Genomic DNA, 72,089 nt, shown 5'->3' on the forward strand with positions numbered 1-72,089 from the left:
GGCACCACCCCAGATGGGCTTATAATCATGAAGCAGACACCTAGTGGTAGGTGAGCAGGCCACTCCGGTGACTAGTAATTAACTAGCAGCCCAGTGGAATGTTGGCCACGATAGATGTGGCTAATGAGAGCCACCACCATCAGGCAGTAATTCCCACAAAAGTAAATCATGAAGCCTAATCACCTCTAATCACTCATTACCGGGCACACTAGTACTCTACGGAGCATGCAAGCCCGATGGCTGGTAATTTTTATTGCACTCATAGTCATCATGCATGCTACATCTTAGGATATTCTGTCTCATGCCAGGGTCTCTACCATTGATGTGCTCCCACGTGCTTTGCTCAGAGAAGGGCATGGGCATTGTGCCCGCTCCTGCCTTCTCTTCTTCCCTCTTCAATACATCTCGAGCCATCATGCGTCAGGAGCAATTCACATTTGCGGGGTCATCTGTTGAGATAGTTTCATCACACTTATCTTGGGGTTATCTTCTCCAGACTGAGCTTCACTATGAGACCCGCGATGCAGGCACGCTTGAGTAGAGGGTATGCCTCATTGGCCAGGCTAGAGAGGCAGTGCTTCCGCTCACACTTTCAAGATCCACGCACCAAGGGGTTGCTTTTTGACTCCTTGGCTCGCCCAGCGGGGATGTACGGCAGCCCTTGTTGGGGGCCAGACTTGTCGGATACAGAGTGGGCTCATGTTTGGGTCACCCCCTTTACAGCTAGATGTTGCGTTTCAGGTCATCACATATCTGTATCGAGTTAGGGAATACGGGGATTATACCTCGGGGCGTAACAGGCTACCATGGATAGCTCTATCCTCTTCTATGGCACTTGCAGTAGGAGGAGATCAGAGGTGCTGGTATGCACGTATAGAGAGATGGTTTGAGTGACTGGGGCTCCACATGAATAGACTACCTCCCTTCCAGTATAGCATGGATGCTCCGTTCTCTCCCCTCTTATCCAACGAGGTCAACCAGGTTATCCGTGAGGATCTACTACAGCTACACACTTTTCGGACCTGGTTGGAACCGAGTGAACTCCCAGTGAAGCTTAGCTTCTATAGAGATCACTTCTTACATATCACAGCGGAGGGTTTCATTGACCCACCAGGATATACACAGATTCACCTACCTCACTCGATGAGGATCTCTCTTGGGCAGTTCCGGGTCTCTTCACACAGACTTCGCATCGAGAGCGGCAGAGCAGAGAAACTACCCAGGGAGTGGCGCATATGCACACTATGTGACATACAGGAGGTTGAGACAGAGGAGCATTTCATCTTCAGGTGTCATGTGTACTATGAGATCCGAGGACGTTTCCACTGCCTCTTCAGAGATAGTTATGGGATTTTAGCCCATTTCCTCTCCTACCCAGACCAGCGGTGTTTGGCAAGTTTCATTCATGAGGCACTTAGACACCGTGAGAGGATACTCCGAGCATGGAGACAGGAGCGGTTGATCCCTCTCAGAACTCTATCACGGAGTTCTTTCAGCTAGATCACATGGACCCCAACGAGACGAGGCCTCGACATGACCGTGACCTGAAGCCCGTGAGACCCCTTGGGATGTCTCCAAGTGTGATCTGTGTGTCGACCCTCTGTTTGAGCTGTCAGAGTCGGAGCCCGACCGATGGGGGTCACAGTAGCCTTGGTTAGACGCAGAGCTACGATCAGGAGACGTGCCAAGACCGCACCTCTGAGTGGCCGACAGCACTCTATTGCCGACTTCATGCCTCCACTGCCTCATCCATCCTGATATCTTGCTGTTGCTGGGGATGATGATGATATTGATGATGATGCTGAGATTGATATATAGTCGACCATTGACATGACTATGTTGTACTTAGGACTTAGTACTGCCATTCTGCATTTTTGCATTTTTTGCATTTTGCATTTTGCATTGGTATGGACGCTCGTTTAGTAGCTCCACTACCATAGCTCGTTGTATCAGGATTTTCACAGTCTCATAGACCCATCGGTCTTCCGAAGACTTTAATAAACTTTTTCTTTCTTTCTTTTAAGCTTGTCATCCAGAAACTCTATATTGTTCCAAGCCTCCTTTAATAATGCAAGAACACATCGGGTAAACACTGTTTGTTGGTGGCATGTAGGTGCGCATAAGCATTCAAGATCCAAATCATGGCATCCCCATGAAACATAAGACTCTAGCTTCATCCGAGTGTCGGAGACCACATCTTTGGGCCCCTTTTGAGGAGTCAGCTATGTTGGTATGTCCAAGGCAGAGAACATATACTTGTGAAGCTTTACAATATCCATTGTTTGTCCAACAAGGGTTGGCCATAACTTTCGTCTCAAATTGAAGTCCTATGGTTGCTCATGTGCTCAATCATATAATATGCTCATGTGAAAGATGGGGGTGACAAACAAAGCCTTTTGATGCTTAGGAGGGTTTGAAGAGTCTAGATCTGTGTGGCAATGCACTGTAGGCATTGTAAGAAATATCTATCTCTAAGGCAGTGGCCATTGTTATAAGGGTCTCTGGGCACTTTTTCCTTTTCTAAGGTTTTTTCCTTTTAAACTCAATTAGAGATTGATTTTGTGGGTGAGTTAGTCACTATACATGTTTTTATCCTAGTTAAGGTTCATCATAGGTTTTTGTCTCTATGACTATCCTAGTGTACTCTTTCATTGTTGTTATCTGATTGTTATGCCTTAGGGAGCTCAACCTAATCTTGGGGCCTTAGGTGCAGAAACTCCCAAGGGAGTGGCTATCTTAAGAAGTACTTCCATCCTAGAAATAAAGACAGGGGAATCCAATAAAGAAGATTCTTGATGGTTACGATTTGAAGGTCAACCTAAGAGGGCCAAGGTAAGGTTCAATATCAGAGGTGAGGCAAAGAAGGGGTTTACATTGGATGAACCTAACATACTATAGGTCAAAAGTGTCAAATGAAAGTTGGAAAAAAATTCAGCTTGCAATGAACCTTGATGCACGTATCATACAGGAAAGGATTGTAAAATTGGTTGAACATGAAGTTTTTATGATAGAAAGCAAGGGCAGCAATTGAACTAGTGGGTCGCAATATAAAAGAGACACCATGTTGCACATGTCTAGACTTCCATGAAAGAGCAAGGGGTGGGAAATCATACTTGGCATGCAAGCATATATATTTTTTATTTCTTCAAGTCTTGGGTCTTGAGGTAGAAATGCATAGGTTCAACCATCAACTTAGGTTGAAGAGCCAAGAGGTGTGGCTTGCTCTCACCAGGAAAAGAAAACATTTCTATTATCCCATGACATGTACGTAATTTATGACATCACTTGAAAGTTTATTTTTAGGTACAGTTCATAATTATCGTGTAGACACACATATTTTGAAGAACTTAGTGTTGAGGCATGTCCAGACCTAATTGTTTTGAGCAAGAGCAAGGACCACAAAATTGCTTATCCTTAATGAAAGTAGTTAGTTTTGATGTAACAAAAGCTCTAGTGCATGGTGTTGCATGCAAGTCAATGATTAAAATGGTACCTTGTGCACATGGCATGCTCCTTTGTGCATACATTATTGAAGCATCTCTCTCTCTCTCTCTCTCTCTCTCTCCCTCCCTCCCTCCCTCCCAATATTATCTTCTCTTTGTATATATATACAACCTTGTATATAACTCTAACCCCTAAGGTTGTATATATATAAGCTTATGTATACACAACCTTATTTATAACCCTAATCCCTCTACAATGGAAGCAATTTTTATAGTCATGGGGTTTTCAAGTCACATCATATGCATACTATGATCAAGGTAAACAACTATTGCACAATTGAGTAAATCATCACTTACCTAAACTACAAAAAGTACTCTAAAAATTGCAACCGCTTGCTTGGGTTTGCTCAGTCAAAATTGCAACCGACGCCTACGTCCACTCTTAAAATTTTCACTCATCGACAAGCAAGATGCATGGAATATCTCAAAGTAGGTGTAGGTTTCAAACCTCCTACTTATAATGCCTTGCGAACAACTATACTAGACAAAGCATATGTTGAGTAGAGACATCACATCAACCAAAGTATTTTTCGGCTCTTAGTATAACACAATTGTTCTAGGTGGATGGACAAATATAAAAAGATGCCCCTTATTGAATGTGGTGATTGTATTATTGAGAGGAGAGGCATTTTAGTGAGTCTATTAATTCAAAAAATGAAAGAAAATTTGAGGTTTACATAGCATGTATTTTGGCAAAAATCATAAGGGAGATAGGCCTAGACAAAGTTGTGCAAATTATCAAGTAGACATTTTGAAAACAAAATCCTCAAATCCCTGACCAAGGAATCGACTACAAGGGAAGAACTCAGACATGCACTTTTGTTTGAGCTCCAAGGTAGTATCTAGTCCACCACTGCTAGGTAAAGTAGTTCTCTTTGCTTTGCCAACAATGTCTTGCATTAAAATAGTAATAACAAAATTGTTAATCCTCAACACCTTGCAAGAAGCACTATATTTAACACTAAGCGATGGCCACTTCGTATGTGTTTTTGCTAGTGGCTCCAATTGTTGTAGAGGATGTTTCACAACTTAGCATCGCCATAATGAGCCTCACATAAGTTTACATTCAATACTGTTTCTTCCGTGTCACATCTATTTGAACTTTCCTAATTCCAACATTGTTATTTGATTGCACGGATTTTGTCACCAACAATGTTACCTTCATCAAGATCTTCCTTGATGTTCCAAGTTGTACTTTGTGTGAATCATCAACCGAGTCAATGTTGCATCATCGGGCATCACATAGTGAGCTGCCCTGTCACATATACTAAACACACATGGATGCTACCTTGCAAACATGACACCTTAAGGACCCTTCATTCTTGCCATTCGCCACCTTGCCAATGTTACATTTACTTCCCAGCAGAACTTTGAAGAGTGCATCATTCTTCATTCTAGTTTTCAGTAGTCTAGGGCATGATGGATTGCAAGATTTGAATGCACCTACACATAAACTCTTGCAAACCGTGTCCTAAAATGCAATATTGCATAGGTTTTGTCCACGAATGGCCATCATATTTGAGCTCCATTCCCTCCTTGAGGGGGGTAGCTCAAAGATACAATCCCCATCGTACTCTCGTGGGAGCTCCTCCACTCTCACAACGTGTCCAATCCTTCTCACCAATGTACTAAATTTGTTGATGCACCTCAAGAACGTATGTAAGCTACAACACTACACCCAAGAGATATTACATTTCTGCTTGCTTTGGGAATTTCTAATTAGGGTTCATGCTCGTCTCTTTTCACTATCTCTACTCTAAATTGCATTGGACAGTTTTCATCAACAGTTAGAAAAGGAATCCTCTTGGATGATCCAACCTTCTCTACACTTTCTTGAGGAAGATCCACTTCCAATTGATGTGGGATCTATTCCCAGCCGATTCCAAAATATTTATATGCATGTGGAGAAAGGACCTCGATAATGAGGATTTCCAATCCATTGTGGAGTACATGCTCTAATTGTGTTTGTGTGTGTGTCTATTTATATATTTATATGTATGTATGTGTATGTATATATATAAATATGGATATGATATGTATATATGTATGTATGTATGTATATGTATATATATGTATGTATGTATGTATATATGTATACATGTATGTATTTATGTATGTATGTGTATATGTATATGTATATGTATATGTATATGTATATATAGATATGTGTGTGTGTGCATGTGTGTGTGTGTGTGTGTATGTATATCCACACGCACACACACACACACACACACACACACACATGACTTTAATGAGGATTTGACAAACTATTATTACAATATGATCATGATCACATCATAAACATATAGGGTAATGAAGGCTATGTATGAGCTCTCTTTAGTGAACTTGTTGCCTTTGATGAAGCCCTCAATGTTTTAATGAAAAATTAATACACAGAAATAAATATTTAGTGATCATTAGACAAACCCTTTAGAAGCTCTCATTTCTTTGAAAAAAAAAGAAAACTTTTTGTAGGTGCATAATTTGGCAATTTTGACACTGTAATGAGCTCAAAAAGCCCAAAACTCTAAAAACAACTTTAAAAACGATTGTAAGCATGGGTACCTTTTGATGATTTTTCAAATTCAATATGGAGAAAAGATGCAGCTATAGGGGCTAGTCATTGGTTTTCACCCGATGGTGAAAGCTAGAGGTTGGTTCATGGTTCAATGAAATTTTTAAATTCATGATCCAATCCGTGGCTTTTACCTCGGAAGCTTTTTAAATTCATGAGCCCAATCCATGGCTTTAGGCAAAATCCATGCATTGGCTCATGACAAAAAAAATTTCCTAGAAACTTAGAGTAAAAGTCATGGAAAAGTGATAAGTCATGAGCCAATGTACATGACTTAAAAAGCCATGTAGAAGACTTAAAAAGCCATGTAGAAGTGAAAATTTTTAAGACCTAAGTGCATCATATTTTTTAAGTCATGAGCGAATCTATGGCCTTTGCCCCCGACGAAAGCCATAGATTGGCTCATGAATTAAAAAATTTCAACATCTACATGGCTTTTGCTCTAAGTTTAGGGAATTTGTTTTAAAGTCATGAGCCAATACGTGGCTTTCACAAAATGAAATCCACGGATTGGATCATGGCTCATTAAAATTATAATGAGCCATGAGCCAATGTCTGGCTTTCGTAGGGCGAAAGCAGCGACTGGTCCCTACAGGTGCACTTTTTTACATATTAGAATTTGAAAATTATTAAAAAGGTACATGTGTTTACAATCGTTTCAAGTTTTTTGGGTTGTTGGAGCTCATTTTTCCGTGTCAAAAATGCCAAATTATGCATTTATAAAAAGTTTGGGTCAAAGGAATTAGACCTTCTAAAGGTATTGTCTAATGATTTCTACCTATTGATAGCTTTGTGTATCAATTTTTCATTAAAACATTGAGGGATTCATTAGAGGCATCAAGGTCACTAAAGACATTGTTGCATTAAGAGAGCTCATACATCATCGTGTGTGTCAAACTCAACATTATTGAAAATTCTTAATTTTGGTGAAATTTTTTGCAAACTTTGGTTACGGCATTTTTCAACTTAGATGTCTTAAATATTTTTTTCTTATATGTTTCCCTTTTTTTAAAAAAAACTTTTTATCCAATTGATGGAATTAATTGTATGGCTCAATTATTGATGGGACTTTTTAATCTAAACACACACACACACACACACATTAGCTCCTTACTCCACTTGTGACTTAAACTTCACTTGTGACTTCAACTTTTTTTAATTATCTAAAAATCCATATGGTTGTCTATATTCCTAGGTAAAGCAAGAACAAGTCGCGAAAAAGAGGCTTTACCTATCTACCCAAATGTAACTATGTGTTCTTACACCTAGTTTGTTTGGATGGTGGCAGGTAAGTGGACCCTGACCTCGAGACCTCTGAACCTCAACTTAGATGTCTCAAACATTTTTTCCTTATATGTTTCCCTTTTTTTACTTTCTATCCAATTGATGGAATTAATTGTATGGCTCAATTATTGATGGGACTTTTTAATCTAAACACACACATATATGTACACACACACTTCAATCGTTGGTCTCTAGATATTTGGGGATCAAACTTCTGAGTTTGAGCTGTACTACTTGGCTATTTATGTTGACGTAGACTTGAAATGTGCACATTGTCTGTAGTCTTTGGCCTTGGGGTGTTAGCTGGAAGCTACAACCTATGCACGTTGCCTGGAATCTTTGGCCTTGGGATATTTGGGGATCAAACTCCCTGAGCTTGTCCTATAGTCCTTCCATGTGCACATTGCCTATAATCATTGTCTTTGGCGTATTTGGGGATCAAACTCCCTGAGCTTGTCCGTTGAAGTAGATCATGAAGCCTAATCACCTCTAATATTGATTATCTTGCATTCGACGACTATACTCTATGGATGTTAACACCTTTTTATGTTGTGGTCTGGGAGAAGTACTAGGGGTAGAGCAAGAAAACTTTATCAATCCTAGAGGCAGTCCTCATATCTACATCAAGATGGACATAGCTAAGGAGATGCCTAAGACTCTCACTATCCTCAACAGAAATGGTAGTGTTTTCAGAGAACATCCCCTCACCTATAAAAAGCTTCCTCATTCCTATTTTTTATGTGGGCTGTCCACTCATGTGGTTAAAAGCTACCCTTTAAAGAGATCCAAAGCCAAAGAACCAGAATCCAATGCTGCTAAGCAGTCTTCTCCTTCTGAAAAGTGGGTACCCAAAGTTCAGAATCCCCCTACTAAAAGCCAGCCCACTGCTAAGAATATCACTAGGGTTAGTGATAAAGAAAGGATCTCAGATAGACATAAATATTAAATAAAAACTTTTTTGATCCTTTCAAGGACCAAGAAGAGAGTCTGGAGAAAAGACACAATGTCAACTAGGATGATAACATGGTTATAGAGTCTGGATGGTCCAAAGAGTTTGAGGAACATGTCAATAGAGAAGATGCCATGGAAGAGGTAGAAGGTAGTGAGGAAGAGTCAGAGGATGATCAAGGGAAGGACACTCAAATCATTGCACCATCTTAGGAGGACACTAGTCAAGGCAAGGCATTCATAGTAGTACAACACAAGAGAAGACAATCCAAGGCAACGACAGCGCAAGTGAACAGCCCCAACCCCAGGGCTAAAAAGGGGCAAAAAAATAATGTTAGATAAAATGTTGACCTTCTTGACTCTCAATGTTAGAGGGCTTATTAACCCTGGCAGAAGTGAAGAGTTAGCTTTCTAGCTGAGAGCTAACTCCTTATTACCTTTGTTTTTAGCATTGCAAGAAGTTAAGGCTTGTAGGAATACTCTTGAGGATAGACTTAAAGTGATAGATAGAAGAAGATTTTGGTACTACACTTCACATGAGGAGGGAAAAGGGGGCACAACTATTGGAATTTTGTCCCACTACAAAGATAGCATCACACAAGTCACTATAGATGACCACAATAGATGATTAATGCTGCAATGTTGTGTGAAGGGAATTAATCTCTCAGTTGTCTCTCTTTATGCTCCTAATTCAGCTACAGAAAGGAGGGATCTATGGGAATCTCTACAGTGTGCAGATGGCAACTACATTCTAATGGGAGATTTCAACATGGTAGAGAACAAAACGAACAGATGGATGGAAAAGGGCACATGCATCAGAGGTTCTGAATTGCTTTCATGGGAAGAGTGCAAGGAACATTGGCAGCTGATTGATGTGAGCACAAGCAGGGATTTTACTTGGTGCAACAATCAAGTTGGAGTTAACAGAAGGGAGGCTAGATTAGACAGGTTCTATGTCTCCCAAAGTTTATTAAACAATCATCTATCTTTGAGAGTGGAAACATAGTCCTCCTTAAGCTTGTCAGATCACAAACCTATTTTTTTGAGGTGTGATTTTGGCTCTGGTGAGAGAAGTCCCTCCTAGTTTAAAGTTGAGCCTAAACTCTTCCACTTAAAGAGTGTGCAAACCCTAATAAATAAGGCTTGGCATAGTGCTTTCTCTAAGCACACCACAGCCTTAGACACTTGGGCACTTGCTATCAAGGATACTCAAAATATTCTAAGAATAGCTAGAAGGAAAAGGGCATAGATTAGAGCTCAAAGAATGGATTACATTTAAGATAATATTAGAGCTTTAGAACAAAAAGCCAGAGTTGGTGATGAGGAGGCCCATGCAGAACTAAATAAGGCAAAAAAAGAGCTCAAAAAACAAGAACAGATCAGGTTAAATGACTCCAAAGTTTATTATAGAGATTGGTGGGCTTGCAAGATTAATAGACCCACTAAGGAAACTTTCAGAATAATCAAAAGAAAAAGGTGTCGAGAGGAGATTCCCCTCCTTGTGAAAGACCAAATGGCTCCCACTTAAATAACACTAAGGAAATATTGAATACATCCAGCATCATTTTCGGGAACTACTCTCCAACACATGTCCCCTTAATGATGACACTCAAAGAGCAAGACAGCTTTGTCAAATTATAAGGGAGCAGGCTGTTAAAACTTTTAACCTACCCTAGTTAGAGAGACCCTTCAGTTTGGAGGAGTTGAAAAAAGCTGTGGCAGTCATGGAAGATGGTAAGATAGTAGGGGAAGATGGGTTACCCATTGAGTTCTACAAGGCTTTTTGGAAACTGGTTGGTGCATATTTATTACTCTTATAGCGATAAAGTTAGTTGAAAGCTTTTCTTCCCCTTCACATTAATGGTGGCATTATCAAACTACTGATCCTAAAGAGGGCCCCAAAGATGAGATAAAAAATTATAGGCCTCTAACAATGTTAAGCTGCAGCTACAAAATAATTGCCAAAGTTTTAGCTCTAAGGATTCAAGGCAAAATGAAATATTAGATTCTAGCAGAGAAAAAGGGGTTTATCAAGGGATGTCACCTTCTTGAAACCCTTATTAATATATGGGAAGGATGTGACTCCTCTTTTGTGTGAAGTGTTAAACTTCTACTCACTAATGCTACAGCTAAGGTCAATGTCAACGGTATGATGAGTGACCACTTTTTTCTTAAGAGATCAATCAGACAAGGCTACCCTTTACCTCCTCTTCTTTTTATTATAGCTGCAGACTCTCTACGTTGGCTCTTAGAAGTCAAATTCAAGAGGGAAGTCTGAAAGGCATAGATCTGATTAATGGTAAACAATTGGTATGCCAACAGTTTGCTGATGACCCCATTTTGACTCCTAGAAACACTGATCAAGATGTTAGATGTGTAATGGATTGTCTTGAAGTTTTTTGTCAAGCCTCAGGATCTTCTATCAACCACTCCAAAATAGGGTATGACACTCTCAGTGGGGGCAAGGAACAAGGTGTTCTCCAATAGTTAGATGCCTTAAAATTCAAAAAGGGATAGTTTTTAGACTTTTGGGAATTCCAATGGGCTTTGAGGTCACAATGTGAAGCAGAGGTGGGCCTAGGTAACGGATAGGTTTCAGAAGAAGCTAGATAAATGGAGAAGCTTTCAAGGCAACTTGGCTAGAAGAAAAATGGTTCTTAATAATTTCCTCTACCCCATTGTTATTTCCTTCTAAAACAGGTCTAGATTCATCAGATTATGCAGATCATTTTTATAGGGAGGGATTAACAAAATTTCCAAAGTGAGATGGGACTACTGTATCAAACCCAAGGAAGAAGGGGACTAGGGGTGATAGATATTTCTTCTGCTACTAAAAAGCTTTTTGCTACTTAGATTATCAAAGTAGCACTTAATCTAGAGGAGGATTGGGCACAGCTGCTTTTGAGAAATATGAGGTATATTAGACCTTGTAGGGCCCCAAACTGGAAAATTTATCTTTTCATCTCTGCTCTTTTTAACCCTGAACCCTGTAAATACAAGGGGAGTCCCCTATGGAAGTCTATTTGGGGTGCTTTTGAAGAAATAAAAGCTTACCTCCTTTTCTCCAGCAAAGGAAGATTTATGGCCATTGATTCTATTTGGGTGTCCTCAATATATAGATCTGACATTCTAACAGATGAGCAGTTTATAGTAGCAGCTATCTTATTCGAGAAAGGTCTTCAATCTTGGGGTTAGCTTTGGAATAAAGAGCTTTTTAGGTGGAAATCTTGGCTTGAAATTAGAAGGGAATTCTCCTTAAATAACCAACATCAGAGATTGATCATGGGAAGACTTGAATTATGGAAAGGAGAAGTGAGTTGGAAGGGAGGCTCAGTACTATGCATATGCAAAGAGTTCAACTGGGTAGGGTGCTCCTCTTTATTACCTATTTTAACTCCCACTACAGATATCGAGGATTTTTTTTGGAACCCTTAATAACATATGGAAATTGAATGATGACAGATCCAAATGGTATCTCAGATTTCACAGAATTTGGAATAGGAATGTGCCTAAGAAAATGTCTTGTCTTGCTTGGTTAATTCTTCACAAAGCAGTTTGGTCTAATTCTAGAGGACTCAGCATTGGTGAAGGTGATGGCAAATGTATGCGATGCCTAAACTCTGTGGAGGATGTCTTTCATCTTTTTGTTGCTTGCTCTCATGCTAGAAAAGTATGGAAGTTCATTTAGATGGAGTGTGGTGAACCTATAAAATGGAAAGCCATATTGCTAGGACATGCTTGCAAAATAAGGCATGAGCCTTGGTTTTTAATAAGGGACCATGCTCTTTGGTTCATTTGGGTCTCTAGAAAAATTTTTCAATTTTAAAATCATAAAGATATTTGTATTGATGCTATGTTTGCTTCATGGTGGGATAGGAAAAGAGAAGACTTGACTTCTTTATTAGTGCATACAACCTTGAACACCAGAGACTAAGTTTAGACATCTCTAGACACAAACATTCTTGTTTCATATCAAATGATCGTGCCAAACTACCCCCCTTCCTACAAAGGAGACCTGCAACAACTAGTGCTCCCTTACCCATTTCTCTAGGATCAGCCTCTCTACATCTTGATGGCTCTTCAAGCAAAGCTCCTACCACTTTTGCTATTGTTGCTGATGCTGTTGTCCCTCCCTTCCATTCTACTATGGTTAGCCTCTCCAGCAAATCCCCTTCCTTAGCTGTGGACTCAATAGATTAGCCACATGCTGCCTCTCATGGATCCAACATTTAGTACCCTTGTGCTAGCTTCTCTACCCCTTCTATCCTTCCCAATCATACCCAGGGTCTTGCTGTGGTTCTTTCTATTTCATAGCAAGACTTGGCTTCTATGTCTATTGACCCTTCTCAGGGACTTGCTACCACTCATGGTCACTCTATAGATACTACTGTTGCTACTACTTTAGACTCCAAAAAGGAAACCTCTAGCTTCTTCTTCCATCTTTGAGAAGCCCCTCTTAGGTTGTTTTGAAGTTGATAGTTTTGTGTTATTTCATGATGTAAGTGCTGATATAGTCAGTACTGATATTTTAGAGATATCTTTTTGATGTATTACATGTTATAAAGCAATAAAGACACTCTAATTTTCTACCCAAAAAAAAAAAAAAGTGCAGACTTTGCACCATGTTTAAAAGATAGTTGGTTCAACCAATAGCCTCAAAAGCATCTAGTTACACCTTTTTTGCTTCTAGTATTTGTTGTTGGACTCATGCATGTGAATAGGACACATTGCTACATTGTCCATGTTGCATAGATGGGTTCATGCAATTGAATGTTTGTGTGGCTAAAATTGCCACAATGCGATTGAGGACAACCACATAAACTTAGGAACACTTATGAACAACCACCTAAACTTACAATGCCTTACCCTAGGATTCTTGACATGATGTTATGTCATCCACCATGCTATCTAAACCTCATTGTATGTCCCCCAGACCTTGCATAAGTGCCTCGAATCCTACCCTAGTACACTTCCCTTTTGCGAGGATCTCATAAGAAGGGCAAGTGAATTCATGTGCCTAATCCCATGAATGGATTATGGAATATGTTACAATTCCATAGATTATGTTCGATCATAGTAACATACTTATATGCCTCGTCTAGCTTTCAACCTCACCTCTCTTGTCTCTTTGGAGGCATGATTGCTATCGAGGAGAAAGAGAAACATAAGCACTTTTAAAAATTTACAAGCATAGTATGAGATGCTATTTTAACAAATCTATGATACGAATATTCAAACTTATGGCACTTTAATAAATCCAACTTCAATTTTTCTTATTAAGTTCTACATCATATACATATATAATATTTCTCTTGTAACATTCCATGTAAGCTAGCCATACCTCAAGATAGAGAAACTGTCCATTGTCTTGTCCCCTCTCGAGTCTCAACATAATTGAATGTGATTAAAGACACAATAATCTAATTAAAATAGGTGTGGAATGGTGGGCCACCTTTTTCCACATCCCACACTTTTCAAATTAAGCGTCTATCTGCACTATGATCATTCAAAGCATTATTCTTTGTCAAGGAATGTCGATATATCATGCATACTAGTGTAGTAGCTAGCAATGTTTGCATGGCAATCTATAATATTTTATGACTATACTTACAATGTTTCACACCTATTTACAACTTATAACATTCCATATAATTTCCAATTGTCTTATCCTATATATGGATTATTACATACTAGTAATCTACCCATTAAATCGGCATGGGTTGGTGGGTCGCCTTTGACCATGTTTCACCCTTTCTAGAGTAAGCTTCTATCTGCACTACTCTGATCAGTTGCAACCTCATGCTTGGTTGAGGAATGTTAGTATTTCACACACACTAGTGTAGTAGCTAGCAATACTTATATTTAAACTTGTTTTATTTTTCATTTCCCTATGTTATTATTTTAATGTCTGTAGTACATGAAATCTATATTGCCTATTCTATCCCATCCCATCGTCTTCCCTCTATCATTTATTTTCCCCTATTCCTCTCACCTAATTCTTTCATTAATTTGCTCAACTATATTTTCCATCTACCTATTCTAAAGGCCCTTAGTCTCAACAAATTATTCCATACATATAATTTAACCTAAGGAGAAAGGCAATTGAAAAGGCCTTTATTTTTCAATAAAGAAATTCAATCAATTTCTTATACATTCTAAAGGTCCAAGAGAGCAAAGAGAAGAGAGAGAGTACACTTGCCATTTTTGGGCAAGCTCGCCAAAATATGCTCGCCAAAAAACATCCACTGTGAATAATGTGGGATTCACCCCATCCATCTACCATGGCTTTAATGAACTCTTTCCTGATGACTTTATATAGTTGCACATTATCATCGTCTATGGAAGGCTTCCTCAAGATCTTTACCATATTGTCTAATGCTTTCCAAACACGTATTTTCAAGGTTCTCATGTGAGGATCAGCTTCCACATTAGTGGTGCAACCACATAACTCTTTCCAATAGTTCCAATTCATATTTAATCAATTTTTTCCATGATTGGACAAAAATCTTTGTGCCTTTGAGCTCCCATGGACACTTTCTTTGAAAGATTTCCTGATTTTCCTAACAATTGTGTGTCTTTATTTAGCTTTACATTCCCTCCATGTAGACCCATTCTTGAGAGTAAAGCTTCAACCCTTGCTATATATGATGCCGCTCTCTCCTCCGGTTTCATGTTCCATACATATACAATGTGCAAGTAAAGCAATTTATCAATGAGCCACATCTCCACATGCAACACACAAAAATGTACTCTTTGTAATGGAATGTCTAATATTGGATCCTGATTTTTATCAATTTGATCTCTATTGGGTGCAACATCCAGATTGCATCTCATTACTCCATTGCTCCAATACATCTGTTTGTTAGAATCATCATCTATGATGTCATTCATTACATCTTTAGCATTCCCAAAGTCTTTTCCTCTTTTTATTTGCTCTTCCCCTCTATGTATTCCTATGTTACTGCCTCGAAGTCGTCGTGAGTGCACACAATAAAGATACGAATATGTCGCATTTGCACTCAATTCCCTTCCAAACATACACTTCAATATTTTAAGATCTTCTACCATGTGCCATTCAACTTTAAACGATCCAAACCCTTCACAAGCAACTCTCCTTTCGTCTCGGCATCTATGACACTTGGAATTGGAGATCTATCAAAGATCCCTTTCAAGAATGAGTGTGTCTCTTTAGGAAGTTCAAATGTGCAAGCCACCAAATGTGCTTTTTCGATTGCACACTAAAATCTTCCCTAACTTCCTTATCTTTGGCATGTCCAAGGGCTTTGTTCATTAAAGTAATACTAATCCTCTCTAACTTGTGGCCTTTAACAACCTCACACTCATCCAATTTGATAATAAAGACTAACTTTCTTTCACAATCTGAAAGATTAAAAGATATACATGATTAGAAAAGATTTCACTAAAAATTGCATCTCTCTAAACAATAAAATTATAACCTACCCCATGCTTTCATGGGCCATTTTAGAGATTTTATTTTTTTTTTGGGTACCTCTGAGATACTTTTTGGGACTAAAGGATGTAAAGAGAGTTTACTTTTTGAGAGTGGAGGGCCCCTCCAAGTGGAAGAGGAAGGTGCACTTTTGGGGACCACTAAGGGCCCAGAGAGATGTACCTTTTTGTCCTCATATGAGGGTGATGGGACCCTCTATAGGCCTTATTAGTTCTTAATCCATTTTGCTAATCCACTCCTTATGAGGCACTTTTTGAGTCCAAAATTCCCCTAATGTATTGATTTTTCCTTGTTCATATTCATTTCACTATTTCATTTTGAAGAATATGGGGTTGTTTTTCGAGTTTCCTCTCCCAACCCTCCCTCTCATATACCCTTCGATCCTATTCTCCCATACCCATATACCCTCTTCTCCTTGTCCATCCAACTCTCCTCTTTATCCCTTGCATCTCTTGAGAGTAAAGCTTCAACCCTTGTTATACATGATGCCGCTCTCTCCTCCAGTTTCATGTTCCATACATATACAATGTGCAAGTAAAGCAATTTATCAATGAGCCACATATCCGCATGCAACACACAAAAATGTACTCTTTGTAATGGAATGTCTAATATTGGATCCCTATTTTTATCGATTTGATCTCTATTGGCTGCAACATCTAGATTTCAGCTTATTACTCCATTCCTCCAATACATCCATTTGTTAGAATCATCATCTATGATGTCATTCATTACATCTTTAGCATTCCCAAAGTCTTTTTCTTGTTTTATTTTCTCTTTCCCTCTATGTATTCCTATGTTACTGCCTCAAAGTTGTTGTGAGTGCATACAATAAAGACATGGATATATTGCATTTGCACTCAATTCCCTTTCAAACATACACTTCAATGTTTTAAGATCTTCTGCCATGTGCCATTCAACTTTAAACAATCCAAACCCTTCAACTTGAAGCAACTTTCCTTTCATCTGGGCATCTATGACACTTGGAATTGGAGATCTATCAAAGATCCATTTCAAGAATGAGTGTGTCTCTTTAGGAAGTTCAAATGCGGCAAGCCACCAAATGTGCTTTTTCGATTGTACACTAAAATCTTTCCTAACTTCCTTATCTTTGGCATGTCCAAGGGCTTTGTTCATCAAAGTAATACTAACCCTCTCCAACTTGTGGCCTTTAACAACCTTGCACTCATCCAATTTGATAACGAAGACTAACTTTCCTTCACAATGTGAAAGATTATAAGATTTACATGATTAGAAATGATTTCAATAAAAATTGTAGCTCTCTAAACAATAAAATTGTAACCTACCCCATGCTTTCATGGGCCATTTTGGACGCTTTTGAAGATTTTTTTTTTTTTTTGGGTACCCGTGAGATACTTTTTGGGACTAAAGGTTGTAAAGATATTTTACTTTTTGAGAGTGGGGGGCTCCTCCAAGTGGAAGAGGGAGGTGCACTTTCGGGGACCACCAAGGGCCTAGGGAGATGTACCTTTTTGTCCCCATATAGGGGTGATGGGACCCTCTATAAGCCTTATTAGTTCTTGCTAATCCACTCCTTATGAGGCCCTTTTTGAGTCCAAAATTCCCCTAGCTATTTCTTTTTCCTTGTTCATTTTCATTTCACTATTTCATTTTTAAGAATATGGGGTTGTTTTTCGAGTTTTCTCTCCCACCCCTCCCTCTCATATACCCTTCAATCCTCTTCTCCCATACCCATATACCCTCTTCTCCCTGTCCATCCAACTCTCCTCTCCTATCTCCTCTTTATCCCTTGCATCTCATCAATCTTATTTTCCTTTCTATCTCCTATCCTATCTTGAACCCCTTCTCATCCCTTCCCTATCCCCTCCATATCACCAATCTAGCCCTTTTCCACCCATATTCCCTTCCCGGACCCATCCTATTTTCGATCCCATCCCATTTCCCATCTTCTCCATCCCCTATATCCGGTGCCCTCTATCCATCCTGGAGCCCACCTCCTTCCCCATACTCTCCATTCCCTCTATTCAAGCCCTTCTATCAATTCCCTTCCCACTAATACCCTCTTCTCTTCTTCCACGTGTATTCATCTGACCTCCTTTCCCCTCCTCTCCATCTCCTCTATTCATTCTCTTCTCCCATCCCCTCTATTCATCCCCTTTACCATCCCTTTCCACCCCTACCCATCCCCTATTCCATCTCTATTCAACCCTGGGCCACCTACTTTGACCATCCTCTCCAAAAACATGCGGACTTCACTATTAGTGGTGCAGTGTTTGATATCCTTGAGGAGAAAGCACTGGCTTGAATGGATCTAATTGGCCCACCCATGGTCCTTATTGCTTTCGACCTTGACCATGTCAACCTGAGAACGAAGGATGGGAAGTTCGGTGACCCGCCAAGGATTTTGTTAACATTTTCATGTTTGTGTTAACTCGTCATTCAGAACATCATGTTCGGCCCCAAAATGTGTGAAAATAATGTGATCATGTCGGTAACATGTAAAATTCACCAGTGAATTAGTATAATACCGATGGACAATAAACCACAAACCATTGGCAAAAGGCCAAATATCAACGAGTTATTTTACAATACGATCGGATACTAATAAATACCACTTGTATAATGAGTAATATTGAAGATATCACTCCATGTACTGGTAGTACTTTATGGACGTGCTTTCCTGCTCATTTTAGTTTATAAAATAACTTGCGAGAGCCACGAGCGCTCTTCATTCAGTAAGGTTATAGTCCATAGCTCCTGCACTCAACGAGTTGGGGTAAGGTTGACCACAATTAAGTTGTGAGAGAAAAAGAGAGAGTTATGAGTCTACAATCACTTATCTTTCATCTACCATGTCGCTCAACAAGATGAGAATCCAATGCCAAGCGTCTTCATCTTCTCTAACTTCCCGCACCCTCTATATTGTTACTCGTCTGCTTGTGTTGGCCAGATGGACAATCCTTTCTCCTTGAACACAAATTGTTTTATGTCCTTCCATTGGGAGCCCCTGAAATCGACCCATTACAAGGTATGTTGAACGATGTCAGGCAGGTGCTAAAGAGGCACAGTGGCAATCCTTTGCATGTGTTCAAAACGCGCCCACATTTCATAGGCCTGCTTTTCTTCTTCAGCCTCCTCTAATGTTAACAATCTCTTCCTTTCTCTTCTGCTTCTCTCACCATTAATTTGCATACATATGTTCAAGTACAAGGTTAAATTTCATATAAACTCCTCAAGCATGTAACATTTCATAATTTCAAGCATGCAATGTAATATAGATTGCATGCATGTTTTGTTTTGACACTCGAATTTTGATATACATGCATGCAAAACAAAAAAAGCATGCATTCAAATTAAAATTTGACTAAAACCAACTCTCTTCGAGAGAGCTAGATACCTGAACCTTAAGAGTGGTCCCATCTAGCTCTCATGCCTTGTGAGCACAAGGGCCAAATGGACTACTCTGCAGGCTAAGCCCTGGCACGTGGCTTAAGATAAGAGAGGAGAATTTACCTCTCGAATCAAAAGTATTGCAAAATGAGCTGACAACATCCCTATATAATTGAGGCACTACTTATACCACTAGTACATAGGCTTGTACTATCGATAATAGGTGTGCAATCGGAAATACCCTTCATGCTACAGACGGTACTACACAATCTACCATCAATAATGTGAGTACCACCATTTGAATTCATGCCTAATTTTGCTGATGTTAGTATTGCTTTTATCACTAGTACTGTACTATTTACCGTTGGTAAGGGCAACGATATACTGCACTAGGACTATCGATACGTGTCATTGCATGCTAGAATTCGTGAAAGGGTGTTCACAAATGTAAATCATGCAAAACATTGCATAACTACGTGAATATGCAATCCTTAGACCTGACTCATTGTCAGCTTATCTTTTGTCATGGATAAAACTCTCGACAGAGTTGGCAGTTGTGGGGTGGATCTCAGCATTCTATTTGAATCTTGTCCTTGCAAGCATTCAACGAGTGCCTAGACATAGTGATGGCTTCGGCAAAGGCATTGGCAGTAGCGGCCAGACTTTGGGTGGTATCAAGAATGATAGGAGAATAAAAGGAGGTGGACCTAGTGTCAACTAGAGCGAAAGTGAGGGTGACATTCAAATTCTAAGTGGTAGGGAGGAGGGGAAGGGAAGTAAACAGATGTTGGGGAGCAATGAGCCATGCAAATAAAAGAGAGGACCATCCATTCACGCATATGGGGGTATTGTGTCTGAATTTTAGATGAGAACTTTACACACTTTCTTCCCAAGAGGTTTTAATTTGGAAGGAAAATCAACTTTTCGTAAAAATAAAAGAACCCTTTGATGTGGAGAACTCATATCAAGTCCTTTAACATTCCTCATTACCAACATAGTCATACACCTAACATCGTATGGAAACCTAAAGTTATGTTACAAGGTTGTCCTAACTCTCCTGCAATCTCATGTGTAGTTCGTGAGTTGCCTCCCTCACTTCCTCTTCCTCAACTTCCTCCTCCTCTAGTTCCTTTAACTTATATAGGGAGAACGTGAAATAAGTGATTTTGTTTAAGTTATATCATTTAAGAAATGAAGCACTCATGTTTCACATTTTCATATGTAGCAATTTGAACTTTTAAAGTACTTAGAGTAATAAGCAATTGTTACCATAATTACATTAACTCACATTATCTACACTAAGATTCAACAAAACCATCAAAAAGATTGAGTTCTCTTTAATATTTCTACAAATAATAAGAAGGTAAAAAGTCCATTCGTTATTACAATATTTAAAAGAAAAAGCAAAAAACTTCTACTATAAGAAATATAAGACAACCAAAGAGAGCTAAAAGAGCTCTACATAACATCTTTGAAGACTTATTTGAATCAAGCTAAATGTCATATCAAAATCTCTATATCTTCCAAACTAAGCACATCAGATTTTTCCATGAATCTAACTTTTTGACTTTCAATAAGCCAATGCACAATGTCCCTTATCATAATGTTACTGGCTGGTTTCTTGATGTCTGTAGAGTACTGTTTGAAGCTACTCTCCATCTTTTTAAGCTTCACATATGTACTTTTTAAGGAAAAGTACATATCATGAATTGTGTGGACTCCCATGTATTTCAAAAGTATCGTCTCCATATTTTCCTCTGAAATGTCATCCACCTGAGGGCATAGTAACAAAACAAGTGACAATATATTAACAAATTCGAAGCAAATGATTTAAATAATCAAGCCTAATGTAAAAGGCTATCACATACTCTTTTATACTCGCTTGAAATCGTAGTCACCTCCATGTCTGTACCTTGAATATCTTTTAAGTTCTAATTCAAATAAAAAATTGAGATTAAAATCAAGGTATAAAGACTTCAAATTATAGAAAATAAATTCTAAATATAAGAATACCTTGCATCTCTTTCCTTGGGATTTATCACTTCTTTGCACGGTCTTCTGTTCTAAGTGATCTCTCATTTTTTCACTCACCTATGAATGATAAACAGCTAGTAGTGTTAATGCCATTGGAAAGAATTATGTAAAGAATACAAGCACACAAAGTACTTGCTTTACTTTTAAAGGGTATTGCATAAATAAAAACTTTTACCTTTCTTTTTCATTCACTTTTTCTAGACATTTCATGCGTAGAATCAATCACATTTGATATTAGATCCTAAAAATATGACAAAATTAAATTAAAACTTGTCTAAGAAGAAGATGTTGATCACAATTGAATGCCAGAAAATAGCTTCAATCATAAGCATATCTAAAAGATAAAGGCAATTCATACCTTATCTTCATTTGTAGTGATGTCACCATGAAGCATCTTAGAAAATGTCATCTCATTCATATCAGCATTCGCTTCACCATAAGAATCCAGACATAAAATATTCAAGATAGATGAATTGTGAATAACTGAATGGTTAATAATACTTTTTCAAAATAGAAGACAACTCATGATTGAAACTTATACACCTGATCAGAGTGATATTACTCAAACCCTTCAAATCTCGTCGCCATGAACTTATCTATCTACACAAAAGAACATATGATTTTATTAAAGAAAACATTTTATATTCTTTATAAAATTAAAAACATATCTTTTATTGGAAATGCTTCAACAACCTCAGATGTTGGACATCCTTGTCCATGAAATTCTCCTCCAATAGAAATTGAATTTCCAATAGACTGCCAATGAATTAAATAATCCAAGTAAGATGTCACATAAATTACACGAAAAAGTATAATTTTTTACTAAAAGTAGAGAACCATTCAAGATATTAATATAAACATACCTTCTCTGAAATTGGATTACGTGGAGACTCGTCAATACAAGGAGTAGTTGCTTAAGGCTCCATATATCTCTAAAAAGTTTCAAATAGACATACAAAATTTTATTAAACTCTTATAGATAATTTTGAAATCCAAAGGAATGAGAACTTAGTTCAATTGGTATACGATATTCTTAATTTTTCTTGAAAAAACATATCTTTCAAATGCGTCAACAACCTGAGATGTTGAATATCCTTATTCACAAAATTCTCCTCCAATAGAAATAGAATCTCCAATAGACTGCCAATGAATTAAATAATCCAAGTAAGATGTCACGTAAATTACACGAAAAAGTATAATTTTTTACTAAAAGTAGAGAACCATTCAAGGTAATAATATAAACATACCTTCTCTAAAATTGGATTACGTGGAGACTCGTCAATACAAGTAGTTGCTTGAGGCTCCATATATCTCTAAAAAGTTTCAAATAGACATACAAAATTCTCCTTAAACTCTTATAGATCATTTTGAAATCCAAAGGAATGAGAACTTACTTCAATTGGTATACGATATTCTTAATTTTTCTTGAAAAAACATATCTTTCAAATGCGTCAACAACCTGAGATGTTGAATATCCTTGTTCATGAAATTCCTCTCTAATAGAAAGAGAATTTCCAATAGACTGCTAAAGAGTTAAATAATCCAAGTAAGAAGTGGCACAAATTATGCAAATAGATACAAATTTTTACTTCACGCTAAATGTATTGAACATACCTTCTTTGAAATTGAATTATGTGGAGACTTGTCAATACAAGGACTAGTTGCTTCAAGCTCCAGATTTCTTTGAACTTTGCTTATTTCGTCCTTTGAAACACAATAGAATACATTGACTAGATCATATCTATATTGCAAATATACAGTTTTATAAAATATCACATAATTGAAAGGCCAACTCACATTATTTACAAGGGTCCTCTTCTTCGAGTATTTCCTGCTAGACTATTTTAAGGAGATCCACCACCTGTATATATCTTCCTCTCCAGCTATATTCAACTCCACTAAACTTTAGAGGCACTATCTCATGATGACACTCATGGATGATGCCTTTAATATGCTGTTGTTCTTCCTTTTTATGCTGTAGATCTATAACAGTCTCTATTCCCTCGAACCACCTTTGTACATGATGATAGTTTTCTAACAATAGAGAATGCTGGTCTCTAAAGCACTTTTCTAGGAGCTCTTTCCCATATAGCTTGTTCTTATCCCTACAGATCATTTTGGGTGGTTTAAACACCTCATCATATGTAGGTGTAAAACTTACCCCTGAGATTGGAGGAACAGAAACTTGAGATTTATCTTGCAAAGAGAGACGCTCCTTGTTCTCTTTGAAGGACATATCCTTTGATTCATCTCCCATAGGCATTTTCCCTATATAAAAAACATACATGCCAGAAATTCAGCCACCTTCTTTCTCTAAGTGGATAACATACGTGCCATAAAGTCAGCCACATGCATTCTCCAAATGGATCTACACACATGCTATGAATTAAACCCCCTTCTCCCATAAATTTAGCACCCTTCCTTACATCCAAATGCATAAAGATACATGCCATAAATTCAGCCTCTTGCTCCCATAATTTCAGCCCCCTCCCTTACATCCAAAGGCAAAAACATACATGATATAAATTCATCCACCTAGATCCTCCAAGTGCATAACATACATGCTTACAAATCAGCCCTTTCTTTCTGTAAATGCAATGAATACAGCCCATAAATTCATAAAATAGTTCTCTTCACCCAAAAATTCAGCCTTCTCCCTTGAAGCCAAATGCGTAAATTCAGCCTTCTCCCTTAAATCCAAATGCATAAATTCAGCTCCCTCCCTTACATCCAAAAGCATAAACATACATGCTGTAAATTCAGCCTCCTTCTCCCATATATTCAGCCCCCTTCTCCCATATATTCAGCCCCTTCCCTTACATCCAAAGGCAAAGACATACATGCTATAAATTCAGCCACCTTTTTTCTCCAAATGCATAACATACATGCTTACAAAATCAGCCCGTTCTTTCTCTAAATGTAGTGAATACATGCCATGCATTCATTAACCATGCAGCACCTTCTTATATGTTCAACCCCTTCTTTCTCCAAATGCATAAGATAAATCCAACAAAAAAATGACATACCTTTAATTGAACTAACCATGGAATCCAAGAGTCCAAGGAAACTTGCATCTTCACTCATCATTTTCTTTAGTAGCGCCGCCATGTCCATGTTGTTGCTAGCCATCTTGATCATGCACAACATAAGCATAAAAGAGTTTAGTTATTGTTAGTATGAAATAAAAACACACAAAATAGAAATAGATGTAAAAGGAAATCAAATACAAATACGTACCAAATCCATTTTCTAATTCCTTGAATGATGTTAACTTCATGTATCCTAGCTACATGCCTAAGATTGCCACATGATAGGAACTATCTTGGCTTTGCCCTGAACTACCATGTTCTTTGTCTTGATAACTTTCCACGTCTCGTTGACAGACACACAAAACCACCAATCCTTCCATTCGTTGTCTTCCATCGAGACCTTCCATCTCTTTTTCTCTGCGTGAACCAACTTTAGCCATGCTACTTTAACTTGATTTAGCATGTGATCCGCATCTCTAACAACGGCATACTTGAGATCATTTGGTGAACATATTGTATCTGCAAGACAAGACTTCAATAAAACAATATCATTCTCCTCTAGCCAAGGAGGAATACATCCAATGCAACCAGGTTGGATTAAACGTGTTCTCAATCCTAAATCTTTGTCTCATATGCAATGATACCACCTCCATGCTATAGAGGAATAAACTTATGCAATAAGGAACTAATTGGCCTTATACAATTCCAGGTGTATGGCAAATATGCATTTTGTAGGACACTCATGCTAGTGGTGCCATCAACATCTAATCTTTCATATCCTCTTTCAACAACAATGCGTTGCCTATAGTAGTGTGCTCCAAAGAATAGTTGCATGTCACCATTATGCTGAAAGGAAAAAAAGGATGCTATACACGCTTTCCAGTGTCCCACACTAGAGACTAATGTTGCATCCTCTTCAGACTTTACAATAACCTTATCTTCAATCTTATAAACCTCACCCTTAAACATAATTTTCTTATATTCTGTTACTCTCTCAATCCCGAATTGAAGATTTTGCTCTACATACCTTCTTTCCTCACTTGTTGCATATCTAACTTTTGGCTTCTTTCTTGCTATTACAATACCGTTTTGGCTAATGACTCTTTGGTAAGGATAGTCTTTCGCATGCAATGTAGCTAAACTCCATAAATGTTTCGCTTTTTCAATGGATGATACATGTATCAATCCTAATGAATGCCATTGAGGACAGTCATAACATCCATGCTTGTCCACTAAATATCCATCTGCGACTGAAAGAACTCCATGAAACTCTTTCAACATCCTTTGATGAGGAAACAACCTATCAGCATCTTCTTGAATATGTAGAAAGACCCATGTGAAAAATCTCCTTCGATGATAGTTTGCATATGAGATCTCATTGTCCTTATTGTTTGTTTTGATGCTAGCATATGTTGAGACCATACGCTCATATATGTAGCACCAAAACCCATCGTGGCTACCATGTCGCAAAATATCGTCAAGAAATTCTCCAAAACCTGCAACATGCTCTAATGGAGCTGAGTTTCTTCCAATCCACTCTTCTGATCTTACTCTCCAAGAAGCAAGCAAGACCCTCACAGTGTTTATGTCTTCTTGAGACCAGCCATTACGTCTAGTATAGTTATAAAAGGCGTGAGCAATATCTATGATCAAGAGACCCAAATCATAGAATTTCTTAGGAATACCTTGGACTTCACTCAGGACATAAGGAAGACACCATTGAACGAACTTTTGTGTTTCCTCTGCCTTGTAACTCTCAAAATACTTGCTAGGAAACCTTGGCCATCGACCATATCGTATGGAATAAGGTGTGGCCAATGTCATTCTATGAGTTGCTTCATTGATTTCTTTCTTCACTCTATTATCAATATCTCTCATTAAAGAGCTCATGTACTTTGAGAACATATTCAATGCTAGTATGTGCATACAATCGTACACAAGATCAAGAGATAAGTCGAACCCATAAAGATCATATAATCTCCATAGACATGATCTACCTGAAAGACCAGCCTCTTTAAGAATGTCTTCACGTTGCGTTTGAGTGCTTGCTCGCTCTGCAAGAAGCAAGTCTCTCAACATATGTTTTGTGGACCTCTTGGCTGGAGCATATCTGAATTGGAATCTATTTTGGTCATAAAGGTATCGACTCGATCCTTCACATTCTAAAGTAGCTATAGGTTTGTCTCTACGACAAAAAGCTTGGCCAACATCTTTAAAAGCTCCAATCTTACATTGAGGTGGATGGTCACCAGTCACCATCATAAGCATAGCACGTGCTTTGAAGGTTTGGGAAAAAGAGCCATCACACCCAAAAATTAAAGACATTGGATAATTGAAATCTATATCAATTCCATCTATGAACAAACTTTCTAATTCATCTATCAAAGGTTTCATAAAAACATGAAAGAGTTTGCTTGAGCTTCCTATAATTTTTTTGCAACTAAATGGAATGAACAAGACTGGTATTGCTCCAATTATGGACTTCTTTCCACAATTGAGAACCTTTATCTTGACGATGCCACAATTCTTCTGGGTTGTTCTTGATGTCTAGAACCCATCCCAATGCAATAAGAGAGCAAAATTGCATGGATCTCCCTGTATATGTAAACAAAGACACATTTAGAGTACAATATTACGTGGAATTCTCAAACATAAATTAATTAGAGACCACACATAGTATATATGTAAAAAATTTACCTTACAGCGTCTTTGTGGACCTTGTATCAAAGCTCGACAAGCCTTGCAAACAAATTTGTAAATTTTCTCACGTTCTTTCCAACCCTCCAAAAGTGCTATCATCTTTCTCGCGTTCTTTCCATAGGCTATCATCTGTTGCCATCTGGAATAAGGCACATGAAATCATAAATAAAACACCCTAGAGAACAAACACTTACATAAGCTCAACAAAGTCCATCACAAACATAGAGACATAGCATTTATAAACATGTATAAACGCATTTACAATAAACACACATAGTAGGGTCCTAAGTATGGGCAACTAGTGCCAGTCGTATAGACAGCCTCGCAACAGATATCATCAAAGCAGCCTCACCCATGGTAAAACTGTAGATAAGCCATTGTAGGCCATGCAAATGCACACCCTAGAAACGACTCCATGGATAAAGAAGGACTATACCCATGAGATTTTGTCACTTCTGGTACTTAGCTCCCACACATAGGACCATAGATACATGTCTAGCACAGCATAAGTGCATAGCATATCATAACATAAAAATGAAACTGCCATACCATAAGCAAATAAAAGAAATATTGCCATACCATATAGACAAGGCATAAACCCACTGAACTAAAGAGTACATCCGTAAAGCATAAAGCATAAAACATGCATATAGAATTAGGCATACAGGCATTCACATAGGCATATAGACATACAGAAGCATAGACATAGGCATACATAACCATAGATGCATAGACATAGACATTCACATAAAGCATTCATTAAATAGGCATAGAAGCATAGACTAAAGAAGCATAGGCAAATAGGCATTCACATAAAGCATAGAAATAGGCATTCACATAAAGCATAGAAATAGGCATTCACATAGAAATGTAGCATAAATATCCAATTGCATAACATAAAGAGAAGGTGTGTGTCTACTACATTGTCTAACATATTAAATCATATGTGTGTGTGTGTGTGTGTGTGTGTGTGTGTGTGTGTGTGTGTGAGAGAGAGAGAGAGAGAGAGAGAGAGAGAGAGAGAGATTCTTTTTTTTTTTAAATGTGTGTGTATGTATATGTGTGTGTGTCTTTGTGTGAGAGAGAGAGAGGGAGAGAGAGAGTCCAATTGCAAATGGCCATGCTACCTACACTACAAAGAAGAGTTATTTTAGCTCTCAAAGTTTGTTCAAAGAAAAAAAGACACCATGCTTATATTTCACTCTAAAAATTTCTATCTAATGCATAAAAGTTAGAGACTCACTCCTTTTAAAAGCTCCCAATGAAATAGAAACTAAAATATGGAACTTTTAATATACTCTATTCAAAGGTATTACAACCTTAGAATCTTAAACCTTTGAGTTTCTTTTGATTTATTTTTATATGTTAATATTTAATTCTTTTAAACATTATTAAGGTGTCATATTTTAAGGTTTCCAAAATTTTTAAGTGAAAAACAGCTCAAGACTAGAGCAATAGGTGCCCATAACATTCTAAAAAGGGTATTTGAATTAGCACTAAGGTGGGAGGTGGATACGCTTGTGGATTAACCAAACTTGTTCCATTCTGCCATACCCCCCCTTGAGTCCCAAACCAAAGAAATGGATTTGCAATTGCATCAAATCGTAGTTTTGCATGCCATTCAGGAAAAACAAGGATTTGAATAATGAGTTGAAGGACCGAATTCGATTCCTAGACGTCGAGCCTATCTTCTGGAAAGCGATGGAAAGAAGGACCGGATTGGCTGATAACAGAGGTGAATTACCTAAGACTTATGCGCATTGCGATTAATTAGGGAGCTAGTCTAATTAATCGAGTTAGAAGGTTCTCTGACCAAGTATATACCTTGAAAATCCTTGCAACAGTGACGCGCGTGGAGGAATCTGTTGCTGACGAAAAATCTAGCCGCTCAACAGGTAGCGATGCAAGTGCTCCTCTACTGCTGGCAAAAAATCAGGCACAACATATTAATCCGAGTGCAGCATATTAATCCGCTGCTGGAGGCTGCTGGAGAATCTTGCAGCTGGCGACTGAGTTGACGTTCTTGGCGTTGCAATGTGTTGAGTTTGACCTGGTGCTTGTAGCTTCTCTTTCAAGCCCAATCGATTTAGGTACTGTTGTATTGCCATATACCAGCCTTAGTGGATGAAAAACGACTAAGTAGGGACCGACATATGCCGAATGAAAGTCTAGACATATACCTATTACCTTTGAATCCTCCAATCGAGTGTGTATCTCGAGTAGACAGTAGCAAATATATGTGCAAGAGGCGCACAGATTCAAGGAGAGATAGCAGCGTAATAGGCTGAGCGTATGCAGGAGGGCGTGCATAGATTCGAGGAGAGAATGAAGGAGGATGCAGGCGCAGTACAGATTTGATCACTCCGAGACTACTGATTCAGTACTCCTTTGATCGAGGACCTTGCAGTGATCACTCCGAGACTACAGATTCACTCCTTTGATTGAGGACCTTGCAGTTGATGCAAGAGATAAGGCGGCTTAGGAAGGTACATGGAATGAAGAGGTAAGGGATACAAGAGCCTCGAGTCGTGAGCAGGTAGGGGATAGAGATTAGGATCATGAGTGGTGAGCAGGAGGATATCATGTATCACAAGACTGCCATTGCAGAATGAACCGTTTGGGAGTCAGAGACAGGTTTGGGGGAAATATTTTTTCCCCTATTTTCCCGCTTCCCGCTTGCCTCTTCCCTCTCAAATTTTTGGGCCTTGCACCTTCCATGCTCCATGCTTGCACCTTCCATGCTTCTATCTTTGCACCTTCCATGCTCCATTGCAACAATGTGGCAAGTAAGTTCCCCCACGCCACTTTCCCATTTTGTATGAGTGAATTTTCTTTTGAAAATTGAGCTTGTTGATGCAATACTTTGAAATTATAAATTCTTTACAAACACAAGTTTGATAATTGGTCCTCTTAAATGATGGAAGCATGTAAAAATGTTCTTACACCTAAGCAAGGGGCATATGGAATAAAGCAAAAGGTTCAATGTCTTTCTATTGCCGAGCAAGAACTCTATCCACAGATATGATATTATTGCATTATCTTGTGTTCAACTAGTTTCGCTTGACCTTGCATCTGCACTTGGCTCTCACCCTTAACATTATTTTGACACAACATCTGCAAGGAATCAAAATATTTGCTACCTCTAGGCTACCTCCTTGGTTTTGGGCAAGACAACTACCCATAGACAACATAATTTTACACATGGCTCAAATCCTAAAGAATGGGTATCCTATCATCAAAATATTTTAGCAAACTCATTGAACATAATTCTCAATGCCTCTTAACTTCTATTCTTGTCTAAGTCGAATGGCCTATGTTAAATATGATTTTGACAACATGACAAGTGAGTTACTCAAAGATATCTCCATAATGAGGATCTTATTGAATGTGTGCTCGAATGCAAACTTGCCAAAATCTTTGGGAGCATTACTAGAATTTTAGGTTGAGCCACTAGATTTCTTATATGTGCTTAATACTCTAGTAAATTTGCCAAATATATATATATATATATATATAATCACTATTTTGTCTACCAATAGATCACTTAGCATATCAATATCCTCCTTGAGCTGCACCTCCATGTGTGAAGCTACACAATAGGTCTTATACAACTCTTGTTAGATGTCATCTATCTAATAGTGTGTCTTTTCCTTTTCCCCATAACTTATCAAAGTTGCTTGTAAAATCATTATGCTTTGTGGTATCTGAAACAAGATGGGTCCATAAAGATAGTTTTGAGGCCTCTTTCTAATTGACTTCAATATCCAGTGGTTACTCATTTCCTTTTTATCCAAACCATAGTCATAGTTTCCTACGGTCCCTGATGCTTGTAGATGGGCATTCTCCAAGCTTACCATGTCAGGTGTTGAATGCCAAGAGAGCCCATGTGGATTAGCAACTAAGTTAAAATTTAGAATGTAGCCGTATAGCTCATGTTTTTAGTTTACATATATCAAAAGATTAAATTACATAAGTGGTATTCGTAATACCATATGTATGGTTTATTGTCAAATTATTCAATAAGATTTATAATTATTCTTCATTATATAGGAACTTTCTAGGGATATGTAAACCACTCAATTTAAGACCCGGGCAAAATTTTTTACCAATCTGATGATTGGGGAATGATTGGAGCTATCATTGTTTATGATTGTTACATATTTTTTTTCACATAACAGGATGCACATGCAAATTTGGGATATTGTGTCTTCCTAGCCATGCATTCAGTGTCTAATGCACATGGAAACCATTTCACTTAAGACCATGCAAAGTTTGATACCACTTGGAAAGTTGGGCATATTGGTGTTGGTGACCTTTATGCATTTATCCTTTACATGTTTGCAGGATGCACATGCAAACATCATATTTTTGATGCACATGGAACTTTGCAAGGACATGAAAATCACTCAATCGTATACCATTGCAAATTTGGGTACCAATCTGATGGTTGTACATATCCATATTCGTGAATGTTCCATATACATGAATGTAGGATGCACATGCAAATTTGAGACATTCCATCTTCATGGCCACACATCCTGTGTCCTTCACATAGGCATGATGCACATGTGAATTTAGGACATTTCACCTTCGCTACCACACATCTAGTGTCCGATGCACATGGGACTTTGAGGGACATGGAAACCACATAACTTGAGACCTCTCGAAATTTTGGTACCAATTGGTTGTATGTGTTTTGCTCAAAGGAGAGCCATTGGTTGTATGTGTTTTGCTCATAGGAAGTCATAGGTTGGACAACATTTGTTTAATCAACTTCATATATTTATTGGTAAAAAATATTTATCTTATGTTAGAGCTAATTTATTTATGTCTTCGAGGTGTTGATGTAGATGAGAGCAGAGGAAGCTCTTGGGGTTGTTTTTTTTCTCAAAATACATTCCACGCATCCCCTCCCTTTCCTTATTTAATTCATCTCCCAGCCTTGATCCCTGCTCCCCTCCCTTGCCAATATCATCCCTTGAGCCTAGTTCTCAATTAATAAGCCCTAGATTAGCTCTATGGGCCTTAAAGGTGCGATGCCCCAAACTGTGATGTGGGTATGGCCTTGCTTATGTTTCTTTATGACTCTCTAAATATTTTAGCCAAGCCAATTTTTTCCTCCATAGGCACTTATGTCTTTTGAAATGAGAGGTATGAAGTGGCATTTTTCCCTTTAGACACATTTTTGTCCTTCGAAATCCAAGGTATGAAATGGTTTTCAAAGCTATCAATACTTTGCCATGCATCATCATCCACAAAATTGCGCCTACAATTACTAAAACAATAAGGTGGCTAACCAAGGACCACTTCCAGTTCATATGAAACATAAAGATGCAAAAAAGTATAATCTAAGCTTTATAGATGAGAGATGCAAAAGATATACATCCTTCGGTGTGCTCTTGAGTTACAAGAAAAAGCATTTACATAAAGCATAAATCATAAAGCACAGATAGGCATACATAGACATAGGCATATATAGATGAAAAAGAGATAGATAATGGAGTGGGTTGTTGGTTGTGTGCATAAGCTATATATATATGTCCCAAATTTAGAGTTACAACGAAGAGCAAATGTAGAATCATATACAGAAACAACCATATATGTATATATGAGATACATAAAAGATATATATGATACATATATAGAATCATATAGTGTCTCTTGAACCTATTAAACAATTTGAGTCTTCTTTATTAATTATTCGTCAATGATTCATGACATGGTTCATGATAGTGGTTTGTGTGCAAACCAAAGAGTTGGATCATTTGTTGGATTCATGTTAGAGGTTTGTGTGGGCATCATTTGATAAGTACTTGTTAGTGTCTTGTGTGCAAACCCACAAAAATGTGGGATCATTTGATATGGTGATCCCCCTCAGTCTTCTGACACTCCTGCAGCCTGCAATCGATCTCCCTAGCTCCAACAACTACTTTGCAGATGGCGTGGTCCCATTTCATACACAGTTTAGAAAAGGCAGCTACGTGCTCAACCCATAACTCCCTAATCTCTTTGCATAATTTTTTGGATTTTAAAAGATGCTTCTTAAAGGTGGAGGGGATATCCAAGGATTTCCTTGCCACCAACGGAGTACCAAATGTCCAGACCACGGGCACATGATTAGATAGACCCATGTCAAGAACAATTTCACCATGCATGGGTCCTCTTAGCCACCACCCCTCTTCCAAAGCATAGAATCAAACTAGTCTTAGGAGCCCTATACTCTTCACCCTTTCTATGGTTTGACCACGAGAAGTCCTTCAAATTCACAGGATCTAGCTCTACACAATACACTAAGGCTTTACTCATCACCAAATGCTACCATGCATCCTTTTATGGACTTGAGATTGATGGAGCTGGGTGAGACCAATCTAGCTCATTGGTGGTCAAGTTCCAATCCCGCCCGACTATCCGGTGATCATACACCATTCATTCCTATTATTTCATGATGATCTTCCTATGGGCCTGGTTGAGATTTTTCTTTTGAGGCATTTTTTATGATTGGCATTGGGAATATCTTGACCACCATGCAGGATGATCTATGGAGTGTCTGGAAGTTGAGAGACCACAACTACTGAATCCAACACCAATAGCTCCTAAACATGAACTATGAGGGCTTCATGCAATGGGTCAACACTTTGCATGGGCTTCTCACTAGAGTCGACCACCTTGGACTTACCTTTTTTACCCACCACCCTCCATTGTTCACCTGAATGTGTGTTGGCCCCCATTGATCCATGATCGCATTTGCTCATGGTCGGATACGATGACATGACCACTTGATTAGAAGCAAACTGAATGTGTGTTGGCCCCCCATTAATCCATGATCGCATTTGCTCATGGTTGGATACGATGACGGGATCACATTTGCTCGTTGTTGGATACGATGATGGGATCACTTGATTAGAAGTAAACTGGATTGGTGAAGGTCGCACTCCAAGGGATAACAAATCCGATGGTGAAGAAGGTCACACTCCAAGGGATAACAAGCACTAAAGCACTCGAAAACGTGAAGGACCTACTCAAATCATCGTAGCGAAGAGCTTTCAAAATAAAGCGCACCAAAAAAATCCATTTACCGATGAATTCTGCCATATAGGCCAAGGTTGGAATATCGCATTCAAAAACTAGCTAGGACCTATTCGAGCTCCTCCAAAGTTGGTACCCTGCCTGTAAAGAAGAAGTAGGAACTTCCTCTTGCCAACCGCTTGAGCTCTCGGCCTATGTCTTCAACCTGGAGCTCAAAGTTTGCAACATGCTTCTAACCCACTTCGTACCACCCTTTGGTAGCAACTTCCCTCGCATGTTGAGAAATCTCTGCTTGCAAGATCTATTTGGCTTCTTCGAACTCCAGTGGAGTGAAGCCGGTTGGAGATTTTTTGGTGCTTCCATGTAAGACATCGATTCTCCATCCTCTTTGCGTTACTCACCGGAAGCCTCACTTGTAGTGACCACCTCTTTCGAGGCACTACTCTCATCACTTCTCTCCACATATTTTGAGGTACTTCCATCCTCACCATGCACCACACTCATTGTTTTCACACACTTGATGGCTTCTAAGTCGCTTCTCCATCTTTTTAGAGAGCCTCTTCTCCCTAGCACCACATAGGAATGGTGGCGAGCATGCACTACTCAGGCCAATTTCATCAGCGTGCTTCCATGGACCTAAGAAAATTATGTTATTGCTAGATGGCTTCCTTTTGGATTTTGACAATATTGCAAGCAACATAGAGTTTTATTTTGGATTTATTTTCAAATGTACATGGATGAAGGGTATCAAAAAGTTCATAGAGTGACTATAGATTAACACCACAACATAACATTAACTTAATGTATAATGTGTACTATGAACAAAATACAAAAATGTAAGGAAAAACAATGGGAGATTAGCAAACTTTATTTCAATTAGATGAATGCCTCTTGGATATCAATGGACAATATAGCAAGCAACCTAGAGGTTTATTTTGTCATATTTATTTACAAATGTACATGGAATTTCAGGGTATCAAGAAATCAATGGAGTAAAGATGCATTGATTTGACATAACAACATAAAAGTTCGCATACCTGATTGAAATTTTGTGCACTAGAGGATATCAACATCTCATTTAAAATTAATTTAATCGACTGGATATATCTGTTGGAAAATAATTTTTATCTTATGCTCAAGAGAATTTATTTTGAGTTGTAATTTTATCATCTGGATTAACATGAGATAACTAATTTTTACACCAAAACATTTCATTTTACATCACACACATTGTTCATTTCATGGCTCAAGGAATTATTTACCCATTATTGGCAAAACTTTGCTTTGAAAACCTTAGACAATTGAGACTTTCATCTGAATATCATCTGCACATTGTGCGTTTACTTTTAATTGACAGCTTTCTTTGAAACATCAATTTGAAATTACATATCATATTTTTATTATTTACACATTTGACAATTCACATTGACATTATTTGTATGTTGCACTTACAAATAGATATATTATTATATGTTGCACTTATAAATTTTTGGATATATAAAAGAAATATGAGAGTTTTAAAATTTTTAAAAATTATAATTAGCCTACAGTGTATCATATTAAAATTAAATTATACAAGATTCTTATATATATGCTCATTTTTAATATAAAAATTCACATGGATAATACAATGTTCTTGGTTGCATAAACAACTCATTTCTATGTAGGTAATTGAAATCACCACATAGATAATATATATTTTTGCTAAATAACTATATGGAAACTTAGAATCCACTTGATTATCCATATAAAAAGTCGCATTTCTTAGAAAAGACCCCACTTCTTATATAGGAAACATAAAATCCACTTCATTCACCATATAGAAAGTCACATTTCCTACATAGCATTGCATGGTAATAGGAAATACAAAAGACCTCATTTCCTATATAGATAACATAGAATCCACTTGGTTCTCCACATTAAAGTCAAGTTTCCTAGATAGCACTACCTTGTCTATATAGGAAAAAGAATTTCCTACATAAAGGGGAGAAAATCGCTCTTCCTATCTAGGAAATATGCTTGAATTTTCTAATTACCTAGCAATTTCCTATATAGAGATAGGTCCAAAGTCCCTTGTGGAACGATGGAAAAATGTTTTGAAACATCAGACGAACCCATACAGTGTAAATCAGGTATCTACAGGTTTGCATAACGGTATTTCCGATTGCTTGCAATGCATATTTCATATTGTTTCAACGTCATGGCAAGAGAAAATATGAGGCAATAGTACGCCTTCTGTGGTTGAGCAACTATCGGTAAAAGCAATGTACTTCTTGGCCTCGACAATGTGCAATGTACGAGGTCGTTGAACGCCGCTCAATTTTACTTCAATTCTCATCCTCACCCTCACAGCAACGATTTGATCACGGCTACAAATAAAGCAGTTTTCAGAGCAGTGCTATCGCACCATACAGCAGCTTGTTGTTTGCCTCCTATGCCCACTCTTTTCCCGGAAGAGCCTAACCATCTTCTCAGTAAGAGCCTGCTTCCTCGGCAACAGTTAAATACATTGAAGAACTAGGAGGACCTAATCCGCCAGGCTTTTAGCGTTCGGAACACATTGAAAACCATCATCCCAAAGCCCCGAAACTTTTTCTTGGAAGGGTTGGCTCGAACGCGAGTACAAAGACACGAAATTTTTACTTTGCTTAAAAGTACAATCGATGCCAACCCAATACTCACTCTGCATTCTGCTTCCATTGCACTCCCCTCAGCCCGTGTTACCCGTCCTGCCAAGTCGCCCTCTTCTGTAGGCCCTCTTGTGCTCTCGCTTCCATCTCCTCTTCCCACACTCCCTTCATTTACAAAGCTCTTTCCTTCCTTGTCTTTTACACCCTTAATGTCTAATGTCAGAACCAAAGCTTACCCTCTTGGTCCTTATAATTCATAGCCTCCTTTTTGGTAAAAGACCAACAGAATGCACTTAGATTAATTACCCCTGTATCCTAGACCGGTGAAAGAAAGATGCGGCCATACGCTATATATCGAAAAACTTTTATTCATCAAACACGACTGCTTGTCTAATGCCTGCATGTACGCTCGGCCAGCTGCACCCTGAATTTCAATTTTTCCTCACGTATTCTGGCCTGACAGTTATTGCGCGTTATTGAGTTCTATGCCAAAGATTCAATCATGTCGACAAACTTACGATATTGCTGCAGGACCTTATATCTGTATCAGCTACTTCGCAATTAACTGGTTCTATACAGAAACGCGGACAAATTTGAAAGAAGAGTATAATTTGGTTTGTACTTGTGAGTGGTGCAAGATAGCAGTAAACTGAAGTGACAAAAACTGCAGTATGGACGCTCCAATTTGTTTCGCTCAGCTCATCCCCCTGATCTCCAATCGAAGCAGCTCCCGCTCATCCCTGTGAAGGATCTTTTAGCCCGAACAGGTACAGCGATTCCCAAGTGAATAGAAAAATGCACGAGGTTGGTGAAAACAACATAAACGTACAAGAATAGAAAGGAGCACTCTCGAATACTACTCCCTTCTCAAAGCAGGGCCTTACTGGACCCTCCACCTTGTTTCTTTATTGATGGATCTCATAGTATTCTTCATTACTTGGGAGTATGTGTTTCTTTGTAAGAGTAATACTAAGAACCCTATAAACATATGAGCAGTTTCTCTACATGTATGAGTCTACCAAAAGATGCACATGAGTAAGATGACCTCATCGAGTGGAAGACCACATGACCTACATAATCAAGCCTGCAATGAAAAATAAAAGAGACGCCAGATCGCCTCTCCTTTTTCCAAGAAATATGGATGGGCAACTCTCCACCAAACTATCTCCACAAAATGGTCAAGCATAATATCCTTGCATTGCAGTCATGCATGGTCCATAAACAAAATCCCACTCTGTTGCATGCCATAAAGCTTGAAGCTCATCCACCAATGGTGCAAAAATTAGGTATCTTTCATTGATGGGTCATGAGATATGGTACACCTGAGTTGCATGCCATAAAGCTTGAAGATCATCCACCAATGGTGCAAGATACATGTCCATGTTCTTTACCTTATGCTTGCATAGAATTATTAGGACTAGCACAAGATGTGCCTTCATTATAGTAAGCCATGAAAAACGTAGCCAATCCAAAATGAAAATGGTGAGGTTCATCTTCCAACTCTAGCCACTTGCTCTATGTGGTTGCATGCTTTTCGATTCTTTCACCCGGCCAACAAAGCCTTGGTCTCCAAGGATTGATAGCTAGGATTCTCATCAAGCCATCTATTGAGCAATTTTGAGCATGCTAGTCCATAAGTTATGCTAATGAATCACAAAATGTTTTTCTACATATGTATCTTTCTTTATGATCTTTTCTTACATATCTATCATTCTCTACTTTATTTTCTTACATATTAATCTCACGTGTCTGACAACTAATGTTTCATGTGTACAGTAGCATGTGACAATCCATGATTGTATCCTTAAAGAATATATATATGTCTATGACAATTTTACCAATGATGTCCTCCAAAGTTTGGAGGATAGAGGTCAAGATTACAAAAATATCTTCTTCAATGTAAGAAACTCTTGAACCTTAAATTCATTAACTATGCAAGCATGTGCATAATAGGAGAGCTTCTAAATATTTAGCTAAGGTTGTTTGAGCTGCAGATGAAGAAAGGGGTCTCCATTGCTTCTCACTTGAATGAATTCAATATTATTTTTAGCCAGCTTTAGGCTTAGAAGTTGAATTTTGATGCGGAGACTATGGAAATATTCCTCTTGTGTTCATTGCCATCCTGGGATACCTTTTGTACAGTTGTCAGTAACTCTGTACCTGGTGTAGTACTGAAGTTTGATGATGTTGTGGGTAGCTTGTTGATTGAGGTGATTAGACGGAAGTCTATGGAAGGCAACAAGCAAGATGTAGCCTTAAATGTGCAAAGGGGCAGATCACAATTCATGGGGAAGTCCCAAGAGAGAGGGAATCTAGGGCACAGAACATTGAGTGTTACCATTATGGCAAGAAGGGCTACATGAAAAAGGATTGCTACAACATGAAAAGAGAGCAAAAGGATAAGAAAAATAATGCAAATTGGGGTGCAAATAAGAAGGAAGAGAGTCCAAGGGAGGACAAAGGAAAAGTGAAGATTGAGGAGATCATGCAGTCACTAATAATAGTGACAATGGCATTCTCTTCATGTCTATTCTACCTGCTGCAGCAGTGTTGCTTACCACTTCAGATGATGCATATTCCCAGGATTGGATTTTGGATTCTGGTGCTTCATTCCATGTTACTCCCCATAGGGAATGGTTCTCCATTTATGAAAGTGGAAAGACAAGTTGTATGCATCTTGGAGATAACTATGCATGTCACATAGTGGGAGCGGGTGACATAAAGTTTTCTTTTGCAAATGGGTCTACTTTTGTTTTGAAAAATGTGAGACATGTGCCTAAGCTAAGCAAGAATCTCATTTCAGTGGGTCAGCTAGATGATGCTGATTTTCAAACCACCTTTGGCTTTCAGAGTTGGAAAATTCAAAAGGACTCTATGGTTTTGGCAAGAGGTGCCAAGTGTGGGACATTGTATCCTTTACATGTACTAGGGGTGTATGATCATGTTGTTGCAATAACGGAGTAGCCAAGTACTTCTTTGTGGCATTGCCAGTTGGGCCACACGAGCCAAAATGGAATGAAACTCTTATTCCATTTGGGTTATATACCACATTTGAGTTTTTTGACTTTGTATTTTGTGAGCATTGTCTCCATGGGAAGCAAACTAAATCATCCCATAAAAGAAGGGGAAAGAAAGCACGCTTGAAAAGCTTGATTCGGTGCATTCATCTTGTGCATTTAAGAAACATCCTAGAAAATGAGGAGACTTTTTAGCGATGCTCGATCACCAATTTGAAACAACAAAGACAAGTTGATGGTAGAGTCTACCAAGGCTTTCTTAACAAGATTGAAAGCACATCAAAAAACAAGATTGTAAGTATGTTATGCAAACCCATTGGAACTATCAATTTGACCATGACTAGATAGTCTCAAAATCACTGGTTTGTCTCAAAATTTCTTAAAACTATCTAGAGAATTGCTAAAAACAAGGTTTGGTTCCAAGTTTGAAATTATGTGCTCCACAAAAACAAATATATTGATTGATTTATTAGCATTTCCTTGCAAGGGCAGTGCTCTCCTAAGAGTTCCGCAAAAGTGTCCTCCCAATAGTTTTTGGACACTGGTTAACTACTTTCTATTCTAGTATCTCTCTTTCCTCCCCCCTCTCTCTCCCTCTTTCCACTTCCCCTAAACAACTCTTTGTCTCTCTCTCTCCCCCCCCGAAAAAAATCAACTCATCAACATTATCCTCCTCTATCGATATGTGAAAGCGAGAGATCAAGGAGGATCGAAGCACCACGAGAAAGACATAAGGTAGCAAACACTCAATCTATTACAATATATATATATCATCAAGAGATCATCAACAATACATAATAGGCTTCTTATATAGAGAGAGCCCTTTGAAATAGTCAACGCCTATGGGATCCTCTGATCCACATCTCTCCTTGTGGATGTCCTCGATCCACATCCTCACATCATGTAGTCCACATCCTAGGGTGGCTACTTTAATACATTCCTACTCCATTCCTATACCATACCTTAGCCTCTAATTATGGCACCATATTCCTCAACACCTCCCCTTGGTGCCATGATCCTTTGGCTACTGCAAGGTGGTTAGATGTGAGTTATAAATCCATCACCTCCCCTTAGTGCATACCTTGCTACTTAAGGTGATCAAGTGTGGTTTTTACATGTTAATACCTCCCCCGAGTGCTTACATGGCTACTTGCAGGTAGTCAAGTTTACTTACAAGAAACATAGGCTAAAGATGGAAAGGCTTTTGCTTCTCAATACATGTTGTTTTTGTCATTCTGCTCATGGCTTGTTGATGACTCCATGTAGTTGACCTACTGGTTCTTCAATCTACAATTTTCTTTCTTGTGTCCCAACTTCTTGAAATTGTGACACTTTGGTTTGTTCTTCAGTCTACAGTCACTTTGATAGTGACCCATCCTTCCACAAGGGTAACACTTCGTTGATGTTTTACTGAACAATGCTTGTTCCTTCATTATTGGTGTTGCGTGTTAATGTAGATATTGATGCCAATGTCAATGTCTTCAACTCTCTTTCTTCAACCCTCTTTCTTTGTCAAGAAGAGAGGATACATATTCCTCAAACTTTGGATTTGAAAGATTCTTCAAAGTAGTTGTCAGTGCGCTGTACTCTTTAAGCATGCTTTTAAGGAGGGTTGCAAGTGCATCCTTTTCTCCTACTTTTGCATTTATGCCTTCTAGTTGGGTCATAATGCTTTTGATCTTGTTGACAAATTGTGCCATGGATTCATTGAAGCTCATATGCAAACCATAGAATTCAATCTTAAGATGAATTTCTTGGTTTTTGGCTTTTGCACCAAACACTTTGTTCAACTCATCCCATGTATCTTTGGCATGATCCTTAGAGTCTATATGATGAATTATGTTTAGACCCAAGTGCAAATCAATGAGTGAAAGTGTTGCTTCGTCTTTTTTCTCCCAAGATTCATTTTGTGTAGTGGGTATGTCTTCTTTTATAGTCTTCCGAAGCTTTTGATGCATCAAGAGATAGGTGTGAAATCCTTCCCTAGTGAACTTCTCAATAGTTTGGGTGCAAATTGCCATTGCAAAGGTCTTACCAGTTGAAGATATTGTCAAATCTGCCAGTGTCTAATTGCATTCAACAAAACTGACTTGATAAGCATGTAGAGCTCAAAAAGGCGATCACTTTTCCTTTTTGGAGCGAGTGCAAATTCTTTTTGGATTGAAAGTTATGGATTGTCAAAGTTTTTATGAAGAAATGGCCCTTGATGATGTGGCACATGGATTCACATGCTGCATGCAAAACTGTGCTTAGCAAGGGTGGTTGTGCTTAGGAGACATTGTACTAAGGTGGCACTATGCCACATGTCATTCTTCTAACCAAGTGATAAGATCTAAACTAACCACAATTAAAGATAACTATCCTGTCTGCCACGTGGCCTTTCCATGTGGCCTAAGGTTATTAAAACTTAAGCTTCTAGAGGTCTGCGATGGCACTGGGATAGTATCATAATGCAAAGGGCGATGGTGACTGCACGTGCTCGTTGCTCTTTGTTAGTCGCTTTCGCTTGTGGGCTACACCTTAATGCGGCATGCACTCGCCTCTCCTGTCTAGCTTACATAAGGGTAATTGTCTTCGGATGCAATGCCATCATTCTGAATGTACATCAATCGACACAATTGTGACTCCAACAAATCCTTCCGTTTGGGCCTCAATCGCTTCACCGACCTCACCAACGAAGAGTTCCAAACTAGCCGGTGCTTGGGTCTTAAGTCCAAACGACGAGGCAACGCTTGAAACTTCGAGGGTTGAAGAAGCAAACTTCAGAGACAAAGCCATCTAAGTCTTTCGACATTCCTAAGGCTGTGGATTGGAGGGCAAAAGGAGCCGTAGCGTCCGCTAAGGATCAGGGCATGTGTGGGAGTTGCTGGGCCTTCTCTGCGATTGGCGCAATGGAAGGAATCAACGCCATAGCCACCGAAAACTTAATCAGCATATCCAAGCAAGAGCTAGTAACTTGCAATGTGGGAGGCTCTAGCAAAGGTTCCAAGTTCCAATGGAGGTCTGATGGAGAGCTTGAAGATCCGTGGCGGTCTGGAGCATCTGGCAACATTTTTCTTGCCACTGATGAAGCTCGCATAAGTTGGTGGGTGATACGCATCATCTTGGTTATCGCCTCTGCCAAAGGAGGCCTTGGCATTATACAGACCTATGTCTCTCACTCTATTTCTTCAAGGGAAGAAGACAAATAGACTCTCTTTGGAGTTTCCCTATCTCTATTTCTCACAAGATAGACTCTCTCTTTCTCAGCAATGAATACTAAAGATATGCTCACACCCTAAAGCTAAAACTAACCTAGGAGAGCCAAACGTAAGCTTTGATACCATGTGAAAGCAAGAGATCAAGGAGAATTGAAGCACCACGAGAGAGACATAAGGTAGCAAACACTCAGTCTATTGCAATATATATATATATATATATCATCAACAATACATAATAGGCTTCTTATATAAAGAGAGCCTTTTAAATAGTCAACACTTGTGGGATCCTTTGATCCACATCTCTCCTTGTGGATGTCCTTGATCCACATCCTCACATCATGTAGTCCACATCCTAGGATGGCTACTTTAATACATTCCTATACCATACCATAGCCTCTAATTATGACACCATATTCCTCAACACTATATACTTCAATGCTCCATAACAACTTAAAAATTCAAAGTAATGAAGATAGTCACACATGTATGCACACACACCCACAAAGTTTGCACACCACTTTGCATTTGCAAGCAGTTGCATTATAGCACTCTCAAACTTTCCAATGGTTGTACACACAAGCTTTCATCGCAAGTGCTACAAAGCAATCATCCATTCATCTTCACGATGATTTGCATTTTATAGAATCTAAGGCAATGTTCACGAGTACTTGTACTCATTTATTTAGTTGTTTATTCATATATAATCTCGAGCTCTGTAAATAGTTGAACATGAATGGCAAATTTTAAAAATTAACCTTCAAATTTGAAAATAGCAACCAACAAATTTAAAGTCATTTTTTGCTTAAAAATTGCAAAATGTGAATAAAATGTTCAACTTGGTTTTTTAATCTACAAAGAAAAACGTTTCTTGTACACAAAATGATCCGAGACTCAGCCAATCACAACTGGATTGAAGGAGATACAAGGCTGATTTTACAATATGTTTACATTGCTGCAACAACCCTTCTCGTGACAAAGAGAGTCTGAGAGACATATATTAGAATTTAGTATAATAGCGTACACATGAATCTGTTCATTGCATTTGGTACAACAATTGCGGTACCCAAATGCAGCATACTACCATTACCCTTCCGAATCCAGACGCCCACATAGTCTCATGCCTCGTCTTTACATCCATCCATGAGCGTTGGCGAAGTTGGTATGTGCTTTTCGTTTCATCTCTATGTTACCTGTTGGTGCAAGATTGCCACGGCTGTGGCAAACGCCTGCAAGGGCGAGAAAATTGTTTGAAAGCTCACTAAGAAAAGCCCAGCTTCGATTCTTTCCAAGCCAAGAGTCTTCTTTCGCCTGGAGCCCTGTTCAACAACCAAGTCCCTAGTACAAGTCAGAATCAGACAAGAAACTATAAATCTCCCCCTCTTACAACCTGCAGATCTTTTTGTCCCTCCCCTTCCCACTAATTAATGGAATTTTGATTTCACTGCTGAATGTGATTTTATTGTTTAACTAGATGAAAGGTATTACACAACCTCACCTGAGTAAAAATCTTCAAAGCATTTCCCGGAGAAATCCAATTAATGCGGTCATGGCTAGTTAGAGCTACGTTTTCCCCTTTGGCATTCACCTCCAGTGTCTCTGTTGTGAGGACAGACAATCCACACCCTACATCCCAGTTGCCACAGTCACAGGTACCCCCAGATCGCCAGCGCTGAACCAAGGGAGTTGGCCCATGCGAAGCATCTCGTGGGAAGCCATGATCCCCAGCTGGCAATATCACCGTCACGTCCACGTTTACTTTTGCATGCCTTTTTGCGTTGTGACTACTCACAGAATTCTTGCTTCGCGTGAAACAGGGCTCATTCGCGCTTGATGTAGCCCACAATTGCTGATCAGATGGGAACACGGAGGGTTTTTGGCCTTCTCGAGAGTTTCCATTATTCCGGAGCATTTCACTACGACTATTCATTTCCTCACTTTTACACAGTTCTGGATAGTTAATGGAGTTTTTTTCCAGAAACGTGAATCCCCACCCTCCACCATAGTCTTTTTGAAGTACCTCCACACCCCAGCCGGTTGTTTCTTGTTTGGAAGGATGTCCACCTTCCTGCCGTTCCAACTCTTCCTCTTTAATTGATGCAGCTATCACTATGGCAGCAAGCTCCACATGTGAGACCCAGGTCTCACCATGTGGTCTGTGCTTCGGCTTCTCTTGATTGGGAACCAATCCAGGCAAGGTAGACTTAATCTTTCCCTGGCTCAGACCAGCAACATACATCAAGCTGTTAAGCTTGGCCCTCTCATAAAGCCGGGAGCCAGGCAAGCTCGATGTGCTTGGGAGAGATGGCATGGTAACTTTAGCCATGGACTTCAGAGACTTTGAAGCAGACTGATGGGATATGTCACCACTACAACTCCTTCGGGAATGCTGATTCCGATCCTTGAAGAGAAGAAAATGCGTTTCTACTACTGCTTGTTGATTACTACTACAAGTGCTATGAGAGCCTTGAATGTTACAGACACTCATATTTCCGACAAGATCAGAAGCCAGCTTTTCATTTTTCCCCCACCCTTTCCATGTACCTTTTAACCTCCCCTCATCCTTTCGGGAATGGAATGTGTAGATCCAGTCACAATTCGCTTTGTCAGATCGCTTGTCTTGTTTACATGCTCTAGCAAAAAAAACTTCCTCTGAGTCCTTCACAAAAAATGTGTAGCACGGTGAACTCCCTTGTTCCACAAATCTGAAATAACCATGTAGGGGTGTGGATGGGAATCTGTAGTTCACCATAGCAGAGTGCCCATATTTCATGCATATTGGAGATATGGATTTTATAGCCTCTCTGAGAGGGGAACTTCCAGCAGTCTCAGAGGTTTGCAACAAGGGTTTTCGTGAACCCGTCATCTGTTCTCCTGGTCTCAGTGTACCCTGTGGTGATAACATAACTGGGTCGAATGGATTTGTTGTAGGCTCCGGTTGACAGGCAACTTCTGCACAGCTGCTTATGCATTTTGAACAAGATGTGACAGCTTCAGAAGATCTTGACGAGTTGTGGCCAGCATAGCGAATTGCTCTATGCAGCCCAGGGTCTTTATAGCTTGCCTTGGGTGTGTCGCCAGCGTTTGCTTCAACTTCTCTCATCTTACATGGCTGAGAAGCTGAGAGTGTGCCGCCACCCTCAGTTTGGTTAGTCCTATTCTGAAGTTGTTGAGGCTTTACACCACCCTCAAGGAACCTAGGTCTTGAAGAGTTTGTCAAACTTGTTTGTACAATTTTATTCTCGAGGTCCTCACTTTGATGAGGTCCATCAAAAGTTTCTTGCCCGATTCCTGAGGAGAACTTTTGCGTCGAAGCACTTGCCCAAGAAAGTGTCGAAGAACTCGAATCACTACTGCAACATTCATATGCATTGCCCACCGCAGGGATTGAAATTCTCTTCTCAGGATTTGGAACAGCATCAGACTCATGACCATCTGGTTCAAGAGGCCCGGAATAGTGAAAATCACTATGTTGTCTGTCCTGGTGCATTCCACGTGCCCTCTTCCAAAAACTTTGATTTTTGATTATCTTTCGTCCATGAAACTCGCGTTTGAACAAGCCCCCTGTGGACTTTTTCTTGCAGATGTATTGGCCAGCAGGAACTGAGTTCTGCTGTGATTTCCTGTCAGCATTGGGAGCCTCCGTAAAAGCATCAGACTGCAGGACGTTGGATTGTAACAGAGAAAATTCAGTTGACAGAATTGCATTGGTTTGTAATGCGTCCCTCTCTGCAAAGGAGCTCTCACTTTTCCCAGAAAATGAAGAGGTTTCATGGGTTGAAAAAGAAGAGGATGATTCTCTCACTGATGGTGACTGACAACCTTCCCAACTGAGGGCTAAGTTCTGGAAGTCACTCAGCACCATTTGATTGTTTGTATTCAGAACAACCCAGTCCTTGATTTGAGAGGGTCCTTGACCCCTCCAGAATTAATCCATCCCAACTCCACTGCTTTCCTGGCACCGCTATAGACAATTACTTCACATTGCCTGCAACTTTTGTTCCACATTACTCCAGCTTTTTGGTTTGATTGAGAAATCTATGAACTTTAAAGAGAACTGCCGCTCTTTATAAAGAGAACTTCTCTCCATCCTTCTTGCCATCCATGAGAGATTGGCACCCTTCATATTTGTTAGTTGCGGAGATTGAACCTCTGGCATTGTGACAGCAGAGCAACATAGTGGAAAGTAACCAAGCTTCAACAAGGTTCTAGGAACTTGTGCCGTCACACAAAGATGGCCAATAATTAAAAAGTATAATGCCAAACAACTGGTAGCTCCTCTTTTGAAAGCTCTTCCTCCTTGAGACAATTTTCTGCAGGAAAGAAACATCAAGCCAATAATGAGAATGCTTCGTGACATCTTAACAATCGAGCAGAAATAGGTCGTCCAACCCAAAAAATAAAATCATCAAGAACTCGACTCTCAATAGTATAAAGCATTGGTGAAATGCTTAGTGCTCGGGCCTGAGTATTGAACAACTATGTGAATATTTCTCTGCTCCACTGTTTTCTGAGAAAGAGAGTTTCTTCAGCCTATCTTATTTTCAGAGAGACGTTATACACACGAAGCAACTTTAGTGCCCTTGGGCACAGCGTAGACAACCATCTCAAGGCCCACTCGTAACATCTGGAGATTGGAGGAGAGGACAATTTCCAAATAAACAGCTCTCCACAAGAACATGTTAAAGTTTGGTTTGGCCTCTTTGAATTCGTGAGACGGCCTCTACAGCTGATACGTGCATCAGCAAGGCCAAGTAAAGTGTACTTGCGCGATGGAAATGGCATGGCGAAGACCTGAAACAGTGATTATTGGTCTTCAAGAGCGGCCGAAAACGAAGCTAGGCTGCATTATTCGGCTGTTTGAAGCTAGCGACGGAGCCAGTAAAAGGCTATTTGTGCAACGCAAAAGGCTCTCCCCCTTGTGAAGGAAAAGCATGGCTGAGGACGACCTCCTAGAAATTGATGATTGGAATGACCGAGAAAATTCAAGACGCAAGCAACAAGCAAGACACCGTGCTATATCAAATTCGACCTGGGCAACGCAGCACCTGGGCAACGCAGCACAATGACGGAACTTTCACTGGCAGACTTAGAAAAGACCGAACGAGGGGGAAGGAGGTCGAGGGAGTGTCACAAAGAAGGGGAGAGACTCAAAGTGACATAGTGAGGGATCCAGATGGAGTAGACAAGACGGATGCAAATGGGTTAGAGGAGAAATGAGAGGCTAAAAGGAAAAGCAAAAATCGACTTTAGCTTGCGTGCATGCTTTGCTTGCACATGCAGAAAGAGGGGGAGGAGAGAAAGAGTCCTGAAAGCGAGAGAGCAATCGGGTGACGAACCAGCATGGCCATTGGCTACTACTTTCTGATGCAGTTGTTGAGGTTGGTTCGCCGTCATTCGATGTCGATCATAAGAAAACTCTTTGAGATGGTCGCATGATTCTGCTGTTGATTCGTGCCCGTGAATCCGCGATGTAGATTTTTGCAGGCGTTTTGCCATTCGCGCTCTTCGACTGAATTTCATCTCTTGTTCCAATCATCATCACAAATTCGAAAATTTTTTGCAATCAATCGACGTCTTCGATCACACTGTCACTCTCAACGATTGCTAGACCCAAAATCCGCGTGGATGAGTGGATCAAGTAGCTCTGGAAAAGTCATCCATCGTCGGGAAAGCCGAGGGGACAGCGGAAGGCCCGTGGATGATGGATGGTGATGAGGAGCTAACAGGATCGGCAATACGTCCACGTCTCTCAACACCTCCGCTCCGGTGATCACAATAATCGACTCCGCAACGCGTCTCTCTTCCAGTCTCAGTCATGGCCGGCAATCCAGCTGAATAGTGAATTCTGTGCAAGCGGCCGCGGTTTAGGCTACTTGCACCGTGCACGAGTCACAGCGTTATGGTTTACCCTTGCTGCTTTCTGCTCCTCTTCCCCACCGATCCCCTCAAACTCCACGACCCAACTGTTCGCAGGTACTTTTCGCAATTGAGTCGCGCCACGGCAAACCGATCCGATCAGTCACCGCCGAGCTCTACTTCGTAATTTCATGTAGGAGCTACTTTTGCGTTGAGGTTGGTCAAGGTCTGTAGAGGAGCATCACCGATGATTCCTAAATACTTTCAAAAGGAATTAGTTGGCGCGCTGCTGCTACTGTGAGAAAGAGCGCCCCTCCATCTCCACGGCTCACAGCCATTGCCGGAATGGATGTAATTAGTGGCATAATCAAGCGCTTTAAACTCTTGCCTCCTCAAACTCAAATTCAAATTCAACCTACACCGCCCTTTCACTAACTACACTAGTCTACCACACACAACCATAGTCACTAAGGGTGTTTACACACTATGGGCGCCCAAGAATGCATTTGAACAATGGGCGAGCTATGGATAGGCAATCTTGCTCGTCCATGAGCCTTGGGCGTGCTCACGGGCTGGCAAGTGTGTAAACACCGTGAGGCTCTCATCAAACTACCTCTTGCCTTTTAAAGTTGTTCCCTCAATCCTTTCTTGCATTTTTTCCCACATGCTCATCACACGCACACACACAAGGGGGGGGGAGGGGGTGACTCATCCCAATGCAAATTTTAATGCAAATTTTAATGCAAATAACCGCTCAAGAGGGCTAACGGCCAAACCAAGGTATTGACTTGATGTCGTTCACCATGTTTATAAAGAGTCACAAGGAGAAATTTATGAATTGCTACCCTATACGGACACCCTCTCAATATTATAGGAACCCCATAATGACACCTTTTAACAAGTTACGCCTAGTTTACCATCTATTCTCTAAGAAATCTGTAATTGTACACCCCATTTTTATATTACATTGCAAAGCTTATGCATAAGAACCACTAACATTCATGTAGTTATTAGTGCAAGTGTTGCCTATCATAATTATGATTTTTGTGAACACTTTTCGATAAATTGTGCCCTTTAGACTCTTAATCACTAATTCTTATGTCGTGATTTAAGTAGACCATAGGATTCAAGGAAATATTTATCCTCGTATAATATCTTATACATGACTCAATAGAAAGATCCTCTTTATGAAATTAAGCCCATAGCATATATTCTATAATGATATTCATGATGAAGAAATGATGAAACTTATTCCTTAATAATGTACCCCAATAAAGAAATATTATTAGCTATATAGTTTAAATGTCCTTGTTGTTCCCTAAAGAAAAAAAGGAACTAAAAGTGAAACGCCTTATGAAATATAATGTGGCATGATTTATTCCATGAGACACAGCAATAGCTTTCTCTAAGAAAGTGTATCTTCTAGGTAATAAAGCATCTTCTCGGATGCATAAAACTAATATTTATGCTATCAAAGGTGCTCTCCTCTTGTTTACAAAGAAGATGTCCCTACATGCGCCCATAGATTTAATAGCAATAAGATTTTAAACTAAAAATTAAAATTGGATTTATCCAAATATCAGTGTACTAGCACTTTTCTCATGGGGATACAACCTTGTCTCCCACTCTCTTTGAAGGTATGAAGTCACTTACTGGAATCTTTTACTTTAACAAGATAGATAAATTTTTATCTAATTGAGTTACCATGAAAAAGCAATTCATTTCACAAAGTTCAACTCTTTACCTTATATTGTATAGTGTCATAATGGTCTAATAAATATTGCATGGACAAATGCTACAATTGCTTGCTTATAAAAAAAGGGTCAATGTCGTTGTGAAGGCACTTTAATTTGCATAATATAACATTTGATCATTTTCATTTGTGCATTGCTTTAAGTTTGGATTTTTACATCAAAAGTACAATAATTGATACAAAATATCAAAACTTATCTGGGGCCCATATAAATACTTGCTTTTTATACTTGTTCAAGCTCAATTAGAATCTTGCCCTAACAAACATCTTCACAACCACATTGGGCAAGCAATAAGGATTCGCATTTAGTTGTCAATAAGACGACCAGTACTTGCTTCTACAATCTTGCTCTTCCAACACCAATGTATCTTGGTCCTTTTATGATGCTTTCTATTGAATCAGATGTTGTTTTTTACAAAACTTGATGGATGCCAATATATGTGTCATAAGAAAGACTAGAATAAGTGTCAATATAAACATTGATGAAAACAGCATCAAAATGTGTATTCTAAGTAGCACTCCCTTGCAAACCTATAAAATTTTCCATGCCTCACTTTGATAAAATACATTGTAAGTTTTCACAATGTTTTGCATGGAAATTTTGTGTAAAACCTTTAGCATATAAGAAGATAGATTTATAATGAATTTGTAGATGAGTATAGCATAACCAATTTGTGTAAGAATATGTAAAGTTTGACATTCATGTACTCAGTCCTGATTCTGAAACACTCAGAGATGATCACATCAACTTTCTCTCTTTCAAGTACTCACACCATAAGAAGAAATGGCAATGCTTAATACAACCAAGAACAATTGTATTATAATTGACTCACAAACAAAGACCCACGGACTATAATGCAATCTATTGAGTTTTTTGTTGTAGATACAAAACTCTATAACTCCGAAATTGCCTGGAACATTTGGGTCACTCGATACATTCAAGTGATGGGAGGCCAACCAATTTCTCCGATGGCTACTCTAGTAGCCATTTGGTAATATCATCTTCACATTGTATGCCATTTGGGAGCATGGTACTCCTAGCTCGAGAGCGACTACTGAAAGATGGGAGCATTTTCGCCAGGCATGAGGCAAGAGTCTTCTATACCCTTTCTACAAAGGGTATTTTCTAGATGTATAATACACCACCTTAGTTGCTAGTTCCTATTTCAAAATCTTTCTTGGCGGTAAGCCATGAGATTCAAAAACAAGTGGCTTTCTTATAATTGGCAACCTATTTCTCTTTTGTATTTGCATTGACAGCTCCTTTTGGAAGCTGTTTGTATGGCACTTTTTTAAAGCATTAATAGAATTTACCTTTTTTTGGGGAAAAAAACTAGTATTTTACTCTCTGCATTTAAGTGTGCAAGCACCTGTCTTCATACAATTCACCCATCCACACATCCACACATTGCCCTACTCTATTAATTTACATGTTGGCAATTGTTCCTCCACACTTTGTTTCTAGTGGAATCCTTACACAACAGCCCAAGGCTACAAGAGAAATCATCTTCTGCATGAGAGGGCATCTTATGTAAAATGTGCACTCACAACCCAAGCTCGGGCAAAGGGGTAGTTAGTCAACTCGAGAAACCGAGAAAAAGACCCTCAACATTGGCGATCCTACTGGGGAGACATGTGTTGAAAGTATTGCATGGGGATATAAGCAAAATGAGAATAGAAATTTTAAGGACTAAGTCAGTAGCATCTTATGCTGGCTTCAATAGATACTTAGTTTAGTAGGATATTACAAAAGATTTCTCTCAGTATAGTCCAAGGACCTCAGTATGTTGTAGACGTTTTTGACAAAATGTGTCTGGACAAGAATTATTTTCAGGTATCCCTTTCATACCATTTAGGCAATACAAAATGTCTAACACATGCTCGATGAGGAGAGAAAGATATGTAGCGAGAATAGAAGACTATCTGTGCTACAAAGTATGACGAGGTTGGAAGAATATAGAAGACTAGGAAGTTGCCATGTATTTCGAGCCAATAAGAGATGAGCAATGGAACCAAGGGGAGGATTTAGAAGGCCACCTACAAGACAAGCTAGAGGTGGATGTCGACTAGGCTACATGTCTCTAGAGGAAAGTGGTTTTTGAATACCATACCGGCACTAGGATTGGACTAGTTTGGAATTTTTATTCGAGGCAACTTGAACCCTTCAATAGAGAAGCAACTTTTAGGTTCTAGCAAGAGGATTCCAAGAAATCATCCCCACAGAAAGTCTCCATTATTGGGAGGACCCGACTTGGCTACTATTAAAGTCAAGCTAGCCACTCCAATTTAGGTCTTGTTCTAGGATTTCAAGGGGACTAAGGATGAAGACCCCTACAGTCACTTGCATGGTTTTCTGTGAATTTGCCATATTAATGGTGTTGTGACAAAAGATGAATACAAGAACCATTTCCCATCTCTTTCCCATGCACACTCACCAAGACAGCCCACAACGATGGTTCAATAAATTTCCAATTGCCAGTTACTTAAAGGATCGGGCAACAAGTTTCCAAGGCTTTTCTCAAAAGGTTGAGATAGGAAATTAATGAAGAACATGTGTGCACAAAGCTTAACACCTTGAAGCAGAAGGAACATGAGTGCATACATGACTTTGTTCTCAGAATGCAAGCTTTGATTAATCAACTTAGCACACCTCTGGATGATAAGTCATTGAGAGCATGGCTTATCATGGGTTGCATGTAGATCAACCTTAGATCTCTAGCAATAGTATGTCTGACCAAGACATATAAAGAACTACTGGACTGAGTTGTTATATTAGAGAAAAGTGCTTTCGAGCAAGAAGAAGATTGAAATAAGGCCGAGGTGAGTGATGATGAGGAAGCTTTGACTAAGCCTAAAAATATTAAATCGACGGTAAAGAAGGCTTTAAAAGAAATGGGCTTCAGAGAAAAGCCAAGTCAGGAAGAGAAATGGTGCAGCACACTTGCCTGTAGGCAAATCACACAACTCCCAAGTGCCATGTGCATAAATGGACTCAAGTTCCACATTCATAGCATCCATCCATTCTCTGCTATCAAAAGCAACCTTATGACATATGGCTCTTCAGGCAGTGGCAATCAAAGCTACAACCAAAAAATTGCCTTGCATCTGTTTGTGCACACCTTTAGTGTGGGCAGGCAAAGGTTCGGTCTGCTTGCTATCCCTAAGTGTATCCAAAAGCCAATGAGGGACTGATTTTTGCTATCCCATGATAGCCCTCTCCTCTTGAGCTTCTTGCTCGATAGCATAGCCATCTGACAATGGAAAATCAGGCTGAGTAAGGGCAACGGGAGGAGGATTGGAGCTCATAGAAGCATGTGGCATGGTGCTATGCACTATGTCATCTGTATCTATGAAATGGGGAATAAAATCAAGCACATTAGAGGCTTCCACTAAAGGCTATGTTTTACAATCTAGCCAAGGTAAAGGGGCATGCTCAGCAAAGACCACCTCCTAATTAACAATCACCTTACATGTGCTAGGCTGAAACAACTTGTAAGCTTTGCTGTGTGAGCTGTCGCCAATGAAGATGCATTTGACAGCCTTATGATCAAGCTTATGCCTCAATTGAGAGGGTACATGCACATACACAAGAGACCAAAGCACCCACATGTGCTAAATGACAGGCTTACAACTTTTCCAAGCTTCATAGGGAGTCATGGTCTTCAATGCTTGGGTGCTCGGTTGAGCACATAGTTGGCACATATGTGTGTGTGAGTGTGGTAGACATCCACATGATGTGTTTTGAGCACGTCTCACAATTATTAAATATGTAATCTCTCTCTCTCTCTCTCTCTCTCTCTCTCTCTCTCTCTCTCTCTCTCTCTCTCTCTTAGTGCACATATAATATTTCTCTCTCCATCATCTCTACCTTGAGTGTCTACCTCATATGTATGCACACATGGACACTCAAACATAGGAGATCCCTTCCCCTCTCTTTCTCATGTACATTTGCACACACATACATGCACACATTCTTGTTATAGACTCTGTGTGTGTGTGTGTGTGTGTGTGTGTGTGTATACACACACAGACGGATTATCTCTTTTGACTATTCCACTCACACACACAGACACAGAGCATGCATGCACACATACACACACGAACACTCAAACCTAGAAGACATGCACACATACAAATACTTAAATTTAGGCTCACTTTCCCCTTCGGCTACACATGGAAAATCTTCCCTAATTAAAGAATAGAAGTAAATATGGATGTGTTTAAAGGTGTGTACCTGGTCTTGATTGTGCAACACGCATGTATATTTCTTCTTTACCTTTTCTTTTTAGACATGCATAAAACCTTTTTTCCAACTAAAAGAATTGCTTAGGCTTAACTGAGACCTAATTCCAAAATTCCTAAAACCAACCCCATATATTGAGATCTTCTCTCTCTCTCTCTCTCTCTCTCTCTCTCTCTCTCTCCCCCCCCCCTCGGTGCACTACCCTTGTGGCACGACCTAGTGAGATATATATATATGTATGTATGTATGTATTCATCTCTCTCTCTCTCTCTCTCTCTCTCTCTCTCTCTCTCTCTCTCTCTCTCTCTCTCTCTCTTAGGATTGGAGTGCCCTAAGAGAAACAATTTTCTTAATACAAATAAAGTTACGTGAAGGTCTCTCCAATTATGACCCTTGGTAGAGGTTGTAGTTGGTAGACTTCATGTTATAGGCAATGTGGGTTAGGTTCTTCAAATATTACCCATGCAACACGGTGCTCTTTTGTTTCTAGGGAGGCCCTATTCTATCTCTTAACTAAAGTGCCTTCAATTCATAAAGGTTAAATGCACTCTTTAAGTTATTGTTAATATGCTTGTTCCTACACGCGCATCACGTCCATGCATTTAAGTGGCGTCATGTTGTTGAAGCATAATTTTGGAATACATGTACTTGCATAGTCTACACTCAATATGTTTGTTGCTACACATGCATCAAGTCCATGCATTCAGGTGGCATTCTCTTGCTAGAAGCATAATTTGGGAATACATGTACTTGCATAGTCTATTATTAGACTTGACAAACACATATTATCACAATGAATACAACAATGCTCTTTGCATGCAATGTACATCATCTATTGGCTATGTTCAATACATATCATCACAACAAATCCAACATCATCTAATACATCCATGTTGTTTTGTGTAATTTTTAGCATTCAATTATACAAATGAAAGACACTAGTGAACATAGCAATTAGCACCATGCATAGTAATATTTAGCTCACATGAATGAGTATACTCTATTTCCAAAGTGGGCTTCATTGATTTGATAACTTGCTTGGGATTATCAAGGGAGGTTATTTCCTTTGCCATACTGATGATATTGACATTTTGGTCTTTTTTAGAAGAACAAATAGACAGTTACACTCACCATAGGTCATTTTTCCACCTAGTTTGGAGATAACATCCCCAAAATGTTGACACCATACTCATGGCCTTAACATATGAGAGGTCCTAAGGTGAGATTTACGAGAGGTCGCCATTACACATTAAAAACTTCTTCCCTTTGTTCCTTCCTAGTTGCTTTGCTAGCCAGAGCTTAAAAAATTATTCTCTGGGTCCAAAACTACCACGTGAGTTGTTGCAATGGTGATCATAATTTAATACATCCAAGGATTGAGAGCCTTTACACACCAGGTCTTCCCACCCATCTTTAATGCTAGGATGTTAAATTAGGCTCGATGAGCACAACCTTGTCATGCATATCCAAATTGGGCGGACCTCAAAAGGTGAGGTAGTAGTTGACTAGCACCTAGTTGAGATTTTTACATTAGTGTCATTGGAGAAGTTACATCTACTTTCATGTGATTGGAGGATATAAATATTGGATAGGGGTTAGATGTGGATGATGAGGACTTGGTTTCCTATTTAGTGGGTGGTCACTCCCCTTGCATGGTGTGGATTACTCTAGCCTTCCTTCTTTGAAGGTGATAACTAATCCCATTTGATTGGCTCTTGATACCAAGTTACTAGATGCAAGGGAGAGTGCTCAACTAGGAAGAAAGGAAAGCTCACAAGGGAGGAGAGTGATGGAGGACCACATGAGATAAGAGCCAACACATAAGAATTGTATTAGCTATCACCTTCATAAAAGGAAGGCTAGACGATGCAAGGGGCGTGACCACTCGATGCTAAATAAGAAACCAAGTCCCCAGCATCCACATCCAACCCTTGTCCAATATCTACATCCTCCAACCACTGATAAGCAATTTCATGGGCAACCAATGTTGGCTGCTCAAACTTGGGCACCCACTCATCCCAAAAATCAATTCAACTATACTTACACTCTTTTGTCAACAATGCATTGAAGTATTAACCTTTGAAAGATTCTTGCTTGGGTGGTGTGAACCTCCTACCCATTGAAGACATCACACCTCCTACCCATTGAAGACAACCAACTCATGCCTAGACCATGACGATGCATTGTGTAGGATTAGGTGGTCGGTAAAGGCTTTGAGGTGGACAAAGTGTGAGCGATGGCAAAAATTTGGGTGCATCGCTCAAGAAGAATATGTACCCCTAGAGAACAAGAAATGAAAATTCCCTAAAAATTAAAAACGAATATTGACCTAAGCTAGCTAGTCTCTAAAAAATTAAAAGCTCGTAACCTATGTTCAAAGCTAAAAACTAATTCCCCCCAAAACTAAATGTCTCTCCTATGCATCTTCCCCTCTTGGCACTTTGTGGCTCTCCCTCCTCTTGCCATTTTGCTCTCCTTTCTCACTTCCCCCCTTCTCTCTCCCTCCCTGCCATCTCGCTCGTCCTCTCCTCTCACCTTGCTCTCCTCTTCTCACCCTTCCATCTTGCTCGTCCTCTCCTCCCATCTCGCCCTACTCTTCCTCCACCATCTTGCTGCCCGTCTCTTTCATCTCTCCACGCATGCCATCTTGCGACCTAGGAACTTCATCATGAGGAAGGGCAAATTGTGTTGTTTATGGATAGATCACGTGGCTTATTTCAATCCTCCAAGGCCAGGCAAGGGTTTAGCGATGATCTTGTTGTAGTACACTAGGTTTAATTGGTGGAGCTTCCATGACCACCTTTGGCCATGTACACCCCTCCTCTCCCTCCCCGCCGGTGCTTCCCCTCTTTGCTTTCCCTCCTCCCCTTCCCTCTCTGGTGCCTCCCAATTAAGTATCACTAATCTCTAATCAAGCATCATGGGCAACTTCCATTCTTTTCCACCTAGCCATCTTCTATAGAACCCACATCATTGGAATACATCAAGGCCATCCTCTATTCTTGGGATACCTTTTAAACCACTTGCCCCTAGGCACAACTCAACAACTGGGAGCATCTAGGCCTTTGGCCTTCAGACTCACCTAATAATATAATCACCCTCATTGATGACCTTGACATTAGACTTCTTAACCCAATACATAAAGCGCAACCAAAATATAATACAAATGTCGATCACTTAGAAGTTAGTCAAGTGATCCCTCCAAGGTCATGTTATCTCAACTTGAGCATAACATTCCTTAACTCTTCATCCATCGGCATCCTCGAGCATGAAATCTAGGGATGCTCTCCACATCTACTGCATGGATTGCCCAGTCGCTTCAGATAGAGGTAAACCATGCCGTGCAACGAACACCGTGGGTACTTTTTAATTGCGTACTTATATTGTTTGGTCTAGGATCCTTGTTGGTTTTTGCCTTGCATTACCTCTATCTCTTGAAACAAAACAATACCCTTGATTAACGTGAGGTGGCTTGGTTCTAGACAAATAGTAGTCCCTGGTGTTGGGTGGCTTAGTCACAGAAGACTTGATTTCCAAATTTCTCTACATGTGATGGGTTGGCTAGGTTGAATTGATTCTCCATAACTTTTTTATACACAATTTTGACATGTTCACTTTCAAAGACTATAAGTAACATGGCCTAAGACTCTACAATATCTTTCTCTTCACGTGTTCCACAGCAAAATCATCGAATAAGATGCCACAATACATTGGTTTGCTTCAAACGTGAAAGAGCCTCACCATCGATGTAGTCTGGCGACAATTAACTGCATTGTTTTTGTTTCATTTGGTATCAAAGCTCGGAGCATTAGTACATCCATCGTGGGTAGAGTAGTAGATATGTGCTAGGTCATGGTGGGTGGACATCTAATTATGCACAAGTCTCTAATCAAGCATCACGGGTGACTTCCATGCTTTTGCACCCAGCCAAACGTCTATAGAACCCACATCGCTAGAATACATCAACCCATTTTAGTTCAAGTGGTTTGTTCTATAGACCCCTAGTTCCCTAGATGAGTCTAGATTGCCACATGTCCTAATTCCAAGGCCAGCCCCTTCTACCCCCTTCTTGGGATACCTTTCTAGCAACTTGCCCTAAGGCATAATTCAAAAGTGGGAGCACCTATGACTTTGGCCTTCAGACTCACCTATTCATATAATCGCCCTCACCGATGACCTTGACATTAGATTTCTTGACCCTACACATAATGCACAATAAAAATGTAATACAAATGTTGGTCACTTAAAAGTTAATGTCAACTGACACTTTCGAGGTCATGTTAACTCAAGTCTCCCCTTTCTACCCCTCCCCTCTCTACCCCTCTCCTCCTCCAAGAGAGGGCATTGGTTGGAAGTGGAATCTACCCTGCGATCTATAGGTAGTATGTTGTAGGGTGCAAGGGTTCTTCCATCGCTCTCTAGCTCCCCCTTCTCCTTTCCATTACTCCCTCTCTTTCGTCACTCAACCCCCCCTTTCTCGCACCACTCATCCCCTCTGTCAGGTTGGTCTCCCTCCCCCTCTCTCCCTCCACTCAACCCCTCTCTCGTGTTGTCTCCCTCCCCCTCCTAGCACCTCCCCCCTTGTCTCCCTCTCCTTGTCCCTCCTAGGCTAGATCATAATGTGGATTCCACTACACAATCGCCGTCTCTTGTAGCAAGGGGAGGGGAGTGATAGAGAGGGGAGGCACCGAGAGGGAAGGGGAGGAGGGAAAGCTAAGAAAGGAGGTACCAAGGGGAGAGAAGGGAGAGCAGGTCATCTTCATAAGCATAGCCAAAGGTTGCTCATCTAAAGGCCTTGCTTGGCCTCCTAGGATCGGAAAGCCACCTGATCTATCCCCACAAATGCTGCCTACTGCCCTTCCTCATTTGGGTTCCTAGGTAGCAAGATGGCGTGGGTACCCTAAGAGAGATGAAAGAGAGGGGCAATAGGATGACAAAGAGGAGGATGGTGAGATGGGAGGCAAGGACAAGATGGGAGGGAAAGGAGAAGAGGATGAGATGGAAGGAGAAGAGGAGGGAGAACTCAAAGGAGAGGACAAATGAGATGGTAGGGAGGGAGAGAGAGGGGAACCGAGCAAGGAGGGTTAGATGGAAGGAGGAGGGAGAGCCGTAAAGTGAAGGGAGGGCAAGATGGCAAGAGGAAGGAGAGCCACAATGTGTGAGAAGGGTGAGATGTACTTTTGGGGGAATTAATTTTTAGCTTCTTGCTTAGATTAATTATCCACTTCCAAATTTTGGGGAGAACTAATTAATTTGATTTCTTAAATTTTGTTCTCTAGGGGCACATATCACTCTTGAGAGATGCACCCAAAGTTTGCCTTGTACTCCAAAGCTCTATCCACCTCAGGGCGTTTACATGCCACCACCCAATCCCACCCAATGCATGCCCATGGTCTGAGAGTTGGTAGTCTTTAACAGGCATGGGGTTTACACACCCAAGCAAGAATCTTTCAAAACATTGGTAGTTCAATGCATTGTTGTTGGTAGGATGAGTGTGTGCCCAAGTTTTGGTAGCAAACATTGGTTCCCCATGAGAATCCATTAGTTAGCTGCCACCTCTCCTTTTGAAGTCCACTCAATTTTGGCTGTGCGTAATGAGGGTGTGCCCACCTAGCCCAATTTAAGCATCCAATTGGCTCCTAGCATTAACTATGGGCAAGTAGAGCTTGGTGTGTAAAGGTCATCAGTCCATGGATGGCTTGATTGGTGATCACCATTGTCGTGGTCCAGTGAAGAATTTTTAATCCGTGGTGGCAACTGCTAGTAATTCTCACTTCAAGACCTTCTCATATGTTAAGGGCATGAGTAGCGGTGGCAAATCAGCATTCCCAAGATGCCCTTTACTAGATAGGTGGAATAACAACTCTACTGAAAGTGTAGTTTCAACTGGTTCCGTTGAAAATGACCAAGATATTAATTTCATCAGTATGGCAAGGCAAGAACCACCCTTGACGGTCCCAAGCAAGTTATCAAATCAATGAAAGACCAATTGGCAGAGGCTGAGGATTGATTGAGGCAATTCACTTTAAAAATAGCCAATGCCCATTCATATGAGCTAAACATTACTATGCATGGTGCTAATTGCAATGTTCACTAGTGTTTGTCATATGTTATCTACAAGATATCTAAAATACAAAACATTAGTGTGCAATCTATAGGATTTTTAGGGGAAACAACTCTAGGGGTGCATGATGGCTCGTGGTTCGAAAATCAATTACTAGTTCTCTAGGAGTACATAAATTATGTTGATTGACCTAAGTTAGAAGGCCTCCCTCACAAATGAACTCAATTAACCTAAGTTAGTATGCCCCCTCAAAATGGCTTGTCGTGCCATCTCCTCTCCTTAGCTCTACTCCTCCCCTCCATTTCACCGCCATCTCGCTCTCTCCCTAGCCTCGTCATCTCCTTGCTCTCCTCCCCCTTCCCTCTTCCATCGCTCTCTCCCTCCCCCTTCTCCCTCCCGTCACTCAACCTATCCTCCCTTCGTGCCCCCCCTCTCCCTCCCATTCTCTCCCTCGGCTGTCCCCCTCTCTTGTTGTCTCCCTCTCCCTCCTAGTGCCTTCCTCCTTGTCTCCCTCTCCTTGTCCCTCATAGACAGATGACCTACTCACTACAGGAGCTATCATTCGGAAGCTCATTCTTCATTTTTCTTGGTTCTCTCTTAAATGCACTTAGTGCGAGTTCAAATGCGGGCGGATGCCATCACCTTCATCAACGAGGCGAACATTGGTTGGTTCGTAGGTGTGTCCAAAAAATGTTCTTGAGATGTGCATGTAGTGTCAGACTTCAGTCCAACATCATGGAACGGGTGCCACCGCCCCTCACCAGAGTTATGTTACCTTAACCAATCCTCACAAGAGAGATTTAAACCAAGGTATGTTAGCAAAGATTTGAATTCAACACAAGCTTCGCTGAACCATAGCAAAAGAAACAAAGGTGCATATATGCACATAAGCATTGGCTTTGGCTTATGCGACTCTATCAATTAAAGACTCTATGGAAAAGAAATTTAAGGACAATTTCTGCATCCATTTAGTTGAAAAAATTCAAGGTTACTTCAAAGCGGATAGCCTCTACTTAACCTTGAGAGACTCGCTTATTGTCTCTAATAGCTCTCTATATTTCAAAGTTCCTTTTTTTGTCATGGATCACATAACTACAATCTTAAACTAAAACTTGGATCCTACCGTTTAATGAAAATATCATAGAGAGGAAAAAAAAGAACGAAAAAAATAGAAACATGAGTCATGACACAGGGTCCATGAAGACCCGAGCTTCTGCAAATGTTAGGGGTAGTGTTTTATTATTGCCTTGGTGATGTGCAAAGATTTGTGCCTTTTGGGAATTGAATCCCAACGAATACATAAATAAGACTACACTCACAAAAGCTCATAACTCATCCTTGGTTGCAACCTAAATAATATTGTTTCATGGACTACAACCATATGAAATATCATTCTTTGATCTTGCATCCCATGTGGCATCTCTATTGTTGATTTCGAAACTTATTTGCCTCAAGAACATGAATCAAAAGAGAGAAATGTTGTAAGAATTTAGGCTGAAGCAACATTGATAATATTAGAGTCCAATAGTATCGACTAAGTACTTTATTGTATCAAATAAACAATCACTGGGGCTGTGTTGATAACGAAGGGCAACGTCAATTGAGTGCTAGTTTTCAACACTGGGTGTGAGATCTGGGTCTGTAGTTGTAACAAGAATTAAACTTCATCATCAGATTGACTTATCGTTTCAACAATTGGATTAAAGCAATAAGGGTGTATAGAATTGTCATCATACAAGCCCGTAATGGGGACAATACGTTTTCATTACCACACTGCATACATATCTTTCCAATTGTAGATGACCACACTTGAATCGGTCTTCGAAGGAACTTTGTAAGCCATGCAATAAGGTATTTGTCGTGTGTTTTAACTCCATGTTGTACACGTATGAAGCTCAAATCCAAATATGTGTTGAAACAGTTTATTGTGTGCTAGTCAATGTTGTGCAAGTTCGAAACAAAAAATTGGATTATTATAGTCCATAGTTGTTCAAAGGTCATCCTGTTTTTCAAGGTACGCGAGTGTGTCAAACAAACAATCGCTTGGTGTGTCACCATAATGCATGACACGGATTAAGTTATGTTTGTGCAAGATGTTATCAATTGATTTGTTTGGGTCCATTGTTGTTTTGAACGCCGGGCTTGCCTTTTTTTTCTTAAAAGAGGAAAAATTATCACCTGGGCTACCTTTACAGTTTCAAATGAATCACTTTGATATCCTTCTAAAAGCGGTGCAAAGAGAATAGAAAATAACTAAAACAATGAAGGTTTTATAAATGATATCTTCTGGATTAGTATACAATCTTTGTAAAAAACAATCTTTTCACCAACATGCATAAAGCTTGATGGGCACACATAAAGCCCGTTTGGCTGGCATAAAGCTCGTTCAACAGGAAAACATCAGTTTTTAGACGAACCGGCTTTTTTGGCAAACGACCTTTTTTTTTCCCCAAGCGAGCAAGATTTTCTGATGAACAGAGTGATCGGGGGGGCTAAGAAGTGAAGAATTGGAGGGGGGGCAATGCGAGGAGGGTGAGGAGCGGACGGAAGCAATGGAGATGGAGATGGTTGGTTGATGGCGGAAGACGAACGAGAAGAAGAAGATGATGATGATGATGATCAGCGGCTTGGAGACTCTCCAAGAAGAAGATGATGATGATGATGATGATTGCGGGTCAAAGTTTGCTTTGACAAACCGGACTTTTGATTTCGCACGGCAATAGTCTATGGCGGATTTGCACAGCTCCTCTCTATCAATCGCTTCTACTTGCTCCAATTTTCACATCTTTTCGTTATGGTTGCCATCCCTTACTTCACCGCCATCTCCACCTACGTCAGCTATGGCTTGCTCTTCGTCTTCGGCTACCTTCGTGACTTCTTCCGCCCCCTCTTCCGCGCTCATTATTCCAACCCCAAGGTATGCCATGCCTTCTTCCCTTCTGGTTTTGCACAACTCATTTGATTCTTTTCCTGAGCTCGCCTCCCCAATCGACGCTTTGTCCATCGGAATCGCGGCATTGGCATTGGCATTCCGCGCCTCGGCATTGCCTGCGGATCTGATACGATGGGTCGTACGAGTACTTGCAACAACGAATCGCACGAACCTGCTTTCCTTGTACTGCTTTTTCCTGGCAGGGATATGCTCCTCTTTGCCGCGATTTTGAAGTCTTCTACACCCGGAGGCTGTATCACCGAATCGAGGTACGTGCGAACTAACACTTCCCTAACCGGTTTCGAGTTTTCTGTTGTTCTGTGTGAGTTTGATTGCGGTCTGTTAAGAGAGGTTGCCAAACTCGCGTAAAGATGTTCTCGATTCTGGATGGATTCTTGACAAATCTGCACTAGAAAGCTACAACCTGAGCAATACAACCGGATTCTTTTTTCTCTTAAGCTGTGATCATTCCAAACTTCTCCTACAGTAGAATATTATGTCGCTCAAAACACAAGCACTCTCTCTCTCTGCACAGCACGAAAGCATTGAAGAGAAATCTCAGTACACAATTCAGCCCACATGCTATTCTTACAAAATCCCACTTGAGTAGTTTTACAAAGAGCTCTCAGCTCACTTTCTTGGCCACAGGCCACTTGTCAATTTACTATCCTAATTACAGGGCAGCTCTGGAATCTTTGTAGTCCTTGGTCACATGGTGATGTAGATTCCTCCTGCTAAGCTGCTTTAGACTCCCTTTAAATGTAGGGCATTTTACTCCCCTTGGTACCTGCAGCCATTTAATAAAACATACCACCATGGCGTCCATTAAATGTTAGCGCTTTTGCATGCAAAATAAACTTTAGACTAGTCCTAGTCGTTGTGGGCGTCCCCACTAAACACATGCGCCCATAACATAGAGAATACTTTGGTTAACTGAGGTCAAGCCTCTTGACTATAATTAAAGTCAAATCTCTCCGACTGCGGTTGGAAATAACTTTGTTGATTGAAGTCAATCCTCCTTGGCTAAAGCCAAATCTTGTTTGTCGAAACCAATACTCTCTGACCGAAGTCACTTTGGTTAATTGTGTTAACCCTCTTGGCATGAGCCAAGCCTCTCTAACCAAGGTTAGGCTTACTTAACCGGAGTTAAGTAACTTTGACCGAAGTCAATACTTTCACCAATAGAAAATAACTCTTTGACCATAATTAAATAAATGCAGAACTCTATAATTATGCTCAAATAAATGGTTAATAGGAACTATGATGTGGAGTATTTACAACTTGGTAACATCTCCTCGGTTTCTATTGAGTTGACGTCAACTGAAAAGCTTCGTTGTAAATATCTAGGAGCTGTGGATGATCGGACAACATGTTTTCATCTATCCACTTAGCATTCAATGCCGAATAGTTCTTGAATTTTACAAGGTATCTATAAAATTCCTTGCCCTGAGGGCCTTTGCGTACAGTATGGTACACAATCTGCTCTGGCTGAAGGACCTCCTCCAGCTCATCCACTTCCGGTTGATCTTTTGTTATTGGCTGTGTAGGCTTTGGTCCTTGATATTGCTTTAGAAGACTCACATGAAAGGCATTGTGAATCCTCCAATGCTCTGGCACTGCCAATCTGTATGCAACCTCATTAATCTCGTATGTAACCTTGAAAGGGCCATAATATCTGGGAGATAACGTTGCGCACACTTTTTCTTTGCCTTTAAGCTTGTGGAGCTGCTTTTTCGAACTTCAAAAGCACCCAATCCCCTCACTTGAGATCTAGCTGTCTATTATGCTTATCTCTAACCTTCTTATGCTTTTCTTGAGACCTTTCTATTGCGGCTGAAAGCTGTCTGGAGGTCTGACATACTGATCAGCTACAAATATCTCCTCAGGATAGGTGGCAAAATCACCTTTTCATAAATGATCTCAAAGGGGCTTTCCCTGTGGAGTTGTGAACAGTATTACTATACGCAAACTCCACCAAGTGGAAGGTACTTTTGCCAATCTGATTTTTGGTCAGCCACGTAGAATTTCAAAAGATCCAACACTGTTGAATTTGCTACTGGGATTTGACCATCTGTCTGGGGATGGAAAGAAGAAGAAAAATTCAATTTCGTCCCCATATTATTAAATAAGGCTCCAGAATAGGCTGGGGTCTTGGTCATTGACAATCCTAGACTACTATCCTAATTACATGCCGCATGGGGCAGCTCTAGAATGTTTGTAGTCCTTGGTCACATGGTGATGTAGACTCCTCCTGCTAAGCGGCCTTAGCCTTCCTTAAATGTAGGGCATTTTGCCCCTCTTGGTACTTGCAGCCATTTAATGAAACATACCACCATGGCGCCCATAAAATGTTAGGGCTCTTGCATGTAAAATAAACTTTGGACTAGTCCTAGTCACTGTGGGCGTCCCCACTAAGCATATGTACAAATAACAGAGAATACTTTGGTTAACCGAGGTCAACCCTTTTGACTATAATTAAGGACCCTTTTGACTATAATTAAGGGGCTTTGACGAGGCCTTAATTAAAGTCAAACTCGCCGATTGGGGTTGGAAATAACTTGGTTGACTGAAGTCAACCTTCCTTGGCTAAAGTCTTGTGGGTCGAAACCAACACTCTCTGACCGAAGTCAGCTCTGAAATACTTTGGTTACCGTAGGTAATCCTCTTGAAGTCTCCCTAACCAAGATTAGGCTTGCTTAATTGGGGTTAAGAGTTTGACCAATGGAAAATAACTTTGACCATAATTAAATAAAACGAGAACTCTATAATTAATTAACTCTTTGACCATAATTAAATAAAACGAGAACTCTATAATCATCATCAAATAAATGGTCGACTGGAACTTTCACTTGGAGTATTTACAACTTGGTGAGAAAGGGCCTTTATGTTTCCGTGCATTTTGACATTCCCCGACAAGTTGCTTCTGGGTATTGCAAGGGCCTAGTTTACGCTTTTTCTTGGTTCTGTTTTATAGACCAGAAAGCTTTTCATAGCAAAGTCTGAACATCAATTGTATGGTAAAGGTTCTTCACTTTCACAAGGTCATCTAAGGTTTTTTGTCCTTTCACCTTCGATAAGTCAACTTAGAAGTTTAGTTCATGAATAGGGAGATACTTCTGTTTCACATCAGCTCAAGTCGTTCGTATTTCATATAGTATCTCCTTCTAACAGGCGACAAGCTCTATCATCGTGTGCTAGCAGCACAATCTCAAGATATTGATATTCTGAGAAGCAGAAATGCACATTCTAGCTGGGCTGCTGCCCGCCTCTTTCAGAGAAGGCTGTACATAGCTATGATCTTCGTCTGAGTTGGTGTTTTAACGTTTCAACTTTAAATGCACATACATTCTAGCTGGACTGCTGAGCGCCCCTCTCAGAGAAGGCTGTACATTGCTATGATCTTGGTCGGAAAGGTGTTTAACGTTTCAACTTGATTTGTTCTGATGGTGTTTCAGACCTTCTACCGTGCTGAAATATGAACTGAGAGATAGAGCTGAGAACTCCTGATTTAAAAGACTTCCCCTCCAAATACAAGCGATGGCTCTAGGAGGGTGCCGAGCATTCTGTGGTCTGAGTCTTATGGTCCATATGTGCTGTCATCAATGCCAGTTTCAAATTTCAAGGAATAACATCTCTGGGGAGGATATGGGGATGAACAGTGTGAGCAGCTGTTGCATCTGTCTAAGTAGACACTTTTTTCGCCATTCAGTTGACATGTGCTTCTCTGACTTTACCTCTATTAAATCAGCTACAATAGTTGTGTGTCCTGAAACCAATCAGCTCTTGGCCAGATTCAATCCATGGACCATGGTGGAGATGGGCAGTATGACGTTTGGAATATTCTCTTGGGCGCTACACATAATACCTTTAGAAGCCTAACAATAACTCTCATTCAGAAGACACCATATCAGATATGTATGACAAGACCTTGGTATCTCAAATGCTCCAATGCGAGATATCACTACTGCATGAGAGAAAAGACAACTTCAAACGCTATCAAGTTTGAAGCCGGCACCTTGTGGCATTTCACTGAAGAGACAGCAATCAAAGCGTCTGGGCTTGATGGATTAGCAAGTCGACTGGCAGGGAATGCACCCAAAGCCTGAACCCTGGTAGCAAGATTTGGTGAAACAAAGTCTCTTCAGTCTCCACTCATCGTGTGTACTCTATGGACGATGGATTTAATTCTGTGGAAGCTCCAGCTAAGTCAAATACTAGAGTAGGGTTAAGTGTCTACTTCGTTTAATGTTAGGAATGCTACACATTCATTTAGAATATGCCTGTGTGGTTTTGCTTTTGTGTGTGCCACGTGCTTGGATTCTTTGTAGTTTTGAAGGCTCTCAGATTGATGAAGGCATAACAAATATAGGAAAGATGGCAGGTTGATTTCTGTGTAGAGTGCAGTATTATGGTTCAATAGTTGGGAGGGAATGTAGCATTTTTACACCCATCTTCAAACAAAAATTGTTTTAAACTTGTAGACTTTCAGCCAATGTGGTGCGGGCAATGCAGTATTCTTAAATTTTGTTGCTTTGTGTAGGATTGCTTCCATCACCCGATTGCAAGTGCGCCAGATGCATGGATTGATGTTGTAGAACACCATTCGAATGACAACAACAAGACTCTAATGTGGGTAATGTTTTAATGCTTGGGAGGTATCAGAAATAATATAGGAAGAGAAAAGGAGGCAAAAGTCCTAATAATATCCATTGATTTAAAACTGATCTATCAATGCACATATGTCTGGCGATTGTTTTCTTCTTGTTTGGTTGGTGATGAAGGCCACTGTTTCTCAATTGCTGTGGTTTCTGGGATTAGTTTCTTTTTATTGTCCTTGTTTTTGGAATTGACCTTTACAATCTGGCAGTTGTACTGACGTACCATGGGCTCCACGGTTGAGCGAAAGAGAACATATCTCATCATCATCGCAGTAGCAAGAACCAAACGCGTGAATAATATATTTCCTTTCAAGACTTTGATAGAACTTGTGTTCAACATCATTGTTTTCGTTCTATTGATTTGAGAACATATGTATCATACCATGGATATCAGGTCGGACTTTATAGATGTTGTGTAAGTCTAAATTATATCAATAGGACCATGTTAGAGTCAAATACAATTTATATACATCTATGTTTTGCATGATTATTATCATATGGGTGCCGTGGAGTTAATTCCAGCTAGTTTCATTTGTCGAGAAAAAAAACTGGAAACACTCCTTTTTGCTCGTTTCTGACTGCTAATGAGCGGGAATGTGTGCTTTACCCAGTTGAACTGAAAGAACTCAGATGTTTAAATCTTGGTTCGTACAACTATCTTGGTTTTGGTGCTCCTGATGAGTACTGCACACCGCGAGTGATCCAGTCACTGAAAACGTTCTCAGAGCACTTGCAGCAGCCGTGTGGATGGCGGTGAGATTTTGGAGGTTCATGTTAGATATTCACTACTTATTGTCAAACCATTTTCATCACTTGTTTATGTGGTTCCAATGCGACAGGAAACACGATATTGCATGAGGAGCTTTTAGCATTGATAGCAAGATTTGTGGGAAAACCTGCAGCAATGGTCTATGGCATGGGTTTTGCTACCAACTCATTAACTCCTTCTTTGATAGGAAAGGTAATCTTGCACATATTCTATTTCATTTCAATCTCAGGAATGTGTTGCTTTCAAATGTTCTGGCAGTGGAACATTTTTGTCTGGTGTGGAGAATTGGTGATTGTAATTGTGATACTGGTTTTTCTTTGGCATTTTTATAGAAAATGTTGCCGATTAAAAAATGTTCTTAGTCACTTGATCTAGTATTGTGTCCCTTAAAACATACACTGTTGGAAATAGGGTTGGTCACCTCCGCACCTTTGAGCCCCCATATGAGGAGTGCATCAGGGGGGTGGCCCATAGAATAGGATTAGGCATGGGGCTGTCCACAGATGGAAAGGGCAGATCTGGCCAGGGTTTCCAACAAGAGATGACTGCGTGGAGAAGGCGCTGATGTCAGCATGTGTACAGACTGTTTGAAGGCATTCCAGGACCCGGAACAAGGCTGGAATGATACAAGAAGAAGGCACACAGGTTCAGCAGGGTTTGGAAGGCTTATGCGCAGCCTTTGGACAGCTATACAAGGCTGCAATTCCTTGGTCCAGTGGCTGGAAGCCATGTGGCCAGGCAGGCACCCCCCCCTAAATCTGTTTTGGAGTCAGCTATTTTATAAAAGGGCCCCCATTCACCATCACTTGGAGCAGCCACAAAAGGGCAGAGAGGAGCAGGAAGACTGGCAGCAGTTGGGCCTATTTCCAGGAGGTGAACCAAGCTGAAAGGCCTCCAGACTTAGCTCAGAGTGGCAGCCCAGCTAGTCTGGCTTTCCGGGCAACAAGGTGGGAGGGATCCTTTGGACAGAGAGTCTACATAAGCTCAAAGGAGCACGCGGGCTCAAAGATCTAGAGGTGCCAGGGATATAGTAGGAGAACATTTTGGTATTGTATTGTGTCCAGTTTGTGGACGGACAGAAACATATGAGTGTTGCTTCTATATTTGTCTTGGTGCACAGTCTATTTGCTGGCTTACACACTTGTTTTTTTTAGTGAAATGTTTGTTGCTTCCTATTACATGATCACTATCCGAAAATGGGATGTGGCAAAATACATCAAGAGAAGATTTCACACACATGGATGGTTGTGAAGTACACACATGTTTATGAAGCTTGATTGCATAATGAAACACTTCCGCGTGTAACTGCTGTGCCCATCTATCAGTCTTCCACTGTGGGATACCCTCTGTAGGGATTTCAATTTCTAACATGGTATCAGAGCCTTGACAGAAGTTCTTGGGAAGTGGAGCTTGGAGGCAAGGAACTTGTTGAAGGACGACCTTGATTCATTGCTCGAAGGAATTAGCTTCGGTGTCTAAAGGATTGTACCCAGGCAGGAGCTCAGATTCAGGCAAGTGGATTGTACCCAGGCGGGAGGCTCAGGTACAAGCAGGGGTCTGAAGGATTGTACCCAGGTAGGAGGCTCAGGTTCAGACTTGTGTACGACACTCTAAACCCTTTACCTCTTTCAGCTCATTATCATGGCCAATAGATTTTAAATCCCAAGTTTTGGTGAGACAAGCAGGCTCGACAGGACCAATTACCATTTTACCGTGACTACCCCAGCCACATGGACGCCAGTAGTGGTGCTTATGCCAGCAACCCCTCTTAGTAAGGTCATGACAGACTGGGATGTGGAAGCCTTGGCTATCATTGTGGGTAGACGGCGGATATGGTGCTGCCTCATATTCAGATGTCGAACTCTTCTTTCGAGGCTTGGACGACATTGAGAGATACGTATGAGCTCAATAATGAGACGAGAATCTTGGACCTCGAGATGGAGATGTATGGCATGAGGATGAATGAATGGGAATCAGTACAAGAAGACATCACTTAAATGAAGGTGGTGTGGAATCAGCTGGCAGCAGTTGGTCAAAGGATGAGCTCGACTAGGATGGCAAGGTTGTTGCTGGGAATGCTCCCACGGAGCTCTAGTAGTTTTGTGACTACGATGACTATAGGGCAAAGGGCAGTGCCGGTGACTTTCGAGGAGTGGTTCCTACTTGAGAAAAGAAGTACGACACTGTGGATAAGGACGACAAAGCCCTGATAGCAAGACCAAAGGCAAGGGCAAGGGTAATCCTGGCAAAGGCAAGCCCAAATCTGACGAAGGAGTGGACTTTTCAGATGAAGAAAACAAGAAGAAGACAGAGAAAGAGAAGAAGTGCTACTATTGCGATGAGCCATGACATTTTGTAAAGGATTGCAAAAAGAAGAAGGCTGATAAGAACAAGAAGGGTGCCAGCTCAGAGTCAGCTGGTGATGACAGAGGAACTTTTCTTGGTGGCAACTCCGAGCGCTGCTGAGATTAGGTCTATGGACCCCGGTATTATTGTCAGAATGTCAGACATTGAGGATTGGTCAGGTGAGGAGTTAGAGTCCTTTGTGAAGGTGATGGACAGAAATGAGTGCCTGGAGTCATGAAAGGAGATCTCCTAGTTCAAGCCCATCCTCTTCTACTACTTTTCTTCTTCCTCTTCCTCATCTTCTTCTATATCCTGGGGACACTCTCGTCATAAGCACAGAAGAAGGAGATCTGGATCTTGAAGCAGAGACTTCAAGGAAGGTGGTAAGTTGGTCAAGTTCACTACTTTTAATGGAAAGTATGGAGCCACTCAAAATGCTTTGCAGTTTATTCATCAGTTTGATTTAGCCTTCAAAACGGGGCACTATCGCGAGAAGTCCAAGTTAAAGATTGTAAGTCTTCACGTGACAAATAATGCCAGTGCTTGGTGGGGAGCTCTTCTAGTTGCAGAAGAGGCTCCAAAGACATGGAAAGACTTTAAGAAGCAGTTTTTACCCAAGAATTTCTTTGATGATGTTCATACAGCCTGGGAAATTGTGTGCATGGAAGCTTCTGACACCATC

At 40.1% G+C, this 72,089-nt stretch overlaps 2 protein-coding genes and 1 pseudogene across 4 annotated transcripts in view; 1 reads left to right on the forward strand and 2 right to left on the reverse strand.

Moving 5' to 3' along the window:
* Window positions 1-20,434: 20,434 nt before the first annotated feature.
* Window positions 20,435-26,292, reverse strand: LOC147891407 (uncharacterized). Its single transcript, XM_087389207.1, has 6 exons — window positions 25,514-26,292; window positions 22,799-22,925; window positions 21,164-21,241; window positions 21,019-21,081; window positions 20,711-20,923; window positions 20,435-20,443 (listed from the first exon to the last, which is right to left on the reverse strand). The coding sequence occupies exons 1-6, from the start codon at window positions 26,290-26,292 to the stop codon at window positions 20,435-20,437; spliced, it is 1,269 nt and encodes a 422-aa protein (XP_087245333.1).
* Window positions 26,293-43,674: 17,382 nt separating this feature from the next.
* Window positions 43,675-48,140, reverse strand: LOC147891408 (uncharacterized). 2 transcript variants are annotated; one of them, XM_087390060.1, is made up of 3 exons: window positions 48,123-48,140; window positions 44,282-47,096; window positions 43,675-44,102 (listed from the first exon to the last, which is right to left on the reverse strand). In XM_087390060.1, exons 2-3 carry the CDS (start codon window positions 46,646-46,648, stop codon window positions 43,968-43,970), a joined length of 2,502 nt encoding a protein of 833 aa, XP_087246186.1. In that variant the 5' UTR covers window positions 46,649-47,096; window positions 48,123-48,140; the 3' UTR covers window positions 43,675-43,967. The 2 variants fall into 2 exon arrangements, with proteins under 2 accessions (XP_087246186.1, XP_087246185.1); XM_087390059.1 differs by lacking the exon at window positions 48,123-48,140 and adding an exon at window positions 47,578-47,914.
* A 15,149-nt stretch (window positions 48,141-63,289) lies between these two features.
* The window catches only part of LOC147891409 (long chain base biosynthesis protein 2a-like), a 24,251-nt pseudogene continuing 15,451 nt past the window's right edge, over window positions 63,290-72,089 (forward strand). The window contains exons 1-5 of the transcript XR_015542632.1: window positions 63,290-63,619; window positions 63,838-63,903; window positions 68,175-68,261; window positions 68,900-69,045; window positions 69,132-69,253. The product of XR_015542632.1 is annotated as a long chain base biosynthesis protein 2a-like (transcript). The remainder of the gene's footprint in view (window positions 63,620-63,837; window positions 63,904-68,174; window positions 68,262-68,899; window positions 69,046-69,131; window positions 69,254-72,089) is intronic.

Source organism: Dipteris shenzhenensis, chromosome 18 (genome assembly GCF_047967505.1).
Source record: "Dipteris shenzhenensis isolate YYH24624 ecotype China chromosome 18, Dip_SZ_1.0, whole genome shotgun sequence".
Classification (NCBI taxonomy): domain Eukaryota; kingdom Viridiplantae; phylum Streptophyta; class Polypodiopsida; order Gleicheniales; family Dipteridaceae; genus Dipteris; species Dipteris shenzhenensis.

What these genes read in the sequence shown, in the direction of transcription:
- LOC147891408 (XM_087390060.1), bottom strand. Translation starts at nt 46,648, where the DNA reads ATGGTGCTGAGTGACTTCCAGAACTTAGCCCTCAGTTGGGAAGGTTGT. An exon ending in CTTTGAAGATTTTTACTCAG is followed by an intron (nt 44,103 to 44,281) that starts GTGAGGTTGTGT and finishes GTTGTTGAACAG; the next exon opens with GGCTCCAGGCGAAAGAAGAC.
- LOC147891407 (XM_087389207.1), bottom strand. Translation starts at nt 26,292, where the DNA reads ATGTTGAGAGACTTGCTTCTTGCAGAGCGAGCAAGCACTCAAACGCAA. An exon ending in ATTCAAGAAGATGCTGATAG is followed by an intron (nt 22,926 to 25,513) that starts GTTGTTTCCTCA and finishes TTTGCAATATAG; the next exon opens with ATATGATCTAGTCAATGTAT. An exon ending in TTTCAAGCGAGTATAAAAGA is followed by an intron (nt 20,924 to 21,018) that starts GTATGTGATAGC and finishes CTATGCCCTCAG; the next exon opens with GTGGATGACATTTCAGAGGA.